General features: G+C 55.1%; 5 protein-coding genes across 12 annotated transcripts in view; 2 read left to right on the forward strand and 3 right to left on the reverse strand.

Moving 5' to 3' along the window:
• Positions 1-4,723: 4,723 nt before the first annotated feature.
• Positions 4,724-16,795, forward strand: ORAI2 (ORAI calcium release-activated calcium modulator 2). Of its 6 annotated transcripts, none has more exons than XM_049903870.1 (5): positions 4,724-4,815; positions 5,248-5,471; positions 7,314-7,426; positions 7,988-8,225; positions 13,305-16,795. In XM_049903870.1, exons 4-5 carry the CDS (start codon positions 8,001-8,003, stop codon positions 13,842-13,844), a joined length of 765 nt encoding a protein of 254 aa, XP_049759827.1. In that variant the 5' UTR covers positions 4,724-4,815; positions 5,248-5,471; positions 7,314-7,426; positions 7,988-8,000; the 3' UTR covers positions 13,845-16,795. The 6 variants fall into 6 exon arrangements, with proteins under 6 accessions (XP_049759827.1, XP_049759824.1, XP_049759825.1 ...); XM_049903867.1 differs by having other exon boundaries at positions 7,938-8,225; positions 13,305-16,794; XM_049903868.1 differs by lacking the exon at positions 7,314-7,426 and having other exon boundaries at positions 7,938-8,225; positions 13,305-16,794.
• Positions 16,796-16,877: 82 nt separating this feature from the next.
• Positions 16,878-31,179, reverse strand: ALKBH4 (alkB homolog 4, lysine demethylase). Its single transcript, XM_049903863.1, has 3 exons — positions 31,020-31,179; positions 24,825-25,022; positions 16,878-20,674 (listed from the first exon to the last, which is right to left on the reverse strand). Exons 1-3 carry the CDS (start codon positions 31,143-31,145, stop codon positions 20,087-20,089), a joined length of 912 nt encoding a protein of 303 aa, XP_049759820.1. The 5' UTR covers positions 31,146-31,179; the 3' UTR covers positions 16,878-20,086.
• A 63-nt stretch (positions 31,180-31,242) lies between these two features.
• On the forward strand, positions 31,243-37,994 carry LRWD1 (leucine rich repeats and WD repeat domain containing 1). Its single transcript, XM_049904396.1, has 15 exons — positions 31,243-31,452; positions 32,035-32,269; positions 32,362-32,478; positions 32,961-33,101; positions 33,305-33,409; positions 33,625-33,747; positions 33,823-33,937; positions 34,149-34,258; positions 34,453-34,660; positions 35,128-35,200; positions 35,296-35,436; positions 37,036-37,127; positions 37,268-37,423; positions 37,511-37,623; positions 37,731-37,994. Exons 1-15 carry the CDS (start codon positions 31,373-31,375, stop codon positions 37,869-37,871), a joined length of 1,950 nt encoding a protein of 649 aa, XP_049760353.1. The 5' UTR covers positions 31,243-31,372; the 3' UTR covers positions 37,872-37,994.
• A 367-nt stretch (positions 37,995-38,361) lies between these two features.
• POLR2J (RNA polymerase II subunit J) lies at positions 38,362-41,754 on the reverse strand. Its single transcript, XM_049904652.1, has 4 exons — positions 41,613-41,754; positions 40,475-40,564; positions 39,379-39,553; positions 38,362-38,599 (listed from the first exon to the last, which is right to left on the reverse strand). Exons 1-4 carry the CDS (start codon positions 41,663-41,665, stop codon positions 38,564-38,566), a joined length of 354 nt encoding a protein of 117 aa, XP_049760609.1. The 5' UTR covers positions 41,666-41,754; the 3' UTR covers positions 38,362-38,563.
• Positions 41,755-48,753: 6,999 nt separating this feature from the next.
• The window catches only part of RASA4B (RAS p21 protein activator 4B), a 29,273-nt gene continuing 10,973 nt past the window's right edge, over positions 48,754-67,053 (reverse strand). For 2 of the 3 annotated variants that reach the window (XM_049904027.1, XM_049904026.1), the window contains 17 exons: positions 66,850-66,979; positions 64,921-65,002; positions 64,188-64,319; positions 63,808-63,899; positions 62,394-62,511; positions 62,011-62,161; positions 61,640-61,704; positions 61,197-61,309; positions 60,748-60,940; positions 60,391-60,528; positions 59,738-59,882; positions 59,405-59,574; positions 55,097-55,234; positions 54,620-54,755; positions 52,713-52,833; positions 49,581-49,645; positions 48,754-49,401 (listed from right to left, as the gene is read on the reverse strand). In XM_049904027.1, the coding sequence (XP_049759984.1) occupies positions 49,280-49,401; positions 49,581-49,645; positions 52,713-52,833; positions 54,620-54,755; positions 55,097-55,234; positions 59,405-59,574; positions 59,738-59,882; positions 60,391-60,528; positions 60,748-60,940; positions 61,197-61,309; positions 61,640-61,704; positions 62,011-62,161; positions 62,394-62,511; positions 63,808-63,899; positions 64,188-64,319; positions 64,921-65,002; positions 66,850-66,979 (2,111 nt within the window). In that variant the 3' untranslated portion in view covers positions 48,754-49,279. The remainder of the gene's footprint in view (positions 49,402-49,580; positions 49,646-52,712; positions 52,834-54,619; positions 54,756-55,096; positions 55,235-59,404; positions 59,575-59,737; positions 59,883-60,390; positions 60,529-60,747; positions 60,941-61,196; positions 61,310-61,639; positions 61,705-62,010; positions 62,162-62,393; positions 62,512-63,807; positions 63,900-64,187; positions 64,320-64,920; positions 65,003-66,849; positions 66,980-67,053) is intronic. The other variant, XM_049904028.1, reaches the window with a different exon arrangement.

Here is a 67,053-nt window from a genome sequence, read left to right on the forward strand (position 1 = left end):
CGAAAATAAGGGGAGACTCCATGGTATAAAATTAGGAAAGGTGTGCGTCAGGGCATCAGGGTTGTATCCTTTCACCGCACTTTTCAATCTATATGCTGAGCAGATAATCCAAGAAGCTGGACTATATAATGAAGAACATGGCATCAGGATTGGAGGAAGACATTAATAACCTGCATTATGCAGATGACACGACCTTGCTTGCTGAAAGTGAAGACTTAAAGCACTTACTGATGAAGATCAAAGACTACAGCCTTCAGTATGGATTACACCTCAACACAAAACAAAAATCCTCATAACTGGACCAATAAGCAACATGATAAACAGAAAAGATTGAAGTTGTCAAGGATTTTACTTGGATCCACAATCAATGCCCATGGAAGCAACAGCCAAGAAATTAAATGTATTTCCTTGGGCAAACCTGCCGCAAAAGACCTCTTTTAAAGTGGTGAAAAACAAACAGATGTCACTTTGAGGACTAAGGTGTGCCTGATCCAAGCCGTGATATTTTCAGTTGACTCATACACATACAAAAACTGGACAATGAATAAGACTGGAGAAGAATTGATGCCTTTGAATTATGGTGTTGGCGAAGAATAATGAGTATACCATGGACTCCCAGAAGAACGAACAAATCTGTCTTGTTTATAAGAAGTATAGCCAGAGTGCTCCTTGGATGCGAGGACGGTGAGGTTTTGTCTCACATACTTGGGACACATTATCAGGAGGGACCAGTCCCTGGAGAAGGACATCACGCTTGGTAGAGGGTCAGCAAAAAAGAGGAAGACTAGATGCGATGGATTGACACAGTGCCTGCAACGGTGGGCTCAAACATAGCAACGATTGTGAGGATGGTACAGGACCAGGCAGCGTTTTGTTCTGTTGTATATAGGGTCACTATGAGTTGGAACCGACTCAATGGCACCTATAACCAATACTGTTACTGTTTCAAATTTGGTAGCTGTCTTCAACATTTACATTTTGAAAAATAATAGTAAATTGAGTTAGAGGAGTGATGTTCTACTGACCTTTTGGAAATAGAAATATAATCAAATCCAATTTCCAGGGGTGGAGAGGTGTGTGAAACTGTCCTTTGTAATCCTTGGAAACAGGCTGTTTTATCCTTTTCCCCTTTGGAAATTAATTTGTTTACTTTTTGGCATACTTGACTGAAGGGAGATTTCATTATCATATATTAACATATATTTCATTAAAGAGAACACCTTTAGAAATTAACTTAGGGCTAAGCCCTATGACGCAGTTTCCATTTTTCTTATTCCATAGAATGGAGCAAGCATTTAAGTGTTTAATCCAGGGGATTCCAAAGAGCACCTTGCTAGGCATTGGGGATAACAGTGAGCAACACAGCCCCTGCCTTTGGAGTGCTCATCCAGAACACAGGCAAGAAAAAGGTAAATACAGTCATGTAACCGTGGCTGCGTGGGCATCTGACCCAGGCTCTGGGGTTGGTAGTTGAGAACTACAGGAGTGATAAAAATATAGCTGAAGGGGGAGCAGGTGCCTCCAGGCCACGGTAAGGAGAACCTGTGAGGGGCTGGGAGTGGGATGGAGAGTCGTGAGGAGTATTTCTCACTTTACGGTGTGGAGGATAGATGAGGGGACAGGTGGGAGGCTCGTGCAGTACTGCAGACCCGAGGTGGTGATGGCCTGAATTAGTATAGAGGCAAGTGGGCACAGGGAGAAGTGAGGGAGATTCCAGAGACATTTAGGAGGTAAGATTCACAGGGTTTGATAGGCAGGGGAGGAATGAGGGATGACACCAGATTTGTGCTGTCACCAGCTGGGTGAATGATGAAACATGCCCTGAGACAGGTGACCTAGGAGGCGGAGCAGGTGTGTGAGGGAAAGATGATGAATTCAGTTGTGGGTATGGTGAAGTTGAGGGGCCCCTGGAACACCCACCGCAGAGATGGCTACCAGGCTGAGGAGAGATCAAGGCTAGAGGTAGTGATGTGGGAGTCACCAGGCTGTATGTACGTGGGTCTTCAAACAATGAGACCAGTCAGAGAAAAGTGCAGAAAAGGGACCAAAACAGAGCTCTGACGAACACCCACACCTGGGGGGCAGACCATAGAGGAAGAGCTTGCAGGGGCCAGGGGAGGGCAACAGTTGGGTGAAGTCACCAGAGCTGAGGAAGGAGTGTTCCCAGATGGAAGGATAGGTTCCCAGTGACATGCAAGGCAAAGACTGAAATACCCTTGAGATTTTGCAACGTGATTTCAGTGGATTGCAGAGGGCTAAGGAGTAAGTGGAAGCAAGCATTGACAGCTCTCTGAATAAAGTTCGGCCGTGAAACAGCAAAAAGGAGGTGTGAGGAAGGTGAAAACATTGTTAAGAGAGTGGTTGAAAGGGGTCAGGCCCAAGAGGAAAGGAGGAGGTTGAGAGGGAGGAAGTTGGGTCTTGGCAACATCAAAGAAGAGAGCTAGTGGGCTGAGAACTGAGTGAGAAGAAAAGAGAGTGGGATCCTCGAATTTAAGATTACATGAAGCTGTTGTGGGTGACGATAAGGGTTAGGCCATAGGAATGAATGGCTGAGGGGACAGAACTGGCCTGCCCAGGGGACTGATGCATTGTCCACATCGACTGTGGGGCCATTCAGGATGATAAGGCCTGGGGTAGAGAGGAAAGCAGGGCTCACAGTCTTAACCAAAGAGTGGGCACTGATGAGGAGGCCACAAGTTGGGTGACCCTTGAGATGTGCCTCAAAGAATTGTTCTTTGTCCATTGTAGGGTAGCTGAGGCCCTGGAAAGGGAGTGACTTGCCAAGGTCAGCCAATTAGGGAAGTAGCCCAAACCGTGGCCCAGACTTCCGCTACCTGTGCACCTGAGGGGCACCTTCCAACTAGTAGATTTGTGATTGTCCCATCTCTCTCTTTTCAACATGGTGCTGCCATCCTCTGCCATCTTACAGGGAAAAAATGTCATGTTCTGTGTTTGGCTAGGAAACAGGCTCTGAAAAGCACTGGTGACTTGTGTTTTGCTTCTGCCCAAGCATACTGGATAAATCTGCTTGAGGGTGGAGGCATGGCTAACTGGCACATGAAGCTTTCTAAAGGATGTGCAAAGCCAGGCTTAAAGGGTGAGAACTCAACAAGCAAATGACTGTTGCCAAAAGAATTCTCATCTATGATGCAGCTACTGTAGTTTACAAAGTGTTTTCTTCCTGTTTCCCAGTTCCTTTTACCTAGAGCTCGAGGTCTGAAAGCCAGGGCATGATTGTTTTTGAAAATGTGGCCCCTGACCCTGCAAGCGGGAAACTCACATGATCCTTTCCTGTAGCCATCTATCGTGAGGGGTGGGAGAGGTGGTAATCAGATCCATAGGTTTCCCTGTGCCCTTTGTCTGTGAGCCTAACAAACACGCTGTTAGCTCAGTAGCAGGAGGGGAAAACTGGCTTAGTTTTCAAGCGTCCCCTGGATTAAGGCTATCATCCTGGCCCTCAGCAGCGGCCTCTGAAGTATAAATGGATTTGGCCTGGCATCTGTGACATCTACTCTCCGGCTGTCAGAAAACCTGGACTGACAGAAGTGGAATTTTTCTTTCCTCTAGATAAATGTGTCACAGTCTAATGCTCCCGTAACAGATGGAAAAACCCGATGTAGGGCATGCAGCCTACCAAGCATGGAGGGAGGACTCCAAGGGGCCGCCTGGCACCGATGCGCTGCAGTGAACCCATCTCGCCTGAGTGAATTCATTATTTATGTGCACTTCCTGAAAAGGACATTCCTGTTGTAGGATCTCAGTCGTAAAACCGGAAAGACTTCACGGTTAAGGGTGAGCGGTTCCCCACAGTAGCGAAATGGAAGGGCCGATGCCGCGCTTAGGTCAGCTACGAGACGGCCCTGCCCACCCGTCTCGCCGGCCTGTGAGAGGGCCGCGCGCTCTGGGCGTCCACCCTGGTGGGCGCTCCTCGAAGTGCCATCATACACCACGGCAACCTCAGCGTGGCCATTAAGCCCTTCCCAAACTGAGACTCACCTTCCACCCCTTCTTCCCACACTAGCTGCCTCACACCTGCCCGCCCTGCAGTCTGATAACGGGACACCTACCTATTCCCGCTCCCTGCGGGGTGCGCGCTCTTGCCTGTTCCCTGCCCCTCCACCCGGCCAGTGACCGAGCCTGGGCATCCCCAAGGCGCACGTCCGAGACCCCGTGGCTCCCACTCTGCGCTCGGACCCACACCCCGGGGCCGAACAGGCACACCAGGCCGGTACTTGCTGGCCAGGCCCAGGGGTCAGAGACAGCCCAGCCTCATAGTCCTGCCCCCGAGACCTGGGCCCAGTGCGCCTAGGGGCAAAGGGGAGCAAGCCGTCCGGTTTTCTGGCTCGGCCTCTCCGCCGCCGCGCGTCACTGTTAAGGCTGGCGGCTCCCGGCTGGAACAGTCTTCGGTCGCGGGGGCCGCGGAGATGCGCACGGTCCCCGGCCCTTCCCTGCCCCGCCGGGGCGTCCCCGGGCGTCCGAGCGCCGCTGCGCGCTGAGTCTAGCTCGGGGGATGTCCACGCGGCGGGCACCCCGGGCTCGCGGAGGAGCGGTCGGCAGCCCAGCCCGAGGCCGGCCGCGTCACGTGGCCTGCGAGCGCCCCCGCCCGGCCGGTCGCGTGACGGCGGTGCGCGGTTGCCTTGGCAGCGGCTGCGGCGGCGGGCGGGGCGGGGCGGGGCGGGGCGGGGCGGGGCGGGGGCGCCGCGGGAGGGAGGGGTCGGTGCTCGGCGCCCGGAGGGGCCACGGGGCCACACGGCGCGTCGCCGTCGTCTGCAGCGAGCCTGGGCCCGAGCCGGCCAGGGCGGCGGGGCAGCTCCGGTGAGTGCTCTGCCAAGGGGGGGGGACCCCGCCCAGCCGGGAGCCGGGAATTGGACCGGGGAGATTCGAGAGGGGCGCGACGGGGCAGGTCGGGGATGGGGCGGAAGGAGAGGACGGCTGTGGGGCTGGGGGCGGCCAGGTGACCCCACCCGGCGCAGGGTCCCCGGGCGGGCGCGGCGGGGAGAGGACTCGGAGGGCGGAGGCGCCGGCTGAGTCCTGGGCCCCGCGGCCGCTGGGGCTTCCCTGGGGAAAGGGACAGAGATGCTGGCGGACGCCTCTCTCGGAGGCCCCAGAGGCGGCTGCAGCGCCCCCTCCCCGTGTGGAGTGCGTGCGTGTGTGTGTGTGCGTGCGTGTGTGTGTGTGTAACAGGCGTAGGTGACCGCGGACTTGACAGTCTGCGCAGCACTCGTCCTTGCCCCAAATGTTTAAAAGTCAAGACAGGCGAACCCCACAACCGACCCACTGGAGATGTTCCAAATGGAGCGGCCCAGGAGAGCCGCTGCCAACTGACTGATGTGCCCCACGCCTCCCCCTGCCCGAGCCCTGGAGTGGCGACCAGACTCAGCTCCTCCAGCTGGGGCACAAGGCCTGGCACAGCGGTAGAAGTGAGCGCCTTCAGATGGACTCGAATCCAGTCCTGGGCAGCTCCCTTTAGAGTAAGTGGCTTCCCTACCTTCAGGACCAGCAGGCCTGTCCAAGGCCCAGGCTCCAAGCAGACAGCCCTTCTTTCCTAACCTTGCCCACTCTGGAGACATCCGCAGGGCTGAGACTGCCTGGGCCGCTCACCAGGAGCCCCTTCAGACCTTGCTGCCCAGAGTGATGGCCCCAGGGCTTTGCTAGTCTTCACCCAACACAGCTGCCCTTCAGCCCTGTGGAGGCACCAGGCCCTCTAGTGCCTCCCAGTTCTCCCAGTCAGCCAGCCGTTTCACTGGGCACACAAACCAGACTGAGCCAGTGGTCCCCAGGTTGCTTGCTCTATTCTCCTGCTCCATCCATGCCCTGCGTCCAGCACGGTCACGCTGCGTCTCAGCCAGCGTGTGCTGCTACCCCAGCTCTACAAGCTCCTGGCATCTAATCTTCCACCCAGTTTTCCCAGCCCCACACTCGCAGCCGACCCTCCTGCCATGTGCCCAGAAGTATGGGATCTGTCCCAAATAATGTGTACCTCCAGCTTGTCTTCCTGCCTCTCACAACCCTTCCGTGTGCTCAGCATGTGTCTTTGAGGAAGGGCCCCTCTTTGCAGGGCTGCCTTCACTGCCTGTGTCTTTGTCTCCCTGGTGTGGCCTGCAGGGACCTTCTCCCTGACCAAGGCTGAAGCAGCTAGCCCCTTCTCTGCTCCCTCAGGCTTTGCACCCCCTCCACTGCAGCACTAAGCTCTCTCCCGCACTGGGCAGTGAGATCCCTGAAGGTGGAGATTCTCACCTCTAGTCTTGGATGGCTAAGAACCAAAGGCAACCCTGTATTAGGCCCCAGGAAAAGCATCTATTGCAAGGAAGATGGAGGGATGGATGTTCCGAGGGGCGAAGGTGGTTTTTTCTTGGCTTTCACCCCTCCGTATTCTGCATTACATCTGCAAGCTCAGTTCTGTTACTAGAGAGGGGGGAAAAGAAAGTGCATTTCCAAACGATGACATTTTAAGTTCTTTGGAGCTGACCAACAGATCAGTTAGTGGGCAGCATTTCTCTGAATTCTCCCCCAGGGAAGGGCCATTCCAGTGATTAAAGTGCCCGAGTGCAGAGCTGCAGGCTGCAGATGGGGCACGCAGGCAGTGAGCGCAGCTCCCAAGTTGGCATTCCTATAAATGACCTAGTAGCTGACATCCCGTGGCGAACTAGAAAGGCACAGAACTGGTCCCTGGGGATCCTGTTGACCAGTACCAGCTGTGCCTCTGCAGCCTGGTGGAGCAGACAGAAGAAAGCACACCAAAAGAGAGCCCTCTCCCCACCTCCAGGGCCTTCTCTTTTAAAGATAGGCATTTACGGATCAAATTTGGGGCATTACCACAGCTACCCACCCCACCCAGCCCTGCTCCCTGGGACCCAGAAACACTGATCTGTTTGTAATAGCCTTAAGCCGGCTTTCCACAGGGCCTGTGTGAGCCTGGATATAAAAGTTAATACCTGATGTCAAGTGAGCTGCAAGGTGCCTGTGCCCTTGAAGCATATGCTCTGCAGATTAATCGGAGCGGGATCCCGGTGTGTCGCCGCTCAGGCTAGCCCTGGGGGCTGCAGGAGACTGCCAATCCCCTATTTAGATTAGTGGAGATTGGGGCTTAAATTCTCAAATCTAGACCTATCAGCCGTTCTGATCTTCAGCCCGCCTTAGTGTCAAGTCAGATATTATACCTGGGGGACTCGGGGAGTCTCCAGCCTCAGTTTCTCCTTAACATGCCGTCACCTTAGTTGGTGAATTGAGGTTTTCATTTCGCTCAAGGTTTCCATTGCAGCCTGAATGTGGCTGTTCTTTAGTTATATAATTTTCATTTTTTTTTTTTTTAGGGTAAACTTTCCTGGTTAAAATTGAAGTTGGACTTGAAAAACTAGCCACTACTTGGAAATGTTTATTGTGTGGTGGGCCCCTAGACACTGAACAGCGGTTTTGAGTCTTCAGTGTGAGTTTGTTAAGCTGGACAGGAGTCCGTCGGGATGGGAATTCCCCGTTAAGAGATGAGGGAGGCGAGGTGGGAAAGGGTGCCCAGGTGTCATGCGCAGCGTCACACAATAAAGAGTAAAATCCAGGTTTTGTAATTGTAGGTGCGAGGCTTTCTGTAAATGCCATACCTCCCTGTCCCTTGAAAAAAAAAGGCAGGTCCAAATCGTAGGATCCATTAGGTACTTTGGGCCAACCTTTGGATCCCTTCCACCCTGTGGCCCAGGAGCCACACCTGGTTTCGGGGGCCAGCTTTGTAGAGGGAGCACCTTCGAATGCTCTGGGGGGGTGGGGGGATGACGCTGACCCTCCTTCCCTCTGAATGGTCCCCATGTTCTGGTTTGGGGGTTGCTCTGAGACCAGGGCCCCACGTATATGTTACCTTTGAACCCCATGGCTTTGGCAGGGGATGGATGTGTGCAGCCCCGCTACTCCTTGGAAGGTTAAATGGGCTCGGATTCTGGCTTTTCCAGGCCACGGGAACCCACTAGGATGCCTGAGTGTGTCTCTCTCCTGCCCCAAGCCTGGCTCCCACCATGAGTACTGAGCTCAACGTGCCTGTGGCCCCCTCCACACCAGCCTGCTCTGAGCCTGGCCACAAGGGCATGGATTACCGGGACTGGGTCCGCCGCAGCTACCTGGAACTGGTCACCTCCAACCATCACTCAGTGCAGGCCCTTTCCTGGAGAAAGCTCTACCTGAGCAGGGCCAAGCTGAAGGCCTCCAGCCGGACCTCCGCCCTCCTCTCGGGTTTTGCCATGGTGAGTGCTGTCGCGTGGTGTGAAACACAGCCAGCCAAAGGGGCCTTTGCTAATCAGGATTCTGTGGGGCTTCAGGGAGCACATCGTTCCCTCTGGGCCCCCTGAAAGTGGGAATAGACCGTTAGCAGTGTCCCACCCACGTCCCAGCCTCTCCAACACAACTGCACTGTCAAGGTGAGGGGTTTCCGGGGGGCCCAGAGTTGTCCCCATGCCCTAGAGCCCTCAGAAAGTCTGTCCCTCTCTTGTGTTCCAAACAAAGAATTTGCCTTTAAGGACTTTACCAAAAAAAAAAAAAAAACATTGCCATTAAGTTGATTCCGACTCATAGAGACCCTGCAGGACAGAGTAGAATTGCCCCATAGGGTTTCCAAGGCTATAATCTTTACAGGAACTGACTGCCACAATCTTCATTCCTGAAGAATGGCTGGGTTTGAACCACTGACCTTTTGGTTAACAGCCAAGTGCTTAACCACTGCACCACCAGGGCACCTTCAAGGACATTAAACCAAAAATTCTGTTGCTGTCAAGTTGATTCTGACTCATAGTGACCCTAAGAACAGAGTAGAACTGGCCCACAGGGTTTCCAAGGAGCGGCTGGTAGATTCAAACTGCTGACCTTTTGATTAGTAGCTGAGCTCTTTAACCACTACACCACCAGGACCCCTCGAGGACATTGGTGGGGGTTAATTAAATATCTCCAGTGTACAGGGTTTTCTGGAAAAAGGTACCTCTGGCTACCCCATCTTGGGCAACCACCAAGAATTTGAAAATCAGTGATTTGAGCAGGGACTGTGGGATTGATGGGGTGTGTTCAGTTGGGGGCGCAGACACTCCCAAATGTGGCCTCTGGGTAATGAAGCAGACCCTCTGGCCTGACTCCCGCTGTCTGCTGGGACTTTCCCTCTGAATCATCCCCGAGGACAGGAGTCAGGCTGGAGCAGAGAGAACCGTGAACACTTCCTGCTGATTCCAAAGCCCCTAGACCCACAGCGCTCCTGGGAATTGTCCCAGTGGCTGAGGCTGTCAGGATTCAGAGTAAGCATGGGCACGCTGGTTCACGTCACTGGGGCCACCCCTCTTTTTCTGTCATATGCTCAGAGGTCCTATTTGGCTGGTCGGGATTTTTTTTTTTTTTTTCTTATGTAAAAAGAATTGTTTTTCTGTAGCCCAGGGCCTCAGTTGTCAAATTGTAGTGCAGAAGACCAAAGGCTGTGGAGCCAGCCACTGGCCACTCCCACGAGCAGGGTCTGCTTGGTTGTCTGAGTAGACCACCCTTGGGAGAATGAGACGCTTGAGTCACAGAGAGCGTGGCTGACATGCTGGGGGAGGCGGAGGACCATAAATGTTGTTTATGTCTGTCCTCTAAAGCAAAAGCTTACGTAGGTCTTGAGGGTTTATGTTTTGTTAACATAATTACAAAAGTGTACAGTCATATTGTATACAACTTTGGGTTGGAGTGATTTTCTTCCCGGGATTTGCGTCCCATTAAGAAGACAAAATATTTTCCCAAGCTTAATTTTAAGAAATATGTGTGAGAAGTTTAGATGTCACTATTAAATTCATAGCTTGCTTTCTGTACCACAGAAGAATTATTGTATTAAATTTGGCTGGCCTGTCCTTTTTTTTTTTTTTACTTTGGAAAGCTCACTCAGAAGCCTTGGATGGTGTAACATAACGCAATGAGGTTTCCTTCCTGTGTGGGGCCCAGGCCTGGGAAGTCACTTCTGTTTGCAGCTGTCTCTTGAAGACCCTGTCGCCCAAATATTTGCGTCTGCAAACTTAGGAAAGCTTCACTGGTTTTCTAGCCAACAAAATGCTCACCCCAGTTGAAGGCCTCACAGTCACTAATGAACATGGGAAAACAAGCCGTGTAAACAAAGTTATGCAACAGAAAGCATGATTTCTGGAGAAGGGGTTTTGAGACTTTACAGGAGGCTCCAGGGTGGTAAGTGGTCTTCAAATAAGAACCTGATGACTGGATGCAGGGATGGGCGTCCTAGGTCACCCTGGGCCCCAGGCAGGTTGCCAGTGCTGTCTGTCCTTGGCTAGGCAATGTCGTACTTTCTATTAACAATTCATTTCTTCATCGTCTGTGGAGTGTCTCCTCTGTGCCAGCAAGTGCTTCCTTAGGCATTTGGGGACATTTCCCAGGTTACACGGTGCCCGTGCCCCCTACCCTCTCTCAGGAAGGCTGCCCCGTCTAGCATGCACTGCAGGGTCACACGCCCAGCGTGGGCGAACAGGACGGGGAGGGCAGACATATGCCCACTCCAGTGGGTTAGCGGACATGCTGCCAGGAAAGCCGATAAGCGGCTCAGGCAGCGGGGCAGCGCGGGGCAGGTAAGTGGTAAGTGCAGAGTGTCAGACGGTACCTCAGCCCTGCAGCCATAACTGAACCGGGCAGGGACTAGAAGGGAACGAAAACAGGACCTTTGCTGGAATGCAATTGTTGGAGCCCCTGGGTGGTGCAAAAGGTGAATACGCTTGGCTACTAGCTGAAAGGTTGGAGGGTCGAGTTCAACCAGCGGCACCTGGGAAGAAAGGTGCGGTGATCTATATCCAAAAAATCAGCCACTGAAAAGCCTACGGAGCACACTCCTACTCTGACTGCTAGTCTCCACGAGTCACCGTTAGGATTATCGCGCCCTCTAATTAGCATTGTAAAGCTATTCCTTTGCCCAACACCAAGCATTTATGCCTAACAGGAAGCTTATCTCTTCGTGTTTGTTCTTTCCTTAACACAGAAAACCAATGATCTGAGGGCCCCTCATAAAATCTCTGATAAACATTACACGTGAAAATGGCCTTTAGCCTTTTCTCCTAGTGAGGTGGAACAGAACTGCTTTCCTGGTAGGCACTATCCTGGCCTTTTAATCATCTTTGGCTCTTATCTCCGAACTCTCTGCTGTTCTAGACATTCTTTTGTAATTGTAGTTACCACCCTGGGCCCACATCCGTTGTGGTAACAAGAGCTTGCCCTGGCCACAGGGCACTGAGAAAGGACCACCCCTCAGCTTGTGGCTTCTGTCTCTCTGGATACTTTTCAGAATGATCCCAGCAATAATCACTGCTGATGCTCTTCATCTTGTGGTCCACTAAGACTGCCCTATCTTCGTTTTACCTACCAAAAGTTTCTTCTCCACTGAAGACAGGATTAGGAGATGATGTATCTTACTCTGAGAGGCAGTAGTTGCTAGAAGAAGTTGTGGAGCCTTCTTTCTTGTAGATTTTTAAAAACAAGGATTGTTCAGATCTAGAATCCAAACATGGTGCCTTCCTCTGGCTTCGCTCTCTACATCTTACTCCCCTCCTTGCTTCCTTGGCTGGTCTGGTTTCTTACCTTTGGGTACCTGGGAGAAGTCCCTTGGTGCATCTTTGTGGAGTGAGGCCCAGAGTCCTTGCTGGGGCCTGGGCTAAACCCTGGGCCTGGGCAGTCTGAAGTGCTGGGGGGAAAGGAGCAGGGAGAGATGTTAGGGAACCAGTGAATGGGGTCTGACTGCTGGGTGACTGTGAAAGCCTCTTAGGGTGTGTGGTGAGCAAGGCCAGGCCTGACTACGGCAGAGGTAAACTGGCCTCTGCTTCCCTCTGTGGGTTTTTTCCTCCTTCCATTAAAAAAAAAAAAAAGTATAATACATGCACATAGTTTAAAAAAAAAAAAAAAGTGAAATCCTGCTAAAAGGTTTACAGAGCCCTGGTGGCACAGTGGTTAAGCGTTTGGCTGCTAACCAAAAGGTCGGCAGTTTGAATCTATCAGCTGTTCTTAGAAAGCCCTGTGGGGCAGCTCCATTCTGTCCTGTACGGTCACTGAGTCAGAATCCACTCAACAGCAAGGGCTTTTTTAAAAAAAGGCTTATAACAAAACTCAGCAGCCCCCAAGCCCCCAGCCCCCGCCCCAGCCATGGGATACTCCTTCCCTTGTTTTTTTCTGCCGTTAGCTCCGTTTCTAAATGCCAGGCTCAGACAACCGTTCCTCCATCCATCAGTGTTAGAGCTTACCTGTTGGCTCCTGTGGTTGTGACTGCTGATTTAGCGTGCTTTTCCCAGCCCCGCCGCCTTCCCACAGCTTCCCCATCTCACCATTATCCCACTGCTGTCACATCCCTGGCTCCTGAGATGGGGCCTCACCCTTTGGTTCCCGGCTCAGCTGTGAGCTGTCCAGTCTCGTATGCAGCTCCGAGTCTGGGAGCCAAAAGGAGCTTCCGTTTTTACGTCTGAGAAGTCAGTTTTTACTTTTTACAAAAACAGGAGGTGTTCACCTCAGTTTAAAAATAATAACGATAAAGGCACACGGAATATGAGGTCATGACTTTTCTTGAACCCATCAGGTAGCTGAGGTCTTGAGGGGGAAAAAAAAAAAAAAAACAGAACATCCCAGTGTGGCTTTGCTGGGTTGTAGGTGGGCGCTCCCCACACACCTCATGTTCTGTTTCAGGAAGGCACCGGAGGGTGAGTCTCCCCCCCACCCCCCGACCCGGGGTTCTTTACGCTGTACTTACTTTTTAGATTGTTCTGCAGTGAGGTCTTCTTTAAAAAAAAAATTTTTTTAGCTAATCAAAAAAAAAAAAAGGAAAGTTCAAGATTTTAAACAGCACTGGGTGTGTCCCCGCAGGTGACTCCATGGGGCCCCCTGCCCTACCCACCCACCCAGCAGCACTTGCTCTGCTTTTTTTGTGTGTGTGGTGAAATATATATAACATAAATTTTGCCACTTGAACCATTTTTAAGTGTCCAGTTCAGTGGCATTAATTCACAGTGCTGGGCAACCATCACCACCGTCTTCGCCACCCCAAGCAGAAACTCTGTGCCCGTTAAGCAATAACACCCCCTTCTCTCCTCCTCCGGCCCCTGGTAACCACTAATCCACTTTCTGACTCTATGCATTTGCCTATTCGAGATATTTCAGGTAAATGGGATCCTTGGTGTCTGGCGTCTTTCACTCAGCACGATGTTTTCACGGTTCGTCTGTGTCGTAGCGTCTATCAGGGCTTTGTTCCTCTTTGTGGCTGAGAGTCCCCCCAGGTGTGGAGGTGCCATGTGTGTCGATCTGTTCACCGTTGATAGCGCACCTCTATCTTGCAGGTGGCCATGGTGGAGGTGCAGCTGGAGACGCAGTACCAGTACCCCCGGCCACTGCTCATCGCCTTCAGCGCCTGCACCACGGTGCTGGTGGCCGTGCACCTCTTCGCCCTGCTCATCAGCACCTGCATCCTGCCCAACGTGGAGGCCGTGAGCAACATCCACAACCTCAACTCCATCAGCGAGTCGCCGCACGAGCGCATGCACCCCTACATCGAGCTGGCCTGGGGCTTCTCCACGGTGCTTGGGATTCTGCTCTTCCTGGCCGAGGTGGTGCTGCTCTGCTGGATCAAGTTCCTGCCCGTGGACGCGCGGCTCCAGCCTGGCCTCCCGCCCGGCCCAGGCGGCCACACGGGCTGGCAGGCCGCCCTCGTGTCCACCATCATCATGGTGCCCGTGGGCCTCATCTTCGTGGTCTTCACCATCCACTTCTACCGCTCGCTGGTGCGGCACAAGACTGAGCGCCACAACCGCGAGATCGAGGAGCTGCATAAGCTCAAGGTGCAGCTGGACGGGCACGAGCGCAGCCTGCAGGTGGTGTGAGGCCGCTGGAGGCCTGGGGCCGGCCGCAGGGGCGGCTTCCCTTCGGAGGGAGAGGCGTGGGCGATGGAGCCAGCACGCTGTGCCCCCCGGAGCCCAGCAGAAATTGCCTGCGTTTGGGGGAAAAGTGTCAGCGAGGCTACGGAGACACCACCAGATAGTTGAAGAGCAAAGTTTTACTCCTGTCTTAATGCTGTAGCGTTCTCTGGACAGTTCCCCTCTGAAAATGGAAAGCCTTCGTGAAACAAGAGACTCTTGCTAAGAGCAGGGGGTGCAAAGAAAGGCTGACTCCTCTACCCTGGGCATTTCCCGGGTCAGAGATACGGCCCTGGGGCTACTGGGAAGAGAAGGGCAGCTGACAGGGGCCCCATGTGGGGAGGCGTTGGAGGGCCTAAGGGGCAGGGTGAAGATGCCCGAGGGTACATGCCCATCAGCTCTGCCCCAGGAAGAGCTCCAGGCAGCACCCAGAGGTCAAGGGTGATCTCGGAGACCTAGAGCCAGAGGGTGCAGGGAGCCTGGTGGGGCACGGAGTCTGTGTTCAGAGGAGGATTGCTCTGTAAGACCTAAGCACTTCTGGGTAGCCCGTCTGACGGTGCCGCACTGTCGTGATAGGTGGGGACTGGGATGTGGGGTGGGATGAGGCACAGGATCCAGTGTGGCTTGGTGCCCCCTCCTCGTCCTGGCTTGTGGAGGGAGGGCAGGGATGCGGGTACATGCCCTCTCAGCAGCTGGTGGTGTGGCTTAGGCTCAGAGCGGAGGCCTGGCCGGGGTTGGGGATGTGGTGGTGAGTATCCTGGGCGAGATGAGGCCTGAGGAGCTCACTGAGGTGCTCAGTAGCCCACCAGGCTCAAAGTCTCTTTTCCCAGCCAGTCCGGAGCCCTAGCCACACTGACCTATGAGGACAGCAGGGTGGAAGAGGAGCCCCAAGTCTAGAGGCCTCCACCTCTTGGCCCAGAATGGCCTCTGAGTCTGTGTCAGCCGCCCCTCCATGCCCCCCGCTTCTGTGTCAGCAGAAGACTGGGAGCACGTGCCTAAGCAGCAGGCCTCTCCGCCCCGACCACCCTGTCCTAGGAGAGGGGCACCCTAGGGGGCTTCCTGTCTAAACAGCACTGTTTGCCTGGCCTGTGGGTGGGAGAACCGGGGGCCAGCCCTGGCCAGATGCAGGCCCTCCTTATAATGACCCCCAGCCCCTCTGCAGGGAATATGGGACTCCCACATGGTGCCCGCCTCCAGGGCCTCCAGGCCTCTCATGTTTACATAGCTGGGCATAGCTGTGCCCAGGGTGGGACCTGGTAGGGTCACTGAGGGCGTCTTGTAGACCTGAGCCCTGACCCTGGTGGCCGTATACACGCTGCAGTACCAGCTTACGTGGAAGCATGCTGCCCCCGCGTGGCTTTTAAAAACCATGTTTACCATATTTTCCAGTGATAACCTGGAGAGGGATGCCTGTTCTTCTGTTCTTTAAGTGTGCATTGGACATCTGCATGCTCCGATCTCATTTCTTGTGACAGCTTAGCATCTCTGTAGGGTCTGGGCTGTCAGTGCCTCGAAGGCCTGGTTGGGGCTCTGGGTGTGTCACACACTGGTGAGAACACAAACCCTAACACATAACTGAAATGTTGAGGCCCTCAGGGGAGGTTTAAGATGCACTAAGCATCATCAGGTGTGCGTTGTGACATCTGTGGAGACGCCCGTGCATTGCATCCCATCAGGAGAAGAGCCTGGCGTCCTCTGCAGGGTGTCCACATCCTCTTCAGACATTTGTCTGGGACTTGCTTACCCTCTGCTGCATGTCTGTCCTTTCCAGGAGCCTTGGTGAAAAGACTCATCTGGTTTAATATGTTTGCTTTGCAAAAAAACTCAGTGACACTCCAAATAGCCACTTGGAATCCTGCAGGGAAGGCAGACCCTCGGTGCCAAGGTGGCTGCTTTCCTGGGTATGTGGTGCCCACACAGGGAGGGGCAGCAGGCCCTTTGCCTGGCCTGAGCCTTTGGGGAGGGGCCGTGCTGGGCCATCATCCTGCTGCCTGCATCCCTGGGCCACCTGGCCCCCTGCCACACTGTGCTGGCGTTCAAACTCCAAGCTTCCCCAACTCTGGAAAAACCCCAGCTCCTGCCTGGGCGCCAGTTGTCACCCCTGGTCCACATGCAGAGCTTTTGCCATCAGGGCCAGACAAGGTGGAACCAATGGTGGCACCACAGAGGTAGGGAAGATGCCACATACCATGTCTTTTCCATACTCTGAGCAGGAGAACAGCGTTCTTGTAATTTCTTGTTCTGTCATCCAGAGGCCTGTCCCGGCTCCCACCTCCTAGCTCGCTGAGGCACAGGGCAGACAGAATTTCTGTGGGAGCAGAGGTGGCCGTGGGGATGGGGAGCGGCAGGCAGGAGGGGCAGCCTCAGGTTGCTCCGGAGCTTGTCCTTGTCCGGAGCTGCAGAGATGACTGGGCAGGGAGGGAGCACGGGGAGTGGGGAAAGCAAGTTGCAGTTAGACCTTCGGCTTCTAGAGGGTTGACCTGACTTGGCTGCCTCTCTGCCTGGTAAGCCGGCTGGCGGGCGCCCTGGAGCCGCCTGGGCTTGCCCTATTTTCTTTTGAGCAGAGTCTTCCTGGTGCTCATAAAGATTCCTCAGACATGCCGAGGCCCTTTCCAGTGTAGGACACGCTCTCCATTTAGTACCTGACCAGAAGTTTCAATACTTCATTTCTGTTTTAGGGACTGCGACAGCAGACGGTATTTTAGCGGCTTCTAGGAAGGTCTGTCTGTTGAAGCCAAAGCCACCTGAGCCCGAGTGGTTCGAGGGTCACCTGCAGAGTGGTTTCCTGGCTGTGCTTATCAATTATTTAGGCGTAGGCATCGTGCAGATCGTGAATGAGGTATATAATCCCGTCTTGTGTATGGATTTTTAAAATAATTGCCCTGGACTGAACTGAATAAACTGAAGCGATGAAAGCTCTGTCTGCCCTCAGTGGTGCGCCGTGGATGGGGTGGCACGCGAAGCCTTGTCTTTCCCTAGTGTCTGTTGCACAGCTGGCCATGCATGCATCCTGGAATGACTGGTCACTTCTGAAGTCCCACCACCACCTCCTGATTGCTGGTCACTGGCCATAGTGCTGTGGGGGCCAGTGGGCAGTGGACATCTCTGGGATGGAGAGGTGGGGTGCTTGGTCAGACTGACATGCTGCCAGGCTCCGGCCACGCCACTGGGGACCCAAGAGAAGGGGGTGCTGCTGAGCAGTGAGTGCCTCTGCCTGCTGCTTCCCTTCCTTGGCTGGGCTCTCCCTTCGCAGACATAGGGAGGGGCCACCTGTGTATGTGGACACAGGGAGGGGGCCACCCGTGGGTGTGGCTGAGCTGGGCCAGAGCCCATCTGGGCAGGGGCAGGGTGCAAGTCCCCACATTCCCCAGGAGAGAGAGCCACCGAGGTTCGCGTCCTGCGGTGCCTTCTCCAACAGCAGGTACCCGTAGCCCCGGGGCCAGCCTTGGTTGCCCACCAGGCAGCAGGAACACCCTTCCCACAGCCAGCCAGGTAGAGGCCACCTTCTCCAAAGAATTCCATCCTTGACTACTTTCAACTTTGTTACTTCATCCTAGAGGCTCCAAGGAACCAGGAGTGCAAAGCAGCTGGCAGTGCCTGTGTTCTGCCAGTCCAGAGAGGCCAGACTGCCTCTTCAGCCCAGGAAAAGAGGATTCCTAGGGCCATGGGTGGCACAGAGGTGTGGGGTCGGCACAGTGGCCTGTGCCAGCGAGCCTGCTGGCCCAGTTTTCAAGCCCTCAAGCAAGAGAACACTTAAAATGGGGGGGGCTGCAGTTTCCTTAAAGAGAAAAAAGACACACCCCATCACAGGTGGGGCAGGAGGAGTCACTGATGACTGTGGACCATTTCTGCAGGGAGCCCAGCAAGCCTGCCCCAGAGAAACCCTGTGACCACCCACCCAGCAGACTGTTGAGGACTCACATCTCGACTTGGCAGGTTGAGTAGTAGGGTCGTAGCACTCTGCATGGGCTCCGAGCCCCCTTGCCAGCCCACTGAGAACCTGCTTACCCCGCTTTCCAGCTCCAGTTGCCCACTGGACCTCCCACAAGTTGCTGTAGGACATGGTACTCAGGTCTAGGCAGGACTAACGCCAGAGGATGCTCCTTGGACTGCACTTAGCACCCCTTCCCAAGTCAGGGCCAGCCTGGGCCTCGCTGTCCACCACGCAGAATAAATAAACAGCACCAACTTCCCTGGTGTCTTCCCAAAGCAGGTCAGGCTGAGGAACATCAGCTGAGCCACCCCTTGACTTACTCCGGGATAGGAAGCTGCCCTCTGAGCAGATACTTCCATGAGTGTATTATCACAGGCTTGCGCCTTCTCCTTAGTTTGAGACTGAAAGAGGATTAGAACTGACACGCTGGTCTGTACAAAATGTGTCTGGTACTTAACATTTGCTGAGTGAGTGCGTGAGGAGTTATCCAAAACACAGGGTTAAACAGCAGTTAGTTACCCTGCACTCTGACTGCTGGGGACCAATGCCTCAGAAACGTGACGTGCACTGGTACCCAAGAGCCAGGTGTGAGTGAAGTATCCCAGCCTGCACTCTCACAGCCCCATCCTGGTTGGTCTGTAAATGTCCTCACTTGGAGGAGGTGTCAGTGTGGGAGACAGCAGGTCCCATATAGCCTGACAGTCTTCATATAGTAGCTTCAAAGACAAACTCAACTATTGGGGTCGCCACCTTGACTATCCTGTAAGGGAACATTCCCTCAAGTGTGTTCTGCAGCATTGTAGAAGGGCCAACTGCCCAAATGTCTGGCAAACTCTGGGTTATCCTGGTGTGGGGGGTAAGGCAGGTTTCTTTGCTGAGTGGGTCCCCCAAGCCTTAACACTCCTCTCCCATGGAGGGCTCAGGGTACAGGTTCTCCCAGATGTACTTCCCTGTGGAGCCCCTTTTGGTAGGCTCTTTGTGGGCTCCACCCAGGGGTGGGGTTGCTCTAAGGCCCAGCCTGTCAGGGGCAGACTCCCACAGGCCCTCTGGAGTAGACCACCAGCCGCTCTCCTGCCAGATGCAGCAGGGGTGGCTGGAGCTCAGGCTGGGCTTGCACTTGACATTCAGCCCTGGTCCTGCATGGGCCTGCGAGCACCCTGTGTGGTGGTCACAACACTTGGGAAGCTGTCCTCCATCCCCATCCCCTGACTGAGCTGTCTGGGAGTCCACTTGCCGTATCGCCCGCCAGGCAGCTGGGCCTCTCACAGCCACTTGAAATCTGAGAGCTTCTCTCGTCTTTCCCAGGGTTTTCCAGACCCAGCAGTGGCTCGGCAGCTGGGAATGGGGCTTAGCAGACAGTGCACGCTGACCAGCAGCTCCTCCCCGCTGACAGCTCCCAGGTGTTGCGAGTGTGTCTGTAAGAACCAGTCCCAATCATGACCCTGCCCTGGCTTTGGTGAGCCGGCTCCCGCTGAGTTGGCTCCCAGCACATGGGTGGTGAGTCAGTGTATTCTGTTCTCATGAGCAGCACGGGAGGGCTGGCCACACAGCCCAAGGGTTGGCCACCATCCGCCTAACCTCGTGGCCTGCTCCTCACCTGCCCACAGGTACCCCGGGGCAGCCGGCCCATCCAGGTGAGTGCCCCACACAGCACCAGCACCAAGAAAGTGAACAACCTCGCAGGGTCCTGGCAGGTGAGGAGCATCTTTTTTGTGGTTGTTGTTACTTCTTAACAGCATTATTTGCAGTGAGGGTGAAGCAGGCTCTCGGGTTTTCCTGCCCTCATTGGATCCCCACCCCTCAGGGTCCAGCAGTGATGCAGGCTAAGCCTGACTCAAAAGCTTTCACCAAGGCTCTGAAGTCTGAAATGACAGTAACTTCAAGTCTTCTACCAATTCCTTTCTCCAATCCAACATGCTCCCCAAATGGTGGGAAAATTAGGAAACCGCATTAAAGAAACGGATAAAGGAGGACACAGTTTTAAATGGTACCAAAATTATTTAAGCTCAAATTACCCCACTCTCTGAAAACTATGATAAATAATCAAACCCAAAAGTAGCCACAGCGTGGGTTGAAGGGGCCGGACCTGAGGTGCATTCTCATCAAAACGTGGTGGCAAGGGTCAAGCTGATTTCCTTATGAGCTGGGAAAAAGACCCTTGTCCGGGCCCCCCTTTAATCCCAATGATTGGTAGGTCGATAATAGGTAGGTCGGTCACTCGGTGGGCCTGGCACCCCAGGGCAGGACCATGCTGGCTCCGCCCACATGAGGTTGCTCACGTGGGTCTTCCTTGGAAGGAGAAGGCGATCTGCAGGAGCTTCTGCCCCAGTTCCTGCTGCTTCCCTCCAGAGCAGAACTCAGCTGACAGCTCCCTGAAGGTGACGCAGACGCGGCGAGCTGTGATGTGTTTCCGGTGGATGGCGTGCTGCCACTGGTGCCGTGCTGCGCCAGAGAGCACAAGCAGAGACCGGCGGGGCACGGGGACGGCCACCTCCACGTCCTGGCACAGGACAGACCTACTGAAGGCCACCACACCTTCCACCATGGGCTCCAGGGAGCCGGGAGATGCTGGGCAGAGCAGCAGGCTGCCGGGCGCCTCGTGGGTCATGGACAGCACCGTGGGGGAGAGCAGGTTGAGGCTCACCAGCCGCTCCCCCCATAGCCAGGTGTCATCCAAGTGGGGGTCAATGGCCGAGCCCCGCTCAGGGCAGTAGTCCAGGTTACACTGTTCAACGGGCCGGAAGTCCTCCAGGATGGGGTAGAGGCCCATTCTGCGCACCACCTCCCGGCTAAAGCTGGGCAGGCCTCTGAAGCCAGCAGCCTTCAGCTTCCGTTTGCGAAAGTTGACTTTGGGGCCATAGTCCTGAAGGATGAGAACAAAAAGGAAATGGAGAAGTGTTTGAGTTTACCAAAACGTCTACCATGTGTTGGGTCCGAAGACATTAATCTCAGTGAATGAGATGGGCAGAACCCCCTGACTTCATGGGCCTGGCATTCCAGCAGGCAACCGCGGAGACCTACGTAATACAGCATGTATCAGATGGCGGCCAAGGGGGAAAACAAAGCAGGGGAGGGACGTGAGGTGCCAGGGGAAGGGCTGTCCTGGCCTAGGTTCCCAGAAAGCAAAGCTAGAGACAAAAGGCCTGCCTGCAGGTATTTTATTCTAGGATGTGATCCCAAAGAGTGGGCATGTGGGAAGAGTGATCAGAGAAGGCCAATCCAAGGCCACATTATAGAGCTGGTCAGCCTGGGGTCAGCTGAGGTTCAGAACCATTAGGGAGAATGGAGTTACCATAGGACCCAGCGGTTCCAATCACAGATACGCTCAGGGGAGCTGAAGTATATGTCCACACAAAAATGTACACACAAGTGTTCACAGGAACATTACAACAGCCAGAACAGGAACAGCCTAAATGCCCATCAACAGGTAAACTGATAAACCAAGTGTGGCCTAGGCAGAGAAGGGAATGTGACTCAGCCATAAAAAGGAACGAAGCTGACACACGCTACAACATGAAGGGGCCTCGAAGACATTAAACCAAAAACCAAACCCAGTGCCGTTGAGTCGATTCCGACTCATAGCAAACCTATAGGACAGAGTAGAACTGCCCCACAGAGTTTCCAAGGAGCACCTGGCGGATTCAAACTGCTGACCCTTTGGTTAGCAGCCGTAGCGTTTAACCACTACGCCACCAGGGTTTCCTTGAAGACATTATGTTCAGGAAAAGAAGTCGGACGCAAGCACCACATACTGTATGATTCAGTTTATACGAAATGTCCAGAACAGGCGTATCCACAGAAGACAGGAAGTAGGTTAGTGGTTGCCTAGGGCTGGGGGAGAGAATGGGAAATGACTGCTAATGGGTATCGGGTTCCTTTCTGGGGTGACAGGGTGTTCTGGAACCAGACAGTAATGGTGGTTGTACAACATTGTCAGCATACTAAAAATCACTCAAGCATACGCTTTAAAAAGGTGAGTTTTATGGTATGTGAACCATATCAAAAGATATAATAACTCAACAACAGCAAAATAAAAATAAATAAGCCAAAGTAAAAATGACAGTGTAGGAAACCCTATGGGGCAGTTCTACTCCATCACATGGGGTTGCTATGAGTCGGAATGGACTCCATGGCACCTAGCAACGACAACAGAGCCAGTGAAAAGATCAGTGGTTACCATGGGTCCATGGGTGGGGGGAGAGGCGAATAGGGAGAGCACAGGGCATTTTTAGGGCAGTGAAAACTATTCTGCATGACACGTAATGGTGGACATATGACATTATACATTCTTGAAAGCCCGCAGAGCTGTACAAAGAGCAAACACTAGTGTGAGCTATGGTGGATTCGAACTGCCGACCTTTCGGTTAGCAGTTGGAGCACTTAACCACTACGCCACCAGGGTTTCCCTGTGGACACTAGTCCTAACAGTTTATCAACATGAGCTCATCAGCTACACCAAACGTGCCAGACGAATACAAGATGTTCATGGGAGAAACTGTGCAGTTTTTCTGTAAACTTAAACTAAAAAATAAAGTACATTAAAAAGATAAAAAGGATAAAATAAAACATTAGGGAGGAACCTTGTAAAACGCTCCTCAGAACTGCCGCCTGAAGAACAAGAGGGGAGCGTTTAGCCACCACCTTGAGGGTGGCTCTACGTGGTGTCGACGTCTGCCTTCTCCCAGGCACTGCCTGCCCCAGGGTGCGGGGCGAGTGGGCTCCTGCAGACCCCACTGGGCAGCAGCAGCAGCAAGCGGTGGGGAGAGATGGGGCCAGGCTGCCTGCCAGCAGGGCAGGAAGTGAAAGGCTGGCTGAGAAGACGAGAGGCAGGAACAGAGGCATCCCTGAGGTGGCGCTGCAATTCCAGACAAGGCAGGCCTGCCCGCGGAGGCCCTCCCCAAGGAAAGCGGAGCCAGGCGGGGCTGCGGAGGATGCACTGAGCTGGGGGTGGCAAGGAACAGCCAAGAGGCCACGCGACGGTCACAGGGGCGGGCAGTCGGGCTAGTGCGGTGGGGCGGGGTGGGGATGGGGGTGGCCACATCAGCAGGGTCTTCTAAGTCATTGTACAAACTGGGGTGTTTCCGTGGCGATGGGGAGCACTAGAGAGTTTTTACCAGAGAAGAGACACGATCTGACAGGTTTATGGGCCACTTTTACTGCAAAGTAACCGAAGAGGAGGCAAGGCTGAGGCAGGAAGCCACTGCGGGGGCAGCTGGAGGTCTGGATCGAGTAGCAGCAGAGAAGACGGGGTGACATGCCCAGATTCAGGATATTCTCTGAAGGAAGAGCTGACAGGAATTACCCATAGGTTGGAAGTGCAGGATGAGAGAAAAATTGGGAAAGGCCCCAAAGTTTCTGGGCTGAGTAGGTGGAAGATGGAATTTGCTGAGCTGGGACCCAATGAGGGGATATGAGGGGAGAACCGGGACCATTTTAGGGTCTGATGCATATGAGAAGCCTGGGCTAATGTTCGGATCTTCTAAACACAGGCGGCGTTCAGAGCCCTGGCTTGTTGAGCTCGCTGAGGGAGTGGGCCCAGGGAGGAGAGAAGAGGTCTGAGGGCTGGGCCTGGGGACCCGCCAACCTGAGGAGGCCAGGAGAGGAGGCAGAGGCAGCCTGAGAGGAGTGGCAGCTGAGCAAAGAAAGTGTTTCAAAGAGGAAGGCGTTATCAGCTGCGTCAGAGTGCTGCTCTAGGCACACGGGATAAAGCCTTAGACGAGAGGTGGGGCTCAGGTCATGGAGGGCAGCGATGGAAGCCATTTTTGAGTAGGATACAAGGAATTGAAGACAGTGAGGATAAACAACTTCAAGGAATTCTGTTGCAAAGAGGAAAGCCCCAGAGCCTCTTGGTATGCTGATGGCAAAGACCCAGAGTAGCGGGCAAGGCTAACCTTGCAGGCGGGAGTGGGAAATGCTGTGGCATTTAGGAGAGGGGGGACAGGGCCCTGTGCACAGGTGGGCATAGGGTGGCCTTGGAGAAAAGCCTCAGCAGCAGGAGAGACGGTGGCCGTCTGCACACACACACAGGTGGTGGGTACATGTGTGTCCTTTTGCCCAGTGAGGCAAGGTCATCTGCAGAGAGCGAGCAGGTGTGGAGGAGGAGAAAAGATCTCAGAGAGGACAGTGCTGGTATGGATGACCTGAAAGACCCAGTGTGGCTGCTGAGAGTGGGGAGGGCCCAGCTCCACTGGGAGACCCTCGTGGAGGAGGCCTGTCACGGGCTGGAGTCCTATCACGGGCTACGTGCTGCGCTGCTTCTCGGCCAGGGCTGGGTGCAGAAGCAGGCACGGGGCAGGCAGGTGGGCTTGCCAGGGTTGTGGTTTAGCAAAACGAGTACAATGAAATGAGGGCCAAAGGGTGAGGGAGTTGGCAGGGCGATGATTAATAAGGTGTCATGGCGTTGACGTTGGGTAAGACAGATAAGAGGAGTGAGAGAAGGGAAGGGCAGGACGGATGGGCCGCAGGAGCCGGTGGGGCCAAAGACTGTGAGGTAGCAAGGAGTGAGTTAGAAAGTGAGGAGTGGACTGAGGCAGGAAGGAGGAGGCCCAGGACCTCGAGGCCAGGAGATTCACTGGAACGCGTGAGAGGAGGAATACAGCTAATGGAGAGAGAACTTCACGACGTGAAGGGAGGCCAGGCAGGTGAAGGCATCTGGCAGTTTCTGTGGCGGCAAGGGGTCCTCCTTCAGAAAATCCTGAAGCCAGCTGGGAAGAGGGGCATAGAGAATGGAGCAGCCGCATCTGCCTTGGAGTCAGCCTCGATGCTGTCTTGTTGGGAAGCTGAGCTGACTCAGCTGGCCCTCCCTTCCACACACCCCTGGGCCACCCCTGCCACCCTCGGTCCCGAGGTTAGGGGAAGCTTGCCCACTAACAATCCTGGGGGTGTTGGTGGAGGACCCTGAGAGGCCCGGTCAGACAGGTGGGAGAAAGGGTGAGCAAAAGGTCTCTGAGACAAGGAGGGGTCTACAGGGCCCCCTGGCGACGTGACAGGTCCCTGAGCTCTGGCCGGCGCACCTGCTTCCTCCGTCCAGACTGTGAGAGCTTCCAGGGGTCACGGTCCATCAGACGCACCAACTCAGCTTCTTCATCCCGGGTCACAAAGTCTTCTATCAGTGTCACTCCTGGAAAGGGGAAGGCCCACCCTTCGAAGTCAGCCTCCTCGGCACCCACTGCCCAGCCAGTGTGGGAGCAGTAAGTGAAACGGTCTGGGTTCTGCAAAAGAAAGACAGGGTGCTGGAGCCATCGCAGCCCTTCGAAGGTACCCCCTGGGAGCAGCCCCTGCCTGGTGGCCAGCTGCCTTTGAGGGGGTCTCCAATGGTTCACTCTTCCCTGTCTTTAAGCTTAGTGAAGTCCGGTGACTTCCGTCTTTGCCCTTGAGCCTTCTCTTTCTCAGACTCAGATCAAAAGCTGCAGAGCAAGCGGTGCCTCTGGCCCTCGCCATGTCCCCGGAGCCACTTTGGAAGGCAGCTGGAGTCTGGAGGCAGGCCACACAGGGCGTGGGGCAGAGCCCTGCCCAGGGCCAAGGCCTCTGCGAAAGGCTCGCAGCAAGGCCCCTTTCTCACTTTCTTTCTTTGTAAAAGGGAAAGCATCCTCACAGCCAAGGCAGTTATCTCCATTTTATAGATGCAGCGACTGAGGCTCAGCAGTTAGGAAGTGGCCCGAGGCTGCATAGCCAGGAAGCAGGCAGTGAGTCCACAGCGTCACCATGTCACTGGCGGGGCGGCTCCAGTCTTCCCCCAGTGTCATCGGTGGGAGAAAGGATTGAAGGAGCGGACCTGTGAAAGCACCCAGCCCAGGCCAGGGGTTGAAGGAATATGTGAACCCCAACCCTGAGCCCTTGGGGCTGTGCAGAGGGGAGCAGCACATGCTGGGAGACCAGAGCGGAGCAGCCGAGGCAAGGGCCTCTCTGGGTCCTGCCCTCCTCTGTGGCCACCCCGGAGGCCTGCTGCTGGACTCTCTTCAAAACCAGACAGAACTTGCAGTTCGTCCGCCAGGAGTGCAGTGCGTGGACAACGGCCTGCTGCAGTGCCTTCAGGACCTACCTCAGGTTTCCAGCTGAGGCCAAGCTCTTCCCGGGCAGCCCCAGCAATGCTGAGCCTGGCCCTGGCCGTGTCTGCCCAGCGTGGCCCTCCCCTGCTGGCAGTCTTTGCCCAGAGCTGCTGCTTGGATTGGCCATGACTGTGCCAATCTACATGGTGGTCGGAAGCTCTCTCTGCCCAATCAGTTCTGCTTCCTCCGTTTGTTTTACAGCATTACCACCCCCTGCCCCATAAGTCTCTTCTACTCCTAACTCCATCTCTGCATCTGCTTCCCAGGGGGAGGACCCACACTGATGCAGTCGCTGACACCTCTCCCCTGTTATCTGTGTGCCCACAATCTCTTCTGGGCCTTGCTGGCTCCACCCGTTTCTCATGGATTGGCCATGCCTGTCGCCTCTGGGAGGCCAGGTTGAGGACCAACCTCTTCCAAGAAGCATTTTCCCCACCCCCAAGCCATGGTACAGCTTTCCTGGGGTCTCTCCAGGAGTCAATGGTCAAGTGGCTCAGGATCATGCCCACCATCCCCACCACAGCCAGGGAGACCACCAACTGGAAAGGCAGGTCTACCTCTATGCTCAGGACCAGACCTCACCCCAGGAAGGACCAGCTTCCCCTTGTCTTTGCTGCATCCACTCCACAGAGCAGGCCTTCAACTCTGGCTCCCCCAAAACCCCTCCTCCCTTCCCAGACTTCTCACCTTTCTTTCCCTCTCAGTTCAAATCCAGCTCCTTCCCAGGTGCAGCACTGATCTCCCAGCTCCTCACTCCCTCAGCTGCTGCTCACTAACCTTCTTCCAGCTCCTTTTCCTCTTCTCCCCATGACCTGGGAATGCACTCAGGTCTCCTTCACTCTGAGAAAGTCAAGAACATCCCTGCCTTGTCTCCTTCCAAGCTATAGCCCAACCTCCTCCCTTCCTGTCCCACCATTATGTCCTGCACTTGCACCCTCTGCCTCCCTGATGACCTCATTCCTCACCTCCTGCCCCCTCACCCCAGCATCTCCCCCAGGGGTCCTCACTCTCTCAACTGTCACATTTGTAGTCTCTTTTTGGTTTTCCCTCCAGTCGGCCTCCCCCATGTGCCATACTGCTGATTCCAAACCCACTGCCGTCGAGTCTGTTCCCACTCATAACAACACTGTAGGACAAAGTAGAACTGCCCCATAGGGTTTCCAAGACTGTAAATCTTTATGGGAGCTGCCATATCTTTCTCTCATGGAATCTTTTGGTTAGCAGCCAAGTGCTTTAATCACTGTGCCACCAGGGCTCCCCATACTGATTAGAAACCCAAACCCATTGCCTTCGAGTCGATTTTCACTCACAGCAACCCTGTAGTACAGAACTGCCCCACAGTGTCCCCAAGGAGCAGCTGGTGGATTCGAACTGCCACCCTTTTGGTCAGCAGCCTGAGCTATTAACCACTGTGCCACCAGGGCTCCGTATTGCTGATCGAAACCAAAAAAACCAAATCCACTGCCGTCGAGTCAACTCCGACTCATAGCGACCCTATTACTGCTTCTAAAATCCCTCCCTCGGCTTCTGATACACTTTCCTCTTCGACTTTCTTTCTTTCTTTTGAGGGGAAATATCAATTAGAAGTTTATTTGGTCGTAAAATTATGCACGTTTATTATCAACCTTAAATGGTATTTGCTTACCCACAAAGCTTGGAAGAAATTGGCTCATTGCAGATTTAAAAGCATTTCTTACTACTATCCCAGGGGATGAAAGTATTACAAGGGTCTCTTTAAAATTCAAAGGAGCTAAAGAACATGGTACAAACACTGTTGGTCTCTAGTACAGAAAGGAATAGCGCCTTTTTTTTTTTTTTTTTTAAGTACTCCTCCCCAGCCATTTATTTGAATGGAGGAAGAATGACTTGCCTTTAAGCAAGGAGTTGTTTAGGTTGATCTTGTCTTGAAGCATGTAACAGTGTTCACTAAGGAAAAAAAAAAAACACATTTCAGGCTTGGACAGTTGCCTGCACCTCCTTGGTGAGCCACTGGTAAACCTCTGTAGTAGTGGAAATACTTTCGGCCTGGTGTTAATATTTGGTATTTGTTAAAAATAGCCTGGCCGCATCCCTTCATTAGGAGTAAGGCAATGCTTTTAGCTCCCGGCAAAGTTTGTTTCTCGGCTGGGATGATACGAAGGCAGTGCGTGGGACAGCAAGTTCCAATCATGCAGCCTAGCAGTGCATCAGAGCAGAAAAACTTAGCTTCAGACTTATACTTGAAGATGGCGGCACGGTGTGATGGTCCTTCGGGGGCGTAAAAAGTCAAACACGGGGGCAATGAACTCTTACAGACGTGTGTTTTATTTCCTTGCAGTGACTTTGAAATCTTGCAAGAGCTATGGAAAAGGAGTGTCTTGCTGACTCCGAGTTATGTCGTTCTTGCTGGCGTTTAGGCCTCTGATCAAAACAGCTGGTCTCTGCTGTTTCTCCTTATGCACATGGGCCCACACAATACTTTCACTGTGCAGAGCAAATTGTTGGGTTGTCAGAAGTGAAGATGCAGCTTTCTTTGCCGCCCTGGAGCGAATGGATCCATTACAAGAGGAAAACTTTGTGCATTCCTTTAGACACGGGAAGGGTTTATTAAAGAATATCATGGTATGGTATATTTTTCTCACTGGCCACCCATGTTGTTACTTTGACATTCTGTTGCCTATAAAAAGCCTGTTTTTCTTCATGATAAAATTATCTGCAGCTTGACTTCTTCCATTTATGTCTAATTCTTCCCTAACCTTTATCTGCCATTGAGTCAGCTTCAACTCATTGTGACCTCATATGTATCAGAGCAAAACTGTACTCCATAGGGTCCTCGATGGCCGATTTTTTGGAAGGAGATTGCCAGGGCTTTCTTCTGAGGCACCCCGGGCAGCCCTGAACCCCCAACCCTTCAGCTGGAATTTTACATGTTATCTTTGTCTTTTCCCATATGCGACTGCTGTTTTTTTTAACTTGGCTATAAATGTACATATAATTCTATATTCTGCTTTTTATTATAGCAAATGTTGTTCTTTTTATGAAATACACTTTATAATGTCTACAATGACTTAACCAAACTTGAGGTTAAGGGCACAGTCCTCCAGACTGCCAAGTCTGCCCAAGACTTCAGACACCAGCTGCAAATTCAGGGGTCCAGAAGGCCATCCTCCCTTCTGTCCAGCCTGCTGCCAATTCGGGGGTCCCCATGGATTCTCTCAGGTTCATATAAATTGCTAAGGCGACTCACAGACCCTCGGGAAGTGCTATACTTAAAATTACAGTTTTATTATAGCCAAAGGATACAGATCAGAACCAGCCTAAGAGACACATAGAGTGGAACCTGGAACCGGGAGAGTTCCAAAGGCGAACCTTTTGTGTTCTTAGGGATGAATTACTCTCTTCCGGCGACGATATGTGCCAGTACACGCAAGGAGTACTGCCAACCCAGGAAGCTCACCTGAGCTTGGTGTCCAGAGTTTTATTGGGGGCTTTATTATGTAGGCATGATTGATTAAATCATTCTGTATGTTGTTCAACTCAATCTCCAGCCCCCTCCTCTCCCCTGGAGGCTGAGCTGACATCACATAGCTCAAAGTCCCAACCTCTGATCACATGGTTGGTCTTTTCTTGTGTGGCCAGCCCCCATCCCGAGTCATCTCCTTATCATAAACTATCTAGGGGCCCACCATAAGTTCTTCTGGCTTTCTTGACTAACGTAAGAGTTAGAACCTAACGTAGTATTTGCTGGATTATATGTACCACTCAGTTTTAATCCTCAGGACAACCCCAGGAGGTAGGGACCATAGCTGCTCCTGCATGTGAGGCTCTGGCCAGAGCTTGCCCAGCTAGGACTGCAAAGCCCATCAAAGCTCCACCCTGGCCCTCTGTGGCCTCTCTTCTCTCCCTGCTCCCATCCCCAGGGCCCTACTGCTGGTCCTCCATTCTTCTCTCACTGTTCTCGCCCCCTGAAGCTTCACCTTCAGCCTCTGACTTCAGCTTAGATGTCTCCTGAGCTTTGGGCCACCATCTCCTGTCTCCTGGACCCCTCGCACTGGACATCTTGCTCTCCTCATCCAACAACCATCCAAGCTGGGATGGTGCCACCCCACAGTGCCCCATGTCTCCAGGCTTATGGCCACCAGCCTGAACTGTTTCAGGCCCCCAGCACTTCTACTGTGAACACCGCAGAGATTTCTCCACTGGCTTCCCAGCCTCCATACCTTCATACCATGCCTCTCAGTCTACCCCAGGAGCTTTTTAAAATTCACATCTGACCGTTTAGGAGCTCCCTGTGGACTTTAGGACACATCCACCCTGCTCAGTGGACACACAGGCGTCTCCGTCGGCAGGCTCCATTGCTTTTTCCAGCCTGAGCCTCACTCCACTCTCCAAGCACATGCACTTCCCCCAGGCCTTTGTCTAAGCAGCTCCAACATGGACCGTGCTTGCAGCCAACTAAAATATTTCCAGGCCACGTGGCGCAGTGGTTAAAGTGATCACTGCTAACCAAAAGGTCCGCAATTCAAAATCATCAGAGACTCCAGGGGAGAAAGATGAGGTAGTCTGCTTCCTAAAGATTTACACCTTTGGAAACCCTAAACCCACTTTCGCTATTGGTCAGAATCAACTCCACAGCAGTGGGTTAAGTTTTTGGTTAAATAGGAATTAATATTCTCCTTGAGTGGTTAAGCGTTGGCTGCTAACCAGGTCGCCAGTTCGAATCTGGCAGCCGCTCCTTGGAAACTCTATGGGGCAGTTCTACTCTGTCCTATAGGGTCGCTATGAGTCAGAATTGACTGAACAGCAACGATTTTTTTTTTCTTTTTGGACAATTTCGGTCCAAGTTGTTTGGGGCCCCTTTGCCCTGGCTTCCCCCACCCTCACTCTTTCTGTCTTCTCCCCAGGTCCCGTGAAGCTCAGCACCAGACAGGGAGGGGCTAGGTCGAGGTTTGCTGACACACTCCCCAAGGTCCCGGAGGTGAACTGTGATTGGACGACACCCCACGTGGAGGAGCCCCTTCTCTACACCCAAGACCACTCCTCAAAGCCCTCATCCCCTCACCCTGCAACGCCCCGGGCTCCTGACAGTCTGGTCCTGGCCCGTCTCGTGACTAATCTGGGCCTCAGTTTCCCCATATGTAGAATGGAGTTTGTGGGCGCGGTCCATGTCCCAGTCCTTACCTGCGGAGGGAGCTGCCAGGACAGGTCACCACCGCGCTGCCGCTCGCAGATCAGACAGGTCCTGATGCCCTTGCAGCCACATTCCTGAAGGACCTCTGGTGCCTCTGCCACCGTCGCCGCCGCCATAGCCCCGCCCGGGCAGCCAGGACGCAGGCGCGGGGCCGCGTGGGCCGCTGGGAGTTGTAGTCCTCACCGCTGGACACGTGGTCCGAGGGCCCGCTTCCTTCCGGTCTTCACCGCTGACGGGCTCGCGAGGCGCCGCCTTCTGGGCTTGCTCACCGCCGGGCGACAGTACCGGGCTTCTCGAACGCTGGAGCTGCCGTTGGTGGCGGCACGGGCCACGCCTTCTCGCCATGGGCCCCCTCTCGACGCGGCTGCTGATGCAGCGTGGCCGGCCCAAGAGCGATCGGCTTGGGAAGATCCGCAGCCTGGAGTAAGGGCTGGGCCGGGGGCGAGGTTGTGTCCGCGGGATCAGGGCCACACAGCCCGCCACCCAGGCTGTCTGGGCTGCCCGGGCCTGGGCTGCCGGGGGTCGGGAAGAAAGCCTGGGGCCCTCCCCGACTCCATGCCCATCCCGGTTAGCGCCTCTTCGGTTCGCCATCGCCCCATCGCCAGGTGCCTTCCTCTAGTGACACGGGGCCGAACCGCCACCCTACCCGTGTGCCCCCTGGGCCCCGAGTGGCCTTACTCCGGAAAAGTGCCCTGACTGCTAGGGTGACAGACAGTGTTGATATAACTGGGGTGGGGGGGCCGTGGGGAGCACAGGGAGCCCCCAGAGGATCAGGAAAACCATCCTGGAGGGGACTATGCTCGGCTGAGCCCTGAAGTATGGCAAGATTAAAAATAAGTAAATAAAAAGTGTGAGGGGTGGGGAGGAAGGGGTTGTGCATGTTCCAGAAATGTGAGGGGAGAAGGCCATCTGAGGCCAGGGGCAGCTGGAGGTGTAGGGTGGGAGGCATGCCGGCCCCCTGCTTGCCCCCTGAGCCTTCCACGTCTGCCTCCCTCCTCACCTCAGCCTGTCAGGGCTGAAGCTACGCTCTGAGCACTTGGACCCCAGTCTCCTGGGCCGCCTAAGGCAGCTGCAAGAGCTGGACTTGTCCAACAACCAGCTGGACACACTGCCTGCCAACCTGGGCCTGTCCCACCTGCGCATCCTCCGCTGTGCCAACAACCAGCTGGGGGACGTCACTTTCTTGTGCCAGTTCCCACAGCTCGAGGAGCTCAGCCTGGAGGGCAACCCCTTCCTGACGGTGAGTGCCTCCCCCAGGCCCCAGGCCCTGGGGCCAGGACTCTTCTGGGATCAGATGGGCAGCCTCTGAGCCATGGTTCCCTTATCTCCCAGGTCAGTGACAACCTGAAAGTCTCCTTTCTCCTGCCCAAGCTCCGTAAGGTCAATGGCAAAGAGGCTTCCGCAACTTTCTCTCAGGTGGAGAACCTGAACCGGGAGCTGACCAGCAGGGTAAGGGCAGTGTCTCTGGGAAGCTGGAGGCAGCATTGAGGAGGGAGTGCAGAATGAGACATTTGGAGGACACTGAGGGCTGCTGTCCTGACACAAAGGGGCCCTTACATCCCTAAGCCTGGCCTGAGCCAGGTGCTGCCTCTCCTCTGAAGTCAGGTGCTTGGGCTGTGGTCTTTGGAAGCCCTGCCCTCCAGGTTTGCAGGCAGGGCCCAGCAGGAGAGGCTGGGTGATTTTCATTAGTATCCTACCAGGCTTGACCCTGGGGCAGTTCTTCCCATTCTGGGGCTGTTCCTGATACGCGCATATTGCTTAGGTTTGTGCAGCCTGCAGATAAGAAGGCTGTGGTTCAGACAGGCTTCCAGGTGATGAGGTCGAGATGCTTGTGGCTGTGATGACTTTGGGAGCAGTGGTGCCTCGGGGGGCCCAGGAGAGCTGGGGTGGACTGGATGGACTGGACCTGGATCTGGTCCCTCTTGTACCAGGTCACTGCTCACTGGGAGAAGTTCATGGCTGCCCTAGGCCCCAAGGAGAAGGCTGAGAAGGTCCAGGCCGACTTTGTGAGGTCTGCTGTCAGGGATGTTCGCTATGGGCCTGAGTCCCTCAGCGAGTTCACCCAGTGGCGGGTAAGTCGTTCAGGAGGTTGGTTCTCCTACTTCCTCGCTAGCTCTTGTGGCCTATAGCTGCACTGGGGGGGGTCTCTGGCCCGTGAGGGGTAAGGAGTTGTGGGGAGTAGGGGGGTTAGAGAAGGCCCTTTCCCAACTCCAGAAGGACAGGCTGGGGTCACTCAGGACTGTGCCCAGCTTCCGGATTACCTGGCCCCACCCAGGTACGGATGATCTCTGAGGAGCTGGTGGCCTCTGGTGGGACCCAGGTGCCTAAGGCAGACAACCTAGAGAGGCCTGTGGAAGCCGCAGCCACCCGTGAGTCCAGGGTGAGTACGAGTAAGGTTCCTTGTGGCTCCCCAGTGCTCTGTGTGCCCGCTACCTCCATCCTGCCTGCCTAGGGCAGCCATGGGGGAGCGAGGGTCCTAGAAATGAGCCCAGGTGACAAGGGGCTGTGGTCCAGCCTGTCACGGGGAGGAAGGAAGCCCCAGGCAGATGGGCCTATTGTCACAAAGCCCTCAGCCTATCCCTGCCCCCTCCGCAGGCCAGGCTGATGGCCTTGAAACGGCCACATGATGTCCCACTCAACCTCTTTCCCAACAAGCGGGTGTGTACCTCCCCATCAGCCCAGGTGGAGGGCGGCCCCATGGGCTCTGACGGCAGCCAGGTAAGCTGGCAAATGGCAGGGAGCAGGTGGTGGGGTGAACAGGGCCTGTGGCAGCCATGACCCCTCTGTCCCCAGGCTGGCCTGAGGCTGGAGCCCCTGCACTTCCTGCAGTGCCACAGCAAGAACAACAACCCCCAGGATCTCCAGACCCAGCTGTGGGCCTGCGCATTCGAGCCGGCCGGGGAGGAGGGTATGTCCTTGGTGGGCGGGCCACGGGAAACAAGAGCCAGCAGGCTTTCTGGATAGAGGGTGCCGGAATGCACCCTAGAGGGGCAGCCTTGGTGGACTGGGGAGTTGGGAGGGCCAGAGAGCTTAGAAAACATCAGCAGGGCCAGGAGGAGGCAGCCACAGGGAAGAACTTTAACAAAAATGTTTTCACTAGGCTGACCCCCTCCAAACAGGGCATTCGGAGGACACATCCCAGACTGTGGCCACTTGCGGCGGGGAGGCCGTCTGTGTGATCGACTGCCAGACAGGCATCGTGCTCCACAAGTACAAGGTGCCAGGCGAGGTGAGTAGCAGAGCCATGTCCCGCAGGGTGGCCCACAGAGTCCTGGGATGGGGGGTCTAGACTCAGCCGGCTCCTGACCATGTGGCCTTTTTCTTTTATGCTGGGCCTCCGTCCCCAGGCTCAATCTGTCATGCATGTTCACCCATGTAGCTTGATGCCCTCAGTGACCCCTTCCCCTACTCCACACACCCCAGGAGTTCTTCTCAGTGGCCTGGACAGCCGTGACAGTCGTCACACAAGCAGGCCACAAGAAGCGCTGGAGCGTGCTGGCAGCTGCAGGCTTGCGGGGCCTGGTGCGGCTTTTACATGTGCGTGCTGGCTTCTGCTGCGGAACCATCCGGGCCCACAAGAAGGCCATCGCCACCCTCTGCTTCAGCCCCACCCGCGAGACTCACCTTTTCAGTAAGGCCCCCCTCCCCTTTTCCCCAATGCTCCGCCAGCACCCCTGTCCTGTACCCTCTCTGGAAAGGTGGGCATTCATCTGACCAATGGGGCTCACACTGGGTTGGTCATGTTCGGCTCTGGTTTTGGTAGGAAGTGACATGGGCTTCAAGTTCCCACTTGACTGCCAGCCTGCTCCATGGCCTTGGAGTTTTTCGACAACACTTTGTTCCCGTCTGTCATGGGTTGACACCACTGGCCTTCCAGTGTGGTGAGCAGAGGCCAGGCTGCCTGGTGCTGGCATGTTAGGTTAGAGCCAGAAGATGGGCAGAAGGCCCTAAGCCCGTCTGGTCTCCTAGCCATGTCCCTCTCTCCCTACCTCGGAGGGGCTCTGCCCTTGGGACCACTGTCACAGCCTGGGATGCAGCCTGTAGGCAGGAGCAGGGTCTCCTCAGGGCCACCTGTCCCCTTCTGCATCCCCTCCTCAGCGGCCTCCTATGACAAGCGGATCATTCTCTGGGACATCGGGATACCCAACCACGATTATGAATTCCAGGCCAGGTAGTGCTGTGGGGCAGGGCTGGGGAGGTCCGCTGCTAGGGTGGGAGGATAGAGGGCTCACGGGCCCCTGCTGTCCCTCTTGCCCTGCCTGGCAGCCAGCTGCTCATGCTCGACACCACCTCTGTCCCACTGCGCCTCTGCCCTGTGGTGTCCTGCCCAGATGCCTACCTCCTGGCTGGCTGCGAGGGTGGCTGCTGCTGCTGGGACGTGCGGCTGGACCAGCCCCAGAAGAGGAGGTGAGGCAAGCGGGGCTGCCATGGAAGCCAAGCCTCAGGGCTGAGCACCCTGCCAGGGGTAGACAAACTACCCACCGCCACAGGGCTGGTCTATCCCCACCTGGAGAAAAGGGCCCTGCTGCCCCTTCCTCACCCTGGTGTTTAGTTGTGGGGCTGGGCTAGGTCAGTCCTCTCCCTGGGCTGTGATCGTGCCACCTTTAATACGGGGCTTCACTGCGGGTATGACAGGGGATCGGCCCAGGCCCTGTCCTACGTTAAATCTGTAAAATGGGGATGAGGGCAAGTGTGAAGGGGTCTGGACACGGGTGAGCTCTGGAACTGCCAAGTTGAGGCTGATCTGGGAGGTCCCTAATACAGTGCTCGTCATGGCATCCCTGCCTATGTGGGGTCTGCAGCCTAGTCAGGAGACAGGCATTCAAGGTGGCCAGGTGAGAAACCTCCAGAAGTGCACCGTGAGGAATGGAGAACAGAACGTGGCACTGTGAGAATGACGGGAGGCCTGCCCTAGGTGGGCCACGGGGACTCTGCTCAGGGGACCAGCGGGCAGACCACAAGGTGCTCAGGCTCCTGCTCGCCTCCACGTGAGACCTGCAAGGAAGTCAGCCAGGCAGGAGAGGGAAGTGTGTGCACAGGGCGGGGGCGGGACAGTTTGGCTGACCTGTTTGGCCATGGCTTGGCAAAGCTGGTGGATGTGGCCCAAGTGAGGTGGTGAAAGTGCTGGGGACAGGGCCCGCTGGGCTTTGTTGGCCACGGGCAGAAGTTTGAATTTTAAGTGCAGTGAAGAGCCTGGGAGGATTGTTGGGCGAGTGGCAGGAGTGAAGTAGCTGCTCTGTGGAAGAGGAAGAGCAGAGGCCTCGGTAGAGACCCTCCTAATGTGGGTGGTGGCTTCTCGGCTTCTCTTCCCTCATGGAACGGCCCCATGCCACCCCAGGACTTACCCCGGGCCTGCTTCCTCCCTCCCTGGCCCCGTCCCCACAGTTCTCAGGTCCTGTGGTGTTTCCGTCTCCCAGATATGCCTGCCTCTCTTCACCCCCTGCGCTGCTGCCTTGGTGAAGGCCCGGCTCGCAGTTGGTGTTAGCTGGCCTCTCTAGGGCTCTGGGCAGCTGCCGGTGGCCTTCCCAAGCACAGATGTGACCACAGCACTTCCTGCCTTAAAACCTTGAGTAGCCACTCCTCACTGTCCTCAGGCTCAGAGCAAGCATCCCCTCGGGCATTCCAGGCGGCAGCCAGTGCACCCAGCATCTCCCTTTGCCAGCCCTCAGCTTTGTGTGGAAGTCCCTGCCCCGCTTGGCACCTGACGAACCCAGCTCATCTCGCACTCAGGCCCAGAGATGCTGCCTATCTCCAGAACCTTCCCTGATCACCAGCCCCATCCTGGAAGCGGCAGCCCCTCCTTCTTCTAGCTTCTGCTACCTTGTGACACCAAAGCACACTCAGGTGCTAGCTCCCCCTCCAGGGCCAAGAACTTACCTTCTTCGTTGCATCTCTGACCTCACACAGGGTGTGGCCCAGGGCAGGTGCCCAGCAGGTATTTGAATGAATGGAAAGTTTGTTGTATATGCAAGGAGTTGCCAACCCAGCATGTTCTGTGCCCCGCAGGGTGTGTGAAGTGGAGTTCACCTTCTCCGAAGGCTCGGAGGCATCTGGGCGGAGAGTGGACGGGCTGGCGTTTGTGAATGAGGATGTTGTGGGTGAGCAAGCCCGGCCTCCTACATGGCTCACCTCTCCCTGGGCTGGGGCTTAGATCCAGGGCTGCTGGGGAGCCCCCAGTGTGGAACAGGATGTGTCTGGCATGGGGCCAGCCCAGGCAGTTCCCGGTTTTCCCCCACAGCCTCCAAGGGGAGTGGCCTGGGCACCATTTGCCTGTGGAGCTGGAGCCAGACGTGGGCAGGCCGGGGCAGCCAGGCCACGGTAGCAGTCGTTGTCCTGGCTTGGCTGCAGTGGTCACCCACCGAGTTGGCCTATTTCTCGCTCAGCACCTGTCCTGGTAAGCCACCCTGCCCTGCCTCACCCTCCACCTCTTGGCACTCTGACCCACCCCCACCCCACCTTAGGCATCAGTCTGTCCTGGCAGGTGAGGGGATTGTGCTCTGTGGGGACGAGGAGGGCAACGTGTGGATCTACAACGTCCAGCATCTCCTAAATCAGAAGACCCCGCTGCCGGCAGCCCCGCAGGCCCCCACACAGGTACTGCCCAGCTCTCCGCCCCCACCTGTGCTCCAGGCTGGCTCAGCAGCAGGGGCCTGGCCTCTGGGAAGCCAGGAGCCCAGCCTCTCTCTGCCTCTTCCCACTAGATCCTCAAGTGGCCTCAGCCCTGGGCCCTCGGACAGACGGTGACCAAAACCATGGTGAACACAGTGGTGGCAAACCCCACCTTTACCTACCTCACCGCCCTAACGGACTCCAACATCGTAGCCATCTGGAAGAGGCAGTAGCTGCCAGCAGTGTGGGGAGGAGCACTGCCTCTCAGAGTACCAGGGACACAACCTGCTCAGCCTTGGGGCTAATGACTGGGGTCTTTTTGTCAGTGAATATTTTTTATTAAACTCTGTACTATCAAAGAGAAGTCTGTGGAGCACTGTTCGCAGCTCTGTGGACCCCACCGTGTGCTCAGGGGTGCTGAGGGTCTAGAGCAGAGAGCTGTGGAGGTACACAGTCCCCTTCTGCTACAAAACTGCCCCTCCCCAGCAGTACCCCCAAGTTCCCACTTTTTGGCCCAGAATGAGTTTGTTCCTGCCAACCTGTCAAACAGAAGCCAGGGTCTGCCTCTTATCTCTCTGGGCTAACCCAGCCATTGAAGTGTGGCGCGTGAGTGGCTTTGAAACAGGTCATGCAGGTGACCTCCATCAAGCCTGAGACCATTTGCTTATGAAGCCATCTTTGCTTAAGACAGTGAGACCCAGCCAACAGCAGCCCACAACGAGGTCTCTTTTTGCCATACTTTATTAGGAATATAAGAATAACCTATGTACAGGAGATAAAAGTGTCAGAGGTGAGGGGCTCATGGGATAGCTTTACAAGGAGGGTCACAGCTGAGAGAAGCTTCTCTTCTGCTTGGTACCCAGAGAGAAGTGTCCAGGGTAGGGAGGAGCTGGACTCCCAGCTCAGCAAGTTTCCTTCCAATCCACTATTCAATTCCTTCTTGCTTGTCTTTGATGGCCACCTGGGGGAAGGGGAGAAGGCAAGGCACTTAGCTAGAATGGCTGGGGGTGAGGACCTTGGACATGAAACCCCAGCATCCCCCAACCAAGGTTTGTCAAGAAACTGCTTCCACGGCCCTTCTCCACAGAGTGCACCCATAGGACCATACTGCACAGCAGAGAACTGTACCAGGTCACCAAACCAGGGCCCCAAAAAGCACCAGGGGAGTGGGCAGTCAGGAACCAAAGGCACCCTCGGAGCTGGCTCCACCCATCCCACGTCCAGCTGCCCGGGGTCAGAGTCAGGTGGAGCACAGGTGTGTCCTGGGTGGGCTTTTGACTTAGACATTGAGAATCTGACTAGCTATGATCTTTTCCCCCTATAAATTGGGCCCAGACTGAGGTCCCCTGCCATAAACAGCTGTGGCCACCACCCATGTGGCCTCCTGAACCTTGGGACTCTACCCTAGGCTGAAGTGCTGCCCAGAGAGACCAGTGCTGTGCAAGCAGCAGGCCTCATAAAGCAAAGAGACTTGAAAACAACTTCACAGGGCGGCAGGTCACTTGCTGCCATAAGAGTGCACAAAGAGGCAGGCCCTAGAGCATCAGGTGAGGTTCCCGCTTATGGGTGCAGACAGCAGGCCACGGGCCTCAGCTCCATAACCCCTTTGTTCAGAAGAATCAACCCAGGGGCCGTCCTAGGTGTGAGCAACAGCGCCAGGGGACCTGAGAACGCTGCAGCACTGGGCATGCTGGCTGGCATCAGCCTCTAGCCGGTCTTTGTCTGTCCCCAGGACCTCACCCGGAAGCGCTCTTCCAGCAGGGAGAGCTCGCTGATGAGGTCTGTGATGGCATTGGTGAAGGCTTCCTGAGGGCTGTAGTCCGGTGTGGTCTGCACTCGGATGATGATCTTGTGCTCCAACGGGTGGGGGACTTTGTAGCCAGCAAACAGCACCTGTGGGTCCTTCAACAGCTGTCTGAAATACAGGGGTGGGAGGTATGCCAAGTGCCCTTGGGGCCCTGGCCCAAGCCAGGCCAAGGCTGCCAGGCAGCTCACAGCTCACTAGGCTGTCCAGCAAGAAGCCCATCTGTTAGGCTGAGGCCTGTTAACAAATGCCTCTGGGGGCAACCCCAGGGGTCCCCTGCTCTTCATTTGTAGTTTAGTTTTCCCAAAAATCTTCAGGTAAAGCAGATGCTTTGTAGAAGATATACCATGTGAGGATACATACACACACCTCCTCCTTCCCTCCACCACTGTCAAACCTACACCCACAAGGATCAAGGAGTCTAGCTGGGGAAACAGGGCTTCTAGAAACTTCCTCAGGGGAAGTCAGGGACCCCGCAATGCCCCTAAAGAGCCCTCAAGGTGATAAACACCAATCATATCCCTGACTACCTGGCCAGGACATCACTGAGGTAAACAAACACCCACTGAGCACCAGGTATCCACCAGGGGTACCAGACAACCACAAAACACCTCTCTCACGTCTTTTCCTTGTCCTACTGAAATTATGATCTCTGCCACACACATTGTAGAATGCCAGGTTGACAGGCCACTGAAGTCACCATGACAGATAAGAGTAAGGGGACTGCTTCTCGATGCTTACGATCACAAAAGCACAAGTAGGCATTTCCTACTTTTCCAGGCGAGTACTGTGGCTCGCTGCACACTCACTTTGTCAGACAAATGAGCCCACATAAACACGTGGCTTGTGAACACATAGGGGTCAGAGTCATTCTGAAAAAAAGGTGCTGGAATTGTGCAATGGCATAGGCAAGCACCCCGAGGGACTTCTTGTCCCTCCCTCTCAGACACCTGAAGAATGTCTTATGGAACTTGTGCTTTGCCCAAAGCCCTGTTAAATACAGTCCTTGAGAGCCCTTGACCTGGAACTTACGATTTAATAATGTTTCCTAGTGTGTGGTCTTCTTTGTTGATGGTAAACAAGCAGGCGTTGGGAACCTTGGTGTCCTTGTTAATGGTGATCCTAGGAAGAGGCAGAGGCAGCACATGAGGGGCAGGAGCTCTCCCCAGGTTTAAACCCTGTCCTTCAAGGCAGGCTCAAGTCCCTCCTCCTGGAAGCCTTCCTGGGTCTGTTCATCCCATAAAGACCTCTGTGACTCAGAGCAGCATTGTGTCTCTACCAAGACTCCGGCTACATCCTGGCTCTTAGGACCCCTGCCTCTCTGGATTCCTTCTTTCTTCTAAAGCAGGGCTTCTCACTTTGCAACACTGACATTTTGGGCCTGATAATTCTTTGTTGCAAAAGACATCAACAGCATCCCCTGACCTCTGCAGTAGATGCCAGTAGTAACCTCCCTTGTGAGAACCAAAAAATGTAGACATTGCTAAATGTCCCCTGGGGAGCAAAATGAACCCCAGTCGAGAACTACTGCTGGCTGGTAAGGGCCAGACCACTGAAAGTCCTGCATACCAGATTTTTAAGGGTAAGAAGACTCACTGTTTAATGACGGCCTTCTGGGCTAGGCACTTTACACACTTTCAATTACTTCATTTAACCTTCCCTAAGAGAGAACCCTGTAAGTAAATACAGCAATAAACCCATTTTACAGACGAGAAAACTGAGCCTCAGACAGGTTGTCACTTATCTAAAGATACAGAGTCGGTAATCAGGGGATCCAGGAACCAAGCCTGGGCTGTTTGACCGTTAGACTACATTTGCCCCAAACCTGCAGGAATCGCTGAACGTTTTACATGGGCGAGTGACAGATCGGATATGAACTGTAGAGCCATCACTGGCTGCAGCAAGAAGGAGGTGGCAGGCGGAAAGGCGAGTTGAGGGGACTGCCAGAAAGATCCCAGAGGAGCAGGACTTGGAGGCCCCGCCACTTCCTGGGTCAGGGAAAGTCCCTCAACCTCGCTGAGCCTCAGTCTGCTCATCTGCAAAATGGCTAGCCTCCCCACTGCCCGGAGTTTGGCAGACACGGGCTTCGCCCCAGAATCTTCAGGAGCCGAAGGCCGAGGGGCCCGCGAACCTCGGCCCGGCCCTGCCCCGCAGCGCCGGCTCCACTTACTTCTTCTCGCCCTCGAAGAGCAGGAACGACTCGAAGGCGGGAGGCGCGTTCATCTTAACGCCACAGTCCCGCCACCACCGAAGCCCCACAACACAACCTCTCCCAGCACAGCGTCTGCTTCCAGGTGATGTCGGCGGCGCCAAAGCCGAGCGCGGAGTCGGAGCGACTCATCGCCCCCTACCGGACCGGAGGACCTTGCGCAGACGCGAGAGTTGCCGGAGGCCGGGCGGGGGGCGTAGTGAGGCCGGAACCCGGCTGGTCGCTGTGCGCATGCGTGAGTCTGGAAGGTACATTTGACCTGCTTACAGGTGGGTTCGCTGTGGCGAATGCTCCGGTTCCGGCCCCTAGGGACTGGTATTACTGAAACAGCCTCGTCCAGGCTAAGCGGGTACCTCCGAGCCGGAACCCCTTCCCTTCCCCCTACTTCTTGATCCCTGTATGGAAATATGTCCTTGGAGTACCCAGCAAGAGGCGTTTGGAGAATGGGGTAATAATGCCCATGGGGTAGTGGACAGGTGTGGCCAGCAGCAAGTGGCGGGGAGGGGAGCTGAAGGAGCCCCATGGGCATCTATCCTTTGAGCCAGACCGTTGTGTATGAATGAGCCCCCTGTCAAGGCTGGCTGGGCAGACTGGTAGGTTGTCACTGGCTTACAAAGTTTGGACTTAGTGAGCTCTTTGTTAGGCTAGGTTGTCACTGGCTTACAAAGTTTGGACTTAGTGAGCTCTTTGTTAGCAGGGACAGTTGGGTGAGGGCTGGGAGTTGGGGGTGTGGCCGGGGGGGTGAGGAGGCAGGTGTATACAGGCATGAGAGAGCAGTTCGGTGGGATAAGTGTATCATACCCTGTATTGATTGGTTGGACTTTGAGAGACTACAGCCCAGTATGAAAGCCCAGCGTGAGTTGTTTGAAACATTCTGAGGTCTCAGATTAGCTGCTGGAGTCCTAACAGCTTCACTCTTTGTCCACGGCAGGGCAGCAGCCGTCGAGCCCCCAAGGAAATCTGGAGCTTCCACCACCACTCTTTCTAGGAAGGGCTGTTTCCTACTTGAACCCTTGAGCCATGGAGTGAGGAAATGTCACTCCTCTGGAGGCCCACACAGAACCTTGATCCTCCAGGATCAGGTGGGTGAGGCCTTGTTCTAACTGGTGAGGAACTGAGGGCAAGGAGGGTCATGATTCTCTGAGGTTGTAATTCCTACTCCTTTTCGTCCTCCTGGAAAAGATTGGGCCCTGGATGCTGTTATTGCCAGTACTGCAGGGGCCTGGAGCTGATGAGGCTGGCTGCCATTACTGGGTGATGGGCAGGGTGGGGAGAGGATTTTTACCCAGCAGGGGCTTCACCCTCCCTGCAACAGTGGAAGTTTTTCCTCTCTTAGGGGGTGCTGGTGACATTTGCCCTTTTGACTCCTTGACCATGAGATTCTGGGCTCCAAAAGTTGTCAACCCCCTGAAGTCTCCAGTGGCTCCATGTTGGCATGCCCCAAGAGGAGGCCAAGTGACCATTCCCAACCTCTCATGAAACTGAGAGAGATAAGCCTGCCTGGCACAACTGTGGAAACCCTGGTGGCATAGTGGTTAAGTGCTACCACTGCTAGCCAAAAGGGGGGCAGTTGAAACCCACCAGGCATCCCTTGGAAACTCCATGGGGCAGCTCTACGCTGTCCTATAGGGTCGCTGTGAGTCGGAATTGACTTGACAGCAATGGGTCAGCACAACTGTGTGCAGCTGAAATCCAGGCTTCTACTGTTGCAGAATAGGGGCCTTAGTTCTCCAGGACTAACTGAAAGGACAACAGTTCGAACCCAGCACCTACCCCATGGCCTCCTGCTTTGTAAAGATTTACAGCTTTGGAAACCCTATGAGTGGCTGGTGGATTAGAACTGCTGACCTTTTGGTTAGCAGCCTGAGCTCTTAACCACTGTGCCACTAGGACTCCACTCTCTGCATTAGGCCTCAGTAGACCCTAGGGTTCATACTTTTGAGCGTTAGGTCCTCGAATCCTGAGAACATGCAAATCAATGAGAGTTTTTGTGAGGCCCTAATAGAGAATCAGGTGTTGGAGATGGTGGGGGACGGGTAGGCTCAGCCACCCCGGGGAAGGGGGAGGGGAGAAGTCTTGTCCTGCAAAAAAAGTTCGGAAGGCCCATAGGATGGTAGTATTCAGGCGATAAGCCCTTGGTGGGCTGGTTGTTGAGTGATACGGGCAGGCAAAAAGGTAGACATCACCCCAAAAACCACGGGGTAGAAGGTAGGGGCTAGCCCCTCCTTGCTTCATTTCCCCTCTGCCTTTCTATGTCATCCCTGGAAGAACCCAGAAGGGAACCTACCCCACTGGCCCTGTTCCAGAGCCTGGCAGGTCAGCCAGGTTAGGAGTCCTGCTTGCAACCTGTGCCCTTGGAGGCTGTCTTAGGCCTGGGATTCATGGGCCAGGCTCTGAGATAAGCTGTCTTGTTAATTATGTTGCAGCGTACTGGTACCTAGAGATGGGGATGAGGGCAGCGACAGGAAGGCTGATGGGAGCCTTGCTTTGGCCCAGTGTGTATGTATATGTGACATAAGCAAGCAGGGCTTGATCCCCTTCGGGCCTGGACTCTCCGGGTTCAGAGTGCAGAGGTGCCTGGGACGTTCCTTCCGAAGACCCTGGACCTCACTTGCTGAAGGTTTGCAGTCGATAGGTCTTTGGTAGGACCTGGGCACACACACTTCTCAAACTTTTTATTATGGAAGAATGTCAAAGATACATGAAGGTAGATTGTATAATATGATGAACCCCCATGCACCTACCACCCACTCCAATAATTATCAACTTATGGCCAGTCTTGTCTCATCTCCATCTCCACCCACTTCCCAGCCCCGGCCTCTAGGTTATTTTGAAGTTAAATCTCAGAGTCCCATCATTTTATCCATAAATATTTCAGTAAGAGATGTTGTTAGTTGCATCATGGTGACCCACGGACAACAGAACAAAACATTGCCCAGTCCTGTGCCATCTCCATGATTATTGGTATACTTGAATCCATTTTTGCAGCCACTGTGTATTTTGAGTGCCTTCCAACCCAGGGGGCTCATCTTTCAGAACTACAATGGATAATATTCTGTCATGACCCATAGCATTTTCACTGGCTAATTTTCAGAAGCAGATCGCCCGGCCTTTCTTCCTAGTCTATCTTAGTCTGGAAGCTCTGCTGAAACCTGTCCACTATGGGTGACCCTGCTGGTATTTGAAATACCAGGGGCATAGCTTCCAGCATCACAGCAACAGGCAAGCCACCACAATGTGATAAACTGACAGACGGGTGGTGGTTCTAAAAGATAAAGACTCTTAACCACATAACCACAATATCTTATCACACCTTTAAAAAACCAACAGTTTCTTCATATCGTTGTATAGTCGGCCATTGTCCAAATTTCTAATTGTCTCATAAAAATGTGATTTCTCAGGGAAAGAACCCCCGGATAAGCAAAGCATTACTGAAAAAGAAGAAGAAAGTGGGAGGCCTCACTCTACCTGATTTCAGAACCTATTATACAGCTACAGTAGTCAAAACAGCCTGGTACTGGTACAACAACAGGCACATAGACCAATGGAACAGAATTGAGAACCCAGATATAAATCCATCCACGTATGAGCAGCTGATATTTGACAAAGGACCAGTGTCAGTCAATTGGGGAAATGATAGTCTTTTTAACAAATGGTGCTGGCATAACTGGATATCCATTTGCAAAAGAATGAAACAGGACCCATACCTCACACCATGCACAAAAACTAACTCCAAGTGGATCAAAGACCTAAACATAAAGACTAAAACGATAAAGATCATGGAAGAAAAAATAGGATCAACCCTAGGAGCCCTAATACAGGGCATAAACAGAATACAAAACATTACCAAAAATGATGAAGAGAAACCAGATAACTGGGAGCTCCTAAAAATCAAACACCTATGCTCATCTAAAGACTTCACCAAAAGAGTAAAAAGACCACCTACAGACTGGGAAAGAATATTCAGCTATGACATCTCAGACCAGTGCCTGATCTCTAAAATCTACATTCTGTCAAAACTCAACCACAAAAAGACAAACAACCCAATCAAGAAGTGGGCAAAGGATATGAACACACATTTCACTAAAGAAGATATTCAGGCAGCCAACAGATACATGAGAAAATGCTCCCGATCATTAGCCATTAGAGAAATGCAAATTAAAACTACGATGAGATTCCATCTCACACCAACTAGACTGGCATTCATCCAAAAAACACAAAATAATAAATGTTGGAGAGGCTGCGGAGAGATCGGAACTCTCATACACTGCTGGTGGGATTGTAAAATGGTACAACTACTTTGGAAATCCATCTGGCGTTGTCTTAAACAGTTAGAAATAGAACTACCATACAACCCAGAAATCCCACTCCTCGGAATATACCCTAGAGATACAAGAGCCTTCACACAAACAGATATATGCACACCCATGTTTATTGCAGCTCTGTTTACAATAGCAAAAAGCTGGAAGCAACCAAGATGTCCGTCAACGGATGAATGGGTAAATAAATTGTGGTATATTCACACAATGGAATACTACGCATCGATAAAGAACAGTGACGAATCTGTGAAACATTTCATAACATGGAGGAATCTGGAAGGCATTATGCTGAGCGAAATGAGTCAGTTGCAAAAGGACAAATATTGTATAAGACCACTATTATAAGATCTTGAGAAATAGAAAAAACGGAGAAGAACACATACTTTTGTGGTTAAAAGGGGGGAGGGAGGGAGGGAGGGAGAGGGCTTTTTATTGATCAATCTGTAGATAAGAACTGCTTTGGGTGAAGGGAAAGACAACACTCAATACAAGGAAGGTCAGCCTAATTGGACTGGACTAAAAGCAAAGAGGTTTCCGGGATAAAATGAAAGCTTCAAAGGTCAGCGGAGCAGGGGCCGGGGTCTGGGGAACTTGGTTTGAGGGGACTTCTAAGTCAATGGGCAAAATAATTCTATTATGAAAACATTCTGCATCCCACTTTGAATTGTGGCGCCTGGGGTCCTAAATGCCAACAAGCGGCCATCTAAGATACATCAATTGGTCTCAACCCACCTGGAGCAAAGCCAAAGGAAGAACACCAAGGTCACACGACAACTAAGAACCCAAGAGACAGAAAGGGCCACATGAACCAGAGACCTACATTATCCTGAGACCAGAAGAACTAGTTGGTGCCCGGCCACAATCGATGTCTGCCCTGTCAGGGAGCACAACAGACAACTCCTGAGGGAGCAGGAGACCAATGGGATACAGACCCCAAATTCTCATGAAAAGAACATACCTAATGGTATGACTGCGACTAGAGGAATCCCAGAGACAATGCTCCCCAGAACTTCTGATGGCACAGGACAGGAACCATCCCCGAAGACAAATCATCAGGCATGAAAAGGACTGGTCAGTGGGGGGGAGAGAGATGCTGATGAAGAGTGAGCTAATTAAATCAGGTGGACACTGGAGAGTGTGTTGGCAACTCTTGACTGGAGGGGGGATGGGAAGATAGAGAGAGAGGGAAGATGGCAAAATTGGCACGAAACGAGAGACTGAAAGGGCTGACTCAATAGGGGGAGAGCAAGTGGGAGAAGGGAGTAAGATGTATGTAAACCTACATGTGACAGACTGATTGGAATGGTAAATGTTCACTTGAAGCTTAATAAAAATTAATTTAAAAAAAATGTGATTTCTCAATCTTTTGTTTTTATTACATTCGATTGTTTAAGCTCTTAATCTCTTCTAATTTAAGGGTCCTCCTTCCTCCTCACAATTGGAATGTGATTTTAAACAACCCATCCTACTCTGAGTCAGATGCGTAGTTCAAAACCCAAGTCCTCCATGTGTTCTAGCTGTGGGGCCCCAGGCATATTACCATCTTGCCTTGTTTTCCTGGTAGCTGAAGAGTAGAGAGGATGATGGGATTGTGGGGAGGAAGAAGTGAGTGGCAGCAGGTGAAGGGTCAGCGCAGTGCCCACCCCGGAGCATGCTCACTGTGAGTCAGCAGCTGTTACTGAGTCTGAGGCCTCCCATGTCTCCCCACATTAGTCCACTTTGCGGCTGGTGAGCACTGGGCCAGGGTTGGGCGGGAGGAGCCAGGGAAGGAAAGAGGTCTGTTGAGCCCTATCTGGTCTCGAGCCTGATCTCCCGAGGTACAGAGGCCCTGCCTGCCCCAGTACCCTGGCTGCTAACGGCAGCAGCATGTGGCACCTCCAGCAGGACAGCCATGGGAGCTAGTACCACCCACAGCTTGGGTGTCCAGCCACCCTGGGACCCCCCTTCAGCTCTGCAAGCCAGTGGCCATCATCACTGTCCCACAGAGGTGGGGACCCCTCTTAGGCAAGGTGTAGGGCTTGATGGGAGGCCCCACAAGAGGGTGAAGTTGTGGGGCCTCAGAGGGGACTGACCAAGGACAGGCAGCCAGGCTCCCTGGATGCTGGGACTCCACCCCCAGGGCCCTTGGCCCCTGAGAGGTGGGAGTGGATTCACGCTAGGCCAACAGAACCAGCCTGGGACCTCTGGTGGTAAGGGCTTCAGACGAACCCCCTGGGGCCAGGAGTAGGCTGGGGCCAGGAGTGGGCTGGGCCAGGGTGAACCTTTGGAGTCTGGTGTCAGACAGCAAAAGAGGCAACGGCGCAGCCAAGGCAGAGGCTGGAAGCCTTGTGTGGGAGGGAGCTCTGGGTCTTCTCTCCAACAGCCAAGTCACTGTGGCCACTCAGCCTGTGGGGACCTGAACGAGGGCAGGATGGTGTGCCTGGGAGAAGAAGGGACCACCGCCAGGGCCAGGCCACAGCTCAGGATTCAAGTCCTAAACTCAGTCTTGCTGTGCAGTTCAGGGGCGCCCTGGGCAAAGGGGCCCTGGCTTGTTTGGGGCTGCAAGGAGACTCGTCCAGCTCTGTGGTCTGTGGGGATGGGAGTAGGGGGACCCAGGGATGTGGTGGGAGCAGCAGCAGGGAGGAGAAAAGAGCCTCTCTGGGGGAGCGGGAAGCAGAGAAGGACGATGGGGACTGCACAGAGGCTATGACGGTGGTTCCAGTCCTTGTTCATCCTCACCGGCAGCTGCTGGGTCCTCCTGGGCCCTCTCTCTCCCCTGACCACATTGCAAGACCCCAGAGCCAAAGCAGTCACAGCAGGTTTATTGTCAGCCACAGAGCACCGTGGTGCTCCTCCCAACTCACGAGTGTAATGGGTGGGTAAGGGCCAGGAGCGAGGGGGCACTGAGGCTCGAGGGTGGTCTCCTGGGCCCCAGGAGACTAAATCTCATGAGTGGGGGTGTGGGGTGTAGGGGAGGGTATCCTCTCCCAACCTGGGCTCACAGAGCCTCAGCCCCGATTCCCTAGGTGTGCTTCTGCTGGGTCTGTCCCGGGCAGAAGCGAAAGCCCCTCAGGAGTCTGGGCTAGTGGCAGGGGTGCAAGGGCTGCAGGGAGTGGCCCGGCTTCACAGACAGCAGGGGCCCTAAATCCCCAGGAGACTTCAGGTCGGTGATAATGGCCCAAAGCCTTGCCCATTCTGGACTTCTGGATCTCCCTACCCCCTCCGTCCAAGAGACCCCCAGCCCGGCACCCTAGTGAGGGGGCTGGGGTGAAGGGCTGAAAGCGTGCAGGTCTCCCAGCATCTGGCAGTGTGGCAAGGGTGCCATGGGCCTCACGTCTGCAGCTCCAGAAGGTTTCTGTGCTCCGAGGGTGGGGCGGCAGCAGGGCTGACGCTGTGGGCCTTCTTGAGGTCCTGCAGCACCTGGAACAGCTGGGCGAGTCCGTCCTCAGGGGCTGGGGAGCAGACAGCTGTGAGGGTAGAGCAGGTAGGGCCTCTCACCTGCCAGAGCCTGTCCCAGATGTGGGAGGGCCCCTGGGTGTGGGCCTGAGGAGCCCTGTGGGTACAGGTCCTGGCCTCTACCCACCAAAAGGGGCTCGGGCCACCACGTGAGACCCAGGCAGGAGAGACCTACCTAGGCCAGGGCCTTCAAGCGCAGTGCCTGCCTCTGTGGCACCCCTCAGCTCCCAGTGCTTCTCCCTGTGGGCAAGGACAGAGTGAGGGGGAAGCTGGTGAGGGGGCCTCCTGAGTCTCTCAGACCTCGCTCCCTCCGCTGATTTCTCAGTCAGCATTTTCTAAGCTGTGCCAGGCACTGTTCTCTGTCCTGGGGCCAGAGCTGTGAATACCAGTCCTGCCTGCATGGAGCTCACAATCTAGTCAAGAGACAGGCAACAGACAAGAAAGCAGCACATATTTATGATTCAATGTGTAACACAGCTTCAGAAAACGGGGTCTGTGAAGTTCGAGAGTGATGGGGGAACGGGGGTGACTTTCACAGGGTGCTTGGGGACAGCCTCTTGGATAAGGTGGCACTTAAACAGAGACCTGAACCAGATAAGGGAATGAGCCATGTGAGCACCTGGGGGAAGGCCATTCAGGCAAGGACCACAGCATGTGCAAAGGCCCTGGAATGGGAACAAGCATGGCGAGGCTGAGAAACAGCAAGGTGGCAAGGGTAGCTGCAGCAAACCCGGCAAATAAAGGGGCTGGTGCTAGGAGAAGAGGCTGGAAGAGCGGCCAGGGACCAGGGCACGGGAGGCCTTGAAGCCATGGCAGGAATTTGGGATTTTTATGATGGGAAACCATTAGAAGTTTTAAGCAGGGGAGCGATGTGATCTGCTTCTTGCTGTAGAAGATTTCTCTAGGAGCTGTGTGGTGAGCAGATCCTACAGAGGCTGGAGTGGAGGCAGGGAGACCCGATAGGAGGCTCCCGCGCAGTCCCGGCTGTAAATGGGAGAGCTCGGACTAGGGGAGCGGCAGTGGGGAGAAGAGAAATGGTCAGATTGGATTTATTCTGAAAGTGAAGCCAAGGGGACTTGCTGAGGGGTTGGATATGAGGGCTGGGGACAGTGAGTCAAAGAAAGGAACCAAAGACAAGTCCTAGGTCTGCAGCTCAGGCACCCAGGTGGGCAGTGGTGCTGTTTACCGCGAGGAGACTAGGGGAGGAAGAGGCCTGGAGGTGGTCGGGTGGGGGAAATGGAGAGCCCTATTGTCTCCAGTTAGGTTTGAGATAACGTTTGGACATCCAGGTGGAGATGCCAAGTAGGCAGCTGGACATTCGGAGCTCAGGGAGGAGAGAGGTGGAGTCCTCAGGGCATAGATGGGATTTAAAGGCGTGGGAAAGCCTGAGGAGGAGGAGCAGCCGCCACTGAGGAAGAAAACCACGAGAGTCTGGCAGGTCCTGCAAGCGGAGAGGATGTGTCTCGAGAGGGGGCTGCCAACTGTGTCCATTACTGCTGATGGGCCAAGAACGAGGGGCACTGAGACGTGACCGCTAGACCTGGCAACACGGAGGTCACTGGTGGGGCCGTGAGCCTGTCCAGATTGGGTTTGAGAAAGCACGGAGGGTAAAGACAACTCTTTCCCAAGTTCTGCAATCAAGGGAGCAGGGACATGGAGCAATGTTTTCAGGGGAGTATGGGGTCGAGGGAGGGTTTCAAGTTTTAAGACGGGCGCTAGAGGGTTTCTGTCTGATGAAACGATCTAGGAGAGAAAGAAAAAACTGATGATGGAGAAGAGGAAGAGAGGCCACACCAGGAGCGATGTCCCTGCACCAGGCAGCACTGCTTGACATCTGGGGTAAAAAATTTTAAATGGGGTAAAAAAAAAACCTGGTGGCCCAACGGTGTTTTTCTCCAGACTGGCCCGGGTGCAGGGAAGAAGTGGGGGGAGGATGGGGTTACCCAGAGACGAGGCTTACAAGGAAAAGGGATGAAGGGGGAATGTAAGAGGCCTTCCAGAGACGGGCCCTGGGATCTCCGCTGCTCAGGTGGGGAGTGGGGGCAGACGATGGGTGGGTGCGGTAGGCTGAAGAATCCCCAGCGTCTGTGAATGTTACCTTCTAGAGCAAACAGGACTTCGCAGGTGTGATTAAGCTAAGGATCTTGCAATGGGGGAGAGTGGCCTGATTATCCAGGTGGGCCCTAAATGCAATCACAAGGATCCTAATAAGAGGGAGGCAAGAAAGTCAAAGGAAGGAGGAGGCAATGTGATGATACAGAGACTGGAGTGATTCACTTCGAAGATGGAGGAAGGAGCCACAAACCCAGGAAAGCAGGCGGCCTCCAGAAGCTGAAAAAGGGAAGAAAATGGATTCTCCCCATAGAGCCTCCACAAGGAGCCATCCCGGCTGACACCTTGAACTTAGCCCAGTGGGGTGGAAGGTCTGTTGGTGGTGGGCACCAGAGGAAGCAAGAGGGGAGGAGAGGAGGGCGCTGGAGTAGTTCTGAAGGCAGGGAGGCTCTCACGGCAGCAGGGCGCAGTGGTTAGGACCATGGGCACTGGACCCAGGTGGCCTGGGTATGAATTTTAGCTCTGCCGCTTATGAACTTAACTGGGGACGATAATAGTACCTACCTGGCTCAGTGTTTGTGGATAGAGATGAGCTAATACATGAAATGAATTAAAGCAGAGGCTCACAAATGCTGAAGAGAAAGAAGAGGAATGCCAAGTGCCAGAGTGTGGCCATGGCACTGAAGGTCTAGGTGGGTGGACCCGTACGTCTCTGGAAGCATCCTCTCAGAGGACAGGGTGAGAATGCACCACCTACGTGGAGGATGAGGTCACCGAGCAAGGGAGCAGGAGTAGAGTGGGGCGGGGGGGCAAAGAAGGTGGCAGCGGCAGGGTGACCAGGTATGGCCAGTGACCAGCTCACATGGAGCAGGTGGCTCTAGACTGACAGCAGGAGCTCAAAGGACATTGAGGGAGGAAGGGGAGATAAATTCTGCTAGTGTCTGTGAAGGGCAGGGAGGACACTCACCACCCCTCCAGGTCTTGTGCTCCTGAGGCACCATGGGAAGTTGACATTGAGCAGCCTGGCCCTGACCCTGGGCTGGCACAGCACTGACCCCCATCCAGATCTACAGAGATGTGGGTGCCTCTCCCCCAGTGTGGCTGCCAAGGGCAGGAGAAGTGCTGTGCCTGATTAGAAGGGAATTGACCACAGTGCCACCCAGGGCAGCTGAGTCTGAATCCCAGCTCTGGCCTTGCCAGGCAGATTCCCCCCGCACACGGGCTCTCCGTGTGTGATCTGCGCAGGCCTCCTCACCGAAGTGTGGCCTCCACACCTAGCAGGTACCGGTAGATGAGCTGGGCCTCCAGGTCGTGGTCAAGAGGGTCATTCCACTCCTGCAGAGTCACCCGTGACCGGGTCTTATCACAGCCCACATCTGGGGGCAGAGAGAGGGCAGGGTTATAGGCAGGTCTGGCCTGGTGGCAGGGAAGAGGGACCCACACTGTCTGAGCTCATGCCTGACTTCCTGGTTGTAGAGGTGGGCAAACCGAGGCCTAGAGGGTGAGAGGATTAGACCTGGGCCCCCTAGTGCAGGGCTGGGCTGGAGGCAGAGCAGAGCTAGGGAAGGCTGGCCCAGGTATGCCTGTGGCTCCTCACCCTTCCAGGGCGGCAGCTCACCTTGGGTTCAGCTCCTGAGCCATGGGATATGGGATACGTGATTGCAGCTAGGGGGAGTTGTGCAAGACGCACCTTGGAAGATCTGGGTGACTTTCTGGAAGGCTACCTGCCTGGAAGATCATGGTCAAGTGGGCTATAGGGGTCTGCACCTTGGAATGAGCTGGCCTTGCATCTCACAGGCCTTATGACCTTGGCCAAGTCACCTGCCCTCTCTGAGCCTTTTTCCTCCATTTTACAGACCCTGCCCCACAGTGGTGTGGTAAGGCCCCACTTCACTGACAATGTCACTATGGTGCTGACAGCCAGAGGCTGCAGGGCAGGTCTGCCAGCCCCAATGTCACTTATAAGGAGCCACCCTGCAGGGCCCTGGCAGGGTCAGTCTGTAGATAAGCACCAATAAAAACCAAAAAAACCAAGTCTGTTGCCACTGAGTTGATTCCAACTCAGCAACCCTATAGGACAGAGTAGAACTGCCCCACAGAGTTTCTAAGAAAAGAAGCACCTGGCAAATTCAAACTGGCAACATTTTGGTTAGCAGCCGTAGCACTTAACCACTATGCCACCAGGGTTTCCTAAGCACCAACAGCTGGGCTGAACTCTCTACACTGAGAAAGGGAATTCCGTTTCAAGAGCATCTGTGACCTGGTGATGCCCCAATCTCCACAGCTTAACCTCAAACCCAGGACTCGGCTAGAGCAGGTGGGTCAGGTTCCACTGGCTTCCACAGGGCTTCTGGGGCCGAGGCCAGGCCTGGCCTGGGGGGCAGGGGCTCCAAGTGCTGAGCCTACTGTGTGACTAGGAAGCAAGTATTTTGTAAAGCAGGTAGGAATAAGAGGGACAAGTGTCCAAGGTTCTAGAACTGTGCTGTCCAATAGGGTAAACACTAGCCTTACAAGACTTTTAAAATCTAAATTAATTAAATGTAAATAAAATTTTAAAAAGCTAAAAACTCAGTTCCTCAGTTGCACTACCCACATTTCAAGAGCTCAGTATCCACACATGGCTCGTGGTTAGTGTACTGGATGGCACAGGTATAGCCCATTTCCATCAGCACAGAAAGCTCTACCAGAAAGCTCCTTTCTGCCACCCCTCTAGTGCCCAAGGCTCAGGGCCCCCTCCCCAGCCCAGCTTCTCTCCCACACCAGGCTACCAGCACAGAAGCTCTCGCCAGCCCTTACAGGCGGACATCCCTAAAGCAGGCTCCTTGGAGCACCATTCTGCAAGAAGCTCGTCACACAAGAGTCCCTGTCCAACAAGTGTGGTAAGTGTGGGCCTCAACAGAGCGAGGACCAGGATTCTGAGAGTATACAGGCCTCAGAGCCTTCAGCGTGCTGACGGTGCACCACACACACCCTGTGGCATTTCCCCAACTACCTGGTCATGGAATCCTCCCCTCCTTTCACCCCCAGCATCTGGAGGGACTGGTTTTCTTCAGGTTAGTTTCCCCATAGGTGGCTCCCAGCCAGGCCAGTGAGGCGGGGTTCAGTGGCCCCATCTCCCAGTCAGGGGGTCTGAGGCCTCCTGTGGCCAGGCTCCGCCCCCACCTGTCTTGTCCTTCTGGTGGCAGCAGCTCCACCTGTCCCCACGGAAGACGCCAGGGTGGTAGGAGCCCAGCAGGCCAGTGTTGTTCATGCTCACTTTCCGCAGTGCAGACAGCCATTGGTTCAGCTCGTTCATGCACTGCAAGGTGTGACCTGATCAGACCTGGGCCGGGGTGTCCCAGGCATGCAGACACAGACACACAGACACACACACATAGACACAAGTCATACAGACACACACAGAAACACAGACACAAAGACACACAGATATAGACACACACAGAGACAATGACACAGACACAGACGCAGACATATAGACACATGCATGCAGAGAGGCACACACGGACACACAGACATCCTGCTGTATCAAACATGGCTGACGGGGTGGGAGACACCCATGCCTCATTTCCGGCCCCCCAGGCAGACTCCCACGCTCCCCACCCCACGGCGCCCCACTGGGCCCCTGGCCACAACCAGCACCTTGCACTGCAGGTAGGCGGTCTGGGGCCGGCCCACGTCGTCCGTGTAGATGATCTGCATGACACGGGAGCTACCGAAGCTCTTCTCCTCCACCTTTTCTGCTGCCCGGATGTTGGCCAGCTTGATGAGGGAGCTTTTCTGGGGCCAGCAGGGGAAGGGAGGCTCAGGGACCTACCCAGGGCAGAGCCGCCCTCTCCTGCGCTTGGCTTCCTATTGCTGGGCCTCCGTCTCCCTTCTGCAGCATGGGTTCATGGGGACCCACAGAGCCTACTGCTCCCAGGAGTGACCTCAGCCAGGGCAGAGGGGGGATGGATGGAGAGGGAAAAGCTTGGCCTCCACCGCTCCCAGCAGTCCTGGGAGGTCTGAGATCTGGACTAGCGTCTGTACACCCAGCATTCCCTGGGGTTGGAGCGCAATGCCTGCCTGGCTGGGACCAGAGCCTTAGCTTCTGCATCAATTAATCCGCCAAGTCACCTTGGTTTTTTCAGACTCTAAAGGCCATACCCTGTGCCTGCCCCCCTCCCCCACCGCCGCCCTGCCACCACCCTCAGATAAGGTACAGGGCCATTTAATAGAATCTGGTGAAAGCCAAATGGGACTAAGAGAAGCTCTGGATTTAAAAACACCCGAAAGGCCCCTAACCTGCTAACGCTCAGTCTATGCTGCCAGCCCCCAAGCCCTGCCCTTGCCTCCTAAACACTCTCCCATCGGCTCTCGCCGGGGCCTCATCTATGGAATGACCAGTCCCCACGGCCCTCAGGTAACGCCCACTCCCTGGCCTGGAATCCAAGGCCCACCACACCCGTGGCCTCAGTGACAAGCACAGCAGGAACAGAGCCATCTCTTGGGAAGAGGGGAGTGGGAAGCTTTGATAGAAGCCTGGGGGGCACACATCTGAGCTGCTTTGGAGCGAGACACAGATACAGACACAAGACATACACACATAAAGACACACAGACACATGCACACACAGAAAGACACACGCAGAGGGAATGACAGGGTCCTCTGCCCAGCCAGAGGAATTGCTGCCATGCGAGGGGGAGGGTGTGTCTGCTGGAAAGGATGTGCGGGGCAGGGCAGGGGAGAGGAGCTGGCACAGACCAGGAGGCTACGCAGGATGGGAAGGAACAGAAGGTGACCCAGAGCTGGGTGAGGGTGGGGCCTACCAGGTAGGCAAGCCAGCACCCACGCTGGACTGGGCTGCAGAAAAAGCAGAGGGGATTACAAGGACCAGACAGCTTCCCAGAGCTAGAGATGCTGGAAAGTGGGAGGCCTGGGCTTAGGGGTCACCCCAGTGAGGACCAGAAGAGAGCTGCTTCAGAACAGGTGCCCCTGTGAGCTGGGAAGAGTGCTACAAGGAGGGACAAGAGGGGCAGATGCCCAGCATGGGACAAGAACAAGGGTGGACATCAAGCAGCTGTTATAACCCCAAAGCCAGGGTGCCACAAGATCCACAGAGGAGCCAGACCACGCTGTGGTCTCCCAAGGGAAGCAGCTGGCGAATTCTACCAACAATTGAGCCAAGCAGAATTCTGGACCAGAGTCTTAAGAGATTAAAGTCCAGGAGGCCACTAAAGGGGGAAGCTGTGACCACTAGGGGGTGTCAAAAGGCCTTCCCCTCTAAGCATATTTCATCCTTTTCCCCCAAATCACAAAGCCAGGAGAAGATGGGGCCGCTGTGGAGGGTGACCAGTGATGGAGTATGCCTTCCTTCCCTGGGAAGCCTCAAGAGCAGACCCCTAGCCTGGCCCTCAGCTCCACCCTGGAAACCAGGGTTATTGGTGACTAGGCAAAGACCCAGGGACATGCTCACAATCAGAACTGAAAAGGATCTCAGCCAGCTGGCACCATGGACTGCGTTAAACAAGACTAAGTTTAAAAGGAGCCCTGGTGGTGTAGTGGTTAAAAGCTTGGCTGCTAACCAAAAGGTCAGCAGTTCAAATCCACCAGCCACTCCCTGGAAACCCTATTGGACAGTTCTGCTCTGTCCTGTAAGATTGTTATGAGTTGGCACTGACTCGAAGGCACCTAACGACAACAAGTTTAAGAAAAATAAATACTAACTTCTGCTCCTGAGTTACGGTTTTTTTTCCCTGTCTGAGAAGAAAAATAAAAACTACTTGAATAGTCAACAGGAGACTGGGTGTGAAGCTACTGTGAGATGTAACCAAAAAATACAGATGAGTCAAAGCAGTACCAATAGAAGTATAATGGCCGGAATCCGGGAGGGGACTGTCTACTGTGCTCTGCAGTGTTCAGATAACACCCATGGTGCTGTGCTCAGTTCTGGGTGCCGCAGTCCAAATGGGAACTTGGCAAATGAAAGCATGTTAAGAAGACTGAGCAAAATCAAGAAAAAAAGACCAAGCGAGAGACTTGCTTTGTCCTCAAAGTACAGTGACTAAAAAAGCTCAGGGGCTTGGGGTTCTAGAAACGAACACCCTTAGGGCTATGGTTTCTACTGTGCCAGGGTGGAAGAAGACCCTCAGTGAGATGGACTGACACAGTGGCTGCAACAATGGGCTCAAGCATAGCGTGTACTGTGAGGATGGCACAGGACCAGGCAGTGTTTCGTTCTGTTGTACACAGCATCACTATGAGTCGGAATTGACTCAACAGCACCTAAAGACAACAAGGTGGAGGGACAGACTGGTTCTGCTGCCCCAGGGGCAGAGCAGAGATAGAGAAGAAAGCCCCAAGAAGGCAGGCTTTAGCTCAGGGTAAAGACCTTTCTAACCGAGAGCTGCAAAGACAGAGGGCCTTTGTGTAGTAGTATGTTCTCCGTGATCGGCAGCATGCAAGCAGAGTCTTCTGGGGGACCTTGAAGAGGTAATCTATGACCCAGACAGGGCTGGACAGGATGGCCTTTGGGATCTCTTCCGGTCCTGAGACTCAGTAGTCCCATGCCCCTACCCCTTCCAATAAGCCTTCCCTGGTTGATCCAGCCTTCCTCCTTACTCCAGCAGTCTTTACTGGTCGGGCTACTGTTTGGATTCTGGCTCGCTCCTGCCTCACACACCCCCCCAGAAGTCCAGAGGGTCAGAGCTGGACCAGCCCTTGACTGCCACCCAGCGCTGGGTTCCCAGCTGACAAGCAGTGGCATCATCGGAGAACATGGCTGCAGAGTCAGGCAGACTCGCGTCCCAGTTCTGCCACTCTCTACCACGTGACTTTGAGCCTCGGTTCCCATGAAATGGGATGGGCGCCCCAACCTTGCAGGGCTGGAGAGGGAGATTAGGTGCAAGGTAATCGGTATCTGGCCCATAGCTAACGCTCCCAGATGGTCATTACAGGAGGCTACAAATGTTTTCCACTGCTGCAGAGCTCCCTGGGGAAAATATGGGCTTCCCTAGATGGCAGCAGAGTCAAGCAAGAGAAACCTCTATTCAGGGTGGAAATCACATTGGTGGTGCTGTCTCCACCTGATGTGCCGTCTGAACACAAATGCGGACCAGAACCGAATAACGCCTACGTGGCAAAACCTTTCAAACACTGAAGGTGGTACATGACAACAACCTGAGGGGCCTTTGGTAGGAAAGAGGCCAGCCCCTTTTATCTCGTGGGGCCTTCTCAAGAACCAACTGACTCCTGAGGGTAGGGGGGTGACGAGTTCCTTCGCCTGTCCTGGGCCCACCCTACCTGCTCAGGGTTGGGATGGGCACCCCTAGCAGGCCCTTCTCATAGCCTGGCTGACTGGGGGTTGGGTCAGGTCCATCAAGGGAGCCATGAGTACAAACCCTTCTTGGGAGAAGAGGCTCAGCTCACAGTAGACCCAGGCCCAGGGGGATGTAGGGTCTTTAATACCATTTACCATGAGCCAGGCCCTGTGTTAGGCCCCTCAGAGAGATCATCTCATCTAATCCTCTACAACCTGGTACATAGGGACTATTATCCCAAATTTACAGGCCAAGAACCTAAGGCCCAGCCAGACTAAAGCCATTTTCCTAGGCTGAAATGGCTAAGCCAGGACTGGAGGCCAAAACTCCAACACCTGTTCCAGCTCTTCTCAGGACCTCTCAGTCCCTCTGCTTTCCTGATCTCCCAGAAGCACCCCTCAGTGCTCCTGCCCACTGAGGCATCTGACCAAGGAAGTCAGGGCTAGACACTGCAGCCACTGCCCCAGTGACCCCTCTGCAGGGAAGCTTCATCCTCACTGGTCGGAAGTGACCCTTGTAACTGACAGAAATGGTTCACTCATCAGAAGCCGGGTCCCAGCCTGGCCTCCTTCTAGGACCCTATGGACGCTGGAGTGGGCTCCAGCGTTAAGAGCCCTCAGGGCCCCACTCATTCGCCTCCCTCCTCACCCACCTTGGAGCTGGGCGTCTTGGCGAAGCTCAGGGCCTCGGTGGTGAGGGAGAAATGGAGCTTTTTGAAGGAGGAGGACATGAGGGGGCCCTTGCCCTTGGTCCTGTGGATGAAGAGTGGCCCCTCCTTCACCGGCGGTGCCTGTAAGCTCAGCGCCCGCTGCAGGTCCAGCTCTGCCCAACCGGGGAGGAAGGGCAAAAAGTGAGCTAGGTGAGCAGGGTCAGGGCAGAGCAATGAGAACAGGAGGCTGTGGGAGATGCCCTGAGAGGCATGGGCAGCGGTGGGCAGGGCCATGGGCAGAATAAACCACCACAGCTGGTTGTGGGTGGCACTCACCTTCTTTCTCCTCAATGTTCACCAGCTTGGTGATGAAGTCCTTTAGTTGGGCCACACCCTGGTGCACAGTGGACTGCAGGGGCTCCATCCATGCCTCCTTAGCCCTGGACGCCGGCGTATCCATGTTACCCACATTCTGCACTGCCTAGGGGCAGAAAAAACCAGGCTCCACTGGATCAGGGTTAGGGGCCACCCAGGTCCTGCCCATGGTCCATCCAGCCCTGCTGGGGGTCAGAGTTGAACTGATCAGAGTTTGAAGCCTTTTGGGACTTTAATAGGTAAGACCATTTGGGCCCAACCTATTAACCTTCCTCTGCAGGTTTAGTATCAGGCACTGCTCCACTGGGTATCCCTGCCCGCTGAGGCCCCAGAGTAAGTAGATCCAGGTTCGAAACCCCTCCTACACCACTGACAGCCTGTGCGGCCTTGGGCAACCTCTCCGGCCTCATTTTCAAAAAAAATTTTTTTTATGGGCTCAGGTGACATAGCATGAGCACGCTCTGTGAACTGTGAAGTGCGGTGCCTACACGAACGATGTCAGTGGAGTCCCTGCAAGGCCTTCCCAGAGTCAGTCGGGAACACACTGCTGTCCAAGCAAGGACAACCTCTCCAACACCCAGCCAGGAATCCCGCCACTGTCCTCAGGCGCGCACCTTAGCCAACAGGAGCAGGGTGCGGCTGGTGCGGGCGTCTGCGTGTTGTTCTCGCAGGTAGAAGAGCTTGGGCGCCATGATGGCAGGAGACAAGAAGCGCAGGCACAGAAAACTGGTGACTGCGATGAATGGCACGTTCTGAAGGGACGAAAGGGAAGAGCCGGGGTGTTCTCTTCCCAGGCCTGGGCTCCTGAGGTTCCCTTCCCATGGTCCCCGTCATCTCTCCCCATGACCCCACCCCGGCCCTCCTCGCCTTCCAACACTGCACCCTCCACCCTCACCACCACCCCGGTGGCCCGCAGCTCCTCTTCCCCCACCACCTTCTTCCCTCCCCCAGTCCCTCCGCACAGGGCGCACCTCGTGCTGGGCACTGGGGAAGCGCTCGCGCACGCGCCGGAAGAGCTGCCGAAAGGTGGCGCGGACCACGGCGGGGCAGGCGCGCACCGAGCGACTGAGCGCGCTCAGCAGCGCCCCCAGGTGGGAGCGCAGTGTCTGGGCACTCTGCTCCAGCACCTCGGCCTCGGTCTGTGGGCGGTGCAGCCCCGAGCACCTGCGTGGACGCGGGCGGACCCGCAGAGAGAGGGGCGCTAAGCACACACGGCGCGGACAGGGACTGCCGGGATAGCCGCAGAAACAGAGACAGCAGAGACAGCGGCACAGAGACAAGACACAGGTGGAAAGGTGGCAGAGTCACGACACGTAAACCCAGACAGAAAGAGCCATAAACATGTTTAGAGAGTGGGCCGGACCTTCTCCCCTCCCCGGGGGCTGCTCTTCCCCCTCCCTGGGGCTGCCCCCGGCCTCACCCCACATCCTTGACCTCCACTTTGCTCGGGTCCAATTCCACGTACTTCTTCTCCTCAAAAACTCTGTCAATGATGGGACCCAGGACGCCATGCAAATACCGCATCCCAGCCACCTGGGGACCACAGAGAGGGGACTGGTCCTCCTCCCACTTCCAGCTGCCCACCATCTTCCAGCATCTGGTCTCCCCAGCCACCCAATCCCCCTTTCCCTCCCCTCCCTCCTGCTCCCCTGTACCCATACAGTGTGATGTGGAGGGTGCTACCCACACAAATAGAGCAGTGGGGGCTGTGCACAGCTGCTCCCAGGGTGAATGAATGGAATTCTTAGTCTTAAAGAGCATTGGACATGGAGACAAAGGACTTGAGTTCAAGTCCCCTCTGCCACTTGGCCTGTCTTGGTCTCCTCATGTATAAAACAGGGACAGTATACCATGCAACCTCACCTTCAGAAAAGACTCCATGGACTTTGAGGCCAGAGAGTTACTCCGGAACAGAGTGTTGGCCTCACCTACAAGGAAAGGTTCCAGCGGGTGGGAGAGGGACAAGGCTTTGAGGAGGAGGACAGAGGGCCTTGGGGCTGGGGACTCTATGCTAGCCCCTCGGTAAATCCGTCCTTGCCACCTCCCCACCCTGTCCCACCTCTGTCCCTTTGCTCTTTCCCTTGCCTCCTCCTGCCTCTCTTCTCCTAATCTGACCCATCAGTCTCCTATAGGAGGGCTTCCTGGGTCTCTCCCCTCCCAGCATCTCTGCAGTCCTTGGCTCCAGCCCCCTTCTCAGCCACACCCTTGGACCAGCCGCTTCACCCAGTCCTCACTGGTGCGACCCAGCTCCAGCTGGAAGAGCAGGTCCAGAAAGTCCTTGGCCAGCCCCTGCCCCAGGAAGAGCTTGAGCAGGTTGGTGGCCACCTCCTGGCGGCACTCGGTGCTGGTGGTCTCCTCAATGAGTGCAATCAGCTGCCCTGAGCCCTGCACGGGGTAGCAAGGAGAAGCAGAGCTGAAAGGTGTGCAGGGACCTCCGAGCACCGTTGTGGGGGGCATCTTCCCAAGGGACAGTGAAGACAGGGCACAGCAGGATCCCAGAACAGGCCTGGCTTGGGCACTGGCCAGCCCCTTACCATCCTAACTTGGTTTTTCATTCTGCGGAATGGGTTTAGGAGGACAGGGAGGACCCTCCTACCTCCCCCTAGGGACCCCTTACCTGGGTTCCCAGCTTCACCTCCTGGCACAGCAGCTGCACCAGGGGCTGGTAGCAGCTGGAGGACAGCACTGTCTCATCCCGCAGGCAGACCTCTAGCTGCAAGGAGCCCAGGTTGCCCCTGGAATGGGCAGCCCGTGACCTCTCCACCAGGGACCCAGGCCGTCCTCCCCACTGCCTCCAGTCTCCCTCCCTTGGGGCCTGCCCCACAGTGTCTCTGCTCATACCCTCCAGTGTGGTGCCCTGCACTGTCCCACTCACTTTGCCCACGCTGCTTTCTCTGTTTGGAGAGCCCTTACTGCCTCATCCTCATGGGAACCCCATCCACCTTCAAGGCCTGGCCCTGCCACCTCCAGACTCCAAGCTTGGCCTCATGGACATGTGGGGCTCCCCAGCCTTGAACCTGTGAACTGCCAGATGCCACCTCCCTCGTGTGTACACTTTACCCTGAAGCAAATGCCCATCCGCTGCCTCCCTTCACCCTTATAACCACCTGCCAGGGGAACTGAGGCTCAGGCAGGCTGGGCACCTTGCCACTTTAGGCCTATCTTCCAGGCAAGCTCCCTTGCTCAGGCCCCTTCCAGTGAGGGGCGCTAAGGCTTAACATCTTCGAAGGCCCCTGCCTTCAGCACAGACTGGAGTTCAGCATATGGAGCTGCTCATCACACGGTGGCCCACAGCAGATGCCCCATCAAGACACACCCTCGGCCCATTCTGTGGAATTGCCTTGGTGCTGGGCATGCACCCTTCTGCCCATACCCCAGCCTTCCGCAGGGAGACAGCAGCAAAGCTGAGTCATCATTGGGGGCCTGGGGGCACACTTTAGGGCTGGTGAGAAAGGGGGGCAAGGAGGCCAGGGGCTTCCTGGATGGGGTTGCCAGATTTAGAAAAATAAAAATACATGATCCCCAGTTAAATTTGGAATTTTTAGTGTAATTATGTCTCAAATACTGCACAGACATACTTATACTAAAAACTATTGTTTACCTGAAACTGAGCTGTAACTGGGCATCTTGTTTTTATCTGGCAACCCTATTCCTAGAGAATCCCAGGGAGGCAGTCAGAGCTATAGCTCAGGGATATGGACTCAGAACCCTGGGGTCTGCAAGGAAATCCTTAAAGGGAAAGGGTCTGAGAGACTGTTCCAGAAACTGCCAGAGGGCAGAAAGCAGGAGACCCATATTGCCTTGAAGCTCAGAGAAGAGGGCTAAGTCTAGGGCTGTAGGAAGAGAGAGGTGGGGTGACCCTGCCTGGGATGGAGAAGGATCCTGGCCTGGCAGATAAGGGCTAAAAGAAACCTGGAACTGTGTCACCTTCATCCCTGACCAGCCCTCCCTCCCTTCCAGCTGGTAGCCAACTCTCAGCCTCCACCCTGGGCCAGAACCCGCCACCCTGCCACCAAGCCCCCAGTGCTCACTTATCCATCTGACTCTTGGACTTGTCAGGCTGCAGCCGGAACCAGCCCTCCTCCTGCTGGGCCGCCCACAGCCCCGGGACATTGAACACTACCTGGGGACAGAGCAGAGCAGGGAGGCCACACTGGGCTTGGGATACTCAGCTCTCTTGCTTGCCAACTCCTGGTCTCGTCGTGACAGAAGGGTTACCTTCCGAGGGTCCCTGGGCACCAGTGGCATGGGGAAGGGTGTTACTGATTCTGGGGAGTCTCGGGCCTTCTGAGTGCGCCTCTCTGGGGAAACTGGAGGGAGGCCCTTGGAGGTGGGGTGGCTGGAATGGAGATGCTGAAGGTGGCAGGTGCAGCCCTGGGGGACTGGGGTGGGGAAGCAGGGCAGAGCTTACTTTGCCCAGGAAATCGTTGCGGCTGACAAGGTCCCAGTCCCAGGCTTCCACACAGAGGGCCTCCGTGGCCCCCTCCTCCAGCTCAAATTCGAACGTCTCGTTCCAGCGTGGATAGCATGATTTTTTCACGATCTGCCCAGTGTGGGGTAAGCAGGGGTGGGTTTGACTCCACAGGGCTGCCCAGCCCCAGCCAAGGGCACGACCACCCCAAACACCTCCCCTGGGTTTCCTACAAAGACCCTGATGCAGCCCCTCTCCTGAGGCCAGGCAGAGGCCCTTTGATGATAAAGGTAACAACTTCCTGTCCAACCCTCCCCCCTCTCATTTCTCAGATGGGGACATTGAGGCCCAGAGTGGGTGAGGGAGCTGCCCCAAGGCCACACAGCAAAATGGTGGCAGGCTGCACTGAGGACCCAGGTCTCGACCCTTCCTGCCCCAGGCAGAGCCCACCATCCTGGCCATTTCCCAGAAGTGAGGAAAACAGTGTGGGCAGCTCCAGTTGTCTCAGTTTCCCACTTCCCGACCCCCATCCTGGCCCAGCCTGGCTGAAGCCACAGGGGCTAGATGCAGAGGGCTGGAAGCCTGGGACCCACTCTGTGCCCTCAGACAGGTTGCCCTACTCTTCTGTTGGCCTCTGTGACTGCCGGTCCAACCTGCCCCCCAGGTGGTGGTCAGGAGGTGATGAGGACCCAGCAGGTCCCTGAGCCTCCCTACACCCTCCTAGCCCCCTCACCGAGGTCTCCTGTGTCCGGCCATTGTAGTGCACTCGGACAAACGGGTCAGATGCGCCATTCCGGTCCTTCGGGGCCAGGTCCCTGGGGAAGGGAGGGATTGACTTGTCTCCCAAGCCCCCCCCCCGCCCCTCCCTCCCTGACTACCACCCTGCCACCGTGGGTAACTTGTACCCAGTGAAAGGTCTGGGCTCCTCGGTCTGCCTCTGTCAAGTGGTTTGACTGTGGACAGGGCCCCTCTCCATTCTGGGCCCTGACTCCCATGGTTGTCCCCCATGTGCCCAGACCTAGGATCCCCCAAGGTGGAAGCCTCAGCTCCTTCTGACTGGGCAGCTGCAGACCAGCTGCCACCCTGCAGTCTGATGGGGGGGATGGAATTGTAGCCATGGCAATAGCCCAGGCCACGGGCCCCACTGCCCTCTGCTCCGGGAGCAGCCTTGGGCAAGGGCAACCTCTCTGAGCCTCCCTTTCCTCCGAAATAAAAGAGATGACAATCCCTAAGTGAGATAACAGCCTTCTAGAACAGCTGCCCCACAATATGCCCCTAATGGGGAAGGGTCGAGATGTGGGGCGCAGATCGCCCTTCCCCTCTCTGCACAGATGGGGCTTTACAGAGGCCAGCCTGGTCACAGCACCCTGACTTAGAACCCTCTGGAGAACTGAGGCCCACCCTCTTCCACATGGTACAAATACCCTTTCTGCCTTTCTCCTTTCCCATATTTTAGGTTGTAAGCCTCTCCTGCTTGCTCTCCTTCTCCCTCAGAACTAAGGGAATTCCAGAGTTTGGCCTTAAAAATCTGCCTAGAAAGGTGAGAAAATGTTCTTTCTTCCCCTGCAGCAAATCGGGCTTTCTGTGCTGCCTCAAAACTCCAGCAATGGCCCAGCCATTCTGTCCCCAACAGTCTCAAGAGGACAGAGCTGAGAGAGGAGATTCCTGGAAGGAGAGGAGGTGAAGGGAGAAAAGCTTTGGCAACTGGGTGGCTGGGAGAAGGGCCCCTGAGCCCCAGGAGCTTGGCAGCATTGGTGAGTATGCTCCCAGAGAGCTGGGCCACAGGAGGAGGGGGTGAGCGTGGGGCAGTGTGTGAGGAAGTGGCGAGCATCAGGAGGGGCGTGTCTTCTGTCCACAGCCAACTGTTTTCCACCCAGGGCTGTGCTTCTTCACCGTCCAGCTCCAGAGCAAAAGTAAAGCCGGGGAGGGGGGTGGGCAGTCACAGAATGTCCACCCTCCTGCCAGCCCCACCCTCTCCTTACAGCAGAGAAATCTTCACCCCAGAGAGGCTGGCGGGCCACCCGCCCGGGCACATGCGCCCCACAGTGCTGGCTGGACACTGTCCTCCCTGGGGGCACCACCCTGTGGAGGTGGCCTTAGAGCCAGAGAGGAAGGAGCTTTCTCACGGAGAGTGTGTGACTCACACCCAGGCCCAGACAGAAGCAGGCCTGCAGCTAAAAATACCTTGGTGGGGGGGGGCTGCCGCAGGTGATTCAGGCTCACGGAGCAGGCACCCAACTTCCCATCTGAGTCACTGCCTCTGCTGGGGAGATCCCCCATCCACCCCCGCCATTTGGAGATTCTCACCCTCCCACCCTGCCAAAGACCTCCCCGTGTACGTGTAAAGTACGTATGTACATGCATGCACACACACACACGCGTGCCAAGTTTGTGTGGGGTTAAACCCTCTCTGTGATGCCTAAATCCCACCATTAGAATACCATCTCGTCCCCTAAGGGACCTATTTTCCTGAGCAGGTCTCCCGGGAAACACCTTCCAGTCAGGGAAGCCCCCTGGATCCTCTCTAGAAAGCAGGCCTTGGTGGGAGGAGGCAGAGCTCTGGAGCCAGGAAGGGGAGGAGGCTCAGCAGCTTCCATGGGTTTCTCTAGCATCATGGGGTCCCTGCAGGCCCACTGCCCCAGTCTCCAGTCCCAAGTCTCACCTGGCCTCCAGTACAGAGCAGCGCAGCCGGCGGGTCCCAGTCCCAGACACCACTTCCAGCCGCAGGTGGATCTCTCCCTGCACCTCCTCATCGGGGTCCACCTCCGTCAGGTGGGCCCACCCACTGAAACCTGTGGGCAGAGGCTCAGCAGGGGCCTGGCCTTTCTCTCTGCGCCCTCCACCCTCATCCCCCACCAGGTGCCAA

This window comes from Elephas maximus, chromosome 12, assembly GCF_024166365.1.
Source record: "Elephas maximus indicus isolate mEleMax1 chromosome 12, mEleMax1 primary haplotype, whole genome shotgun sequence".
Classification (NCBI taxonomy): Eukaryota; Metazoa; Chordata; class Mammalia; order Proboscidea; family Elephantidae; genus Elephas; species Elephas maximus.

What these genes read in the sequence shown, in the direction of transcription:
- LRWD1 (XM_049904396.1), top strand. Translation starts at nt 31,373, where the DNA reads ATGGGCCCCCTCTCGACGCGGCTGCTGATGCAGCGTGGCCGGCCCAAG. An exon ending in AGGGCAACCCCTTCCTGACG is followed by an intron (nt 32,270 to 32,361) that starts GTGAGTGCCTCC and finishes CTTATCTCCCAG; the next exon opens with GTCAGTGACAACCTGAAAGT. An exon ending in CAGCCACCCGTGAGTCCAGG is followed by an intron (nt 33,410 to 33,624) that starts GTGAGTACGAGT and finishes CCCCCTCCGCAG; the next exon opens with GCCAGGCTGATGGCCTTGAA.
- ALKBH4 (XM_049903863.1), bottom strand. Translation starts at nt 31,145, where the DNA reads ATGGCGGCGGCGACGGTGGCAGAGGCACCAGAGGTCCTTCAGGAATGT. An exon ending in CCTGGCAGCTCCCTCCGCAG is followed by an intron (nt 25,023 to 31,019) that starts GTAAGGACTGGG and finishes TTTCTTTTGCAG; the next exon opens with AACCCAGACCGTTTCACTTA. An exon ending in AGTCTGGACGGAGGAAGCAG is followed by an intron (nt 20,675 to 24,824) that starts GTGCGCCGGCCA and finishes CTCATCCTTCAG; the next exon opens with GACTATGGCCCCAAAGTCAA.
- POLR2J (XM_049904652.1), bottom strand. Translation starts at nt 41,665, where the DNA reads ATGAACGCGCCTCCCGCCTTCGAGTCGTTCCTGCTCTTCGAGGGCGAG. An exon ending in CTCTTCGAGGGCGAGAAGAA is followed by an intron (nt 40,565 to 41,612) that starts GTAAGTGGAGCC and finishes GCCTCTTCCTAG; the next exon opens with GATCACCATTAACAAGGACA. An exon ending in CTAGGAAACATTATTAAATC is followed by an intron (nt 39,554 to 40,474) that starts GTAAGTTCCAGG and finishes CCTGTATTTCAG; the next exon opens with ACAGCTGTTGAAGGACCCAC.
- ORAI2 (XM_049903870.1), top strand. Translation starts at nt 8,001, where the DNA reads ATGAGTACTGAGCTCAACGTGCCTGTGGCCCCCTCCACACCAGCCTGC. An exon ending in TCCTCTCGGGTTTTGCCATG is followed by an intron (nt 8,226 to 13,304) that starts GTGAGTGCTGTC and finishes TCTATCTTGCAG; the next exon opens with GTGGCCATGGTGGAGGTGCA.